Source organism: Trachypithecus francoisi, unplaced genomic scaffold (assembly GCF_009764315.1).
Source record: "Trachypithecus francoisi isolate TF-2019V2 unplaced genomic scaffold, Tfra_2.0 Contig00358, whole genome shotgun sequence".
Lineage (NCBI taxonomy): Eukaryota > Metazoa > Chordata > Mammalia > Primates > Cercopithecidae > Trachypithecus > Trachypithecus francoisi.
The window spans coordinates 17,625-89,409 of NW_022680589.1; the positions used below are offsets into that span (position 1 = coordinate 17,625).

At 45.5% G+C, this 71,785-nt stretch overlaps 1 protein-coding gene and 1 non-coding gene across 3 annotated transcripts; both read right to left on the bottom strand.

The window, feature by feature from the left end:
* Nucleotides 1–17,154: 17,154 nt before the first annotated feature.
* PIRT (phosphoinositide interacting regulator of transient receptor potential channels) lies at nt 17,155–35,610 on the bottom strand. Of its 2 annotated transcripts, none has more exons than XM_033211118.1 (3): nt 34,750–35,610; nt 24,870–26,218; nt 17,155–18,655 (listed from the first exon to the last, which is right to left on the bottom strand). In XM_033211118.1, the coding sequence occupies exon 2, from the start codon at nt 26,196–26,198 to the stop codon at nt 25,785–25,787; it is 414 nt and encodes a 137-aa protein (XP_033067009.1). In that variant the 5' UTR covers nt 26,199–26,218; nt 34,750–35,610; the 3' UTR covers nt 17,155–18,655; nt 24,870–25,784. The 2 variants fall into 2 exon arrangements, with proteins under 2 accessions (XP_033067009.1, XP_033067000.1); XM_033211109.1 differs by having other exon boundaries at nt 17,156–18,655; nt 24,870–26,336.
* Nucleotides 35,611–53,711: 18,101 nt separating this feature from the next.
* On the bottom strand, nt 53,712–53,817 carry LOC117083464. Its single transcript, XR_004437094.1, has one exon. It is a non-coding gene; the product is annotated as a U6 spliceosomal RNA (small nuclear RNA).
* Between the last annotated feature and the right edge of the window lie 17,968 nt (nt 53,818–71,785).

Sequence of the window (71,785 nt, forward strand, 5' to 3'; positions counted from 1 at the left end):
TCCTGTCTCAAAAAAAAAAAAAAATCCCAAGCAAAAACCAGAAAACCACCTATGTACATCCTCCCCTATGCTTTAAATCATCCCTAGATAACTTATAATACCTAATACAAAGTAAATACTACATAAATAGTTGTTATACTATATTTTCTATTCATGTTTTTTATTGTTGTATCATTATTTATATTTGTGGTTTTTCTGAATATTTTAGGTTCATGGTTGGTTGAATCTGCAGACATGGAACCCCCAGATATAGAGGGCTGACTGTATTACTATTTTTACACGCACAAGCACACTCACATACATGTTTCCTGCTAAAATACTATGCCATATTTACGAGCAAAAGGAAGAAAATTGAAACCACTTGCTATTTCAGTATCTAGAGCTAATTAGCACAAACTCCTTGGGATGCATCCTGCAGAACCATAAACATCCTTCTTCCTTACAGAAATGGGCCGCCTCATACTGTAAGTTCCACAGTCTGCGTTCCCTCTCATAATACCTGGCCATTAAGGAAAATCACTAACCATGGCCCCACTCCAGGTGACTGGCCAGGCTGTGAGGTGCCCCTCCACCTCTGCCCCTGTGTATCTTTCTTACTCTTGTTTCCCAAAGTTACCACTCCTGTGTGTTGAGGCAGTCTCAGTATTTGCACAGCTGAGAGAGACCCACTGGGATGTTTGATGCAAAGCCAGGTGAGTCTGGAGCCCTGGAGGGGGGCAGGCTAGACAGAAAACAAGGGAGACGAAAGTGAGTAGGGAGGGTGACTCCAAGTGTGGGAACCAGAAACTGCCTGGGCGGAGGCAGGCATGGACGAGGGGCAGGTGATCAGAGAGCAGTTTGCTGCAGCCCCGTTAGCAAGAAGAACACCACCACCCTCTTCTTCCCACGGAGATCCTTCATGACTTGCTCACTTCCCAAGGCTGGATCCACAGCTGCAAATAGCTGCATGGTTTGCCAGGGCCACTGTAACAAAGCACCACAGCCAGGGTGGCTCGAACAACAGAAATTTATCATCTCCCAGTTCTGGAGCATGGAAGTCCTGAGACCAGCGTGTCTCCAGGGTTGGTTCCCTTGAGGGCTGTGAGGGAAAATAGGGTCCAGACCTCGGCCCTAGCTCTGGGTTGTTTGATGGCCATCTGTGACGTTCCTGGCCTTGTAGATGCACCACTTTGATCTCTACCTTTATCTTCACATGGCGTTCTCCCTGTGCATATGTCTGTGTCCACCTTTCCCCCATTATAAGAAGCATCATCCTGCTCCAGTATGAACTCATCCTAACTAATTAGATCTGCAAAGATCCCACTTCCAAATAAAGTCCCACTCTGAGTTACGGGGGGTTAGGATTTCAGCATATGAATTGGGAGGACAGAATTCAAGCCACAGCCCACAGCAATAGTTAAAAGTTTTGTTTGTTTATTTGGACATCCTTTGATTTCTAGCCCATATAGATAGAAAATTTAGACTGTCAAACCAAGTTTTTGGAAAAAATGTAATTGCAAAGTCAGCACCCATTGATGGTGGCCCACCATGCCACCATGCACAAGGACAGATGCTTCAACCCCTCCCCATCTCCCCTGGGGACACGGAGATGCTGTTGGCTATCTCTGCGTCCGTGGCTGAGAGGCTGAAAAGGTGGGGTCTTCTTGCCCTGCTTGGGTTCTGGCTGCAGTCCCTTCTGTTCACCAGGCCAAAGTACTCATTCTCCAAGAGTGGATAACCCTAAGTGACAACTACACATTTTGAAGTTTGAGCTGAAGTGGAATTTAAATTAAACCAATATTATTAGCACCTACTATGGGTCAGGCAGTGGGATCAAGATTGAGTATAATCTTGATCTTGGCCTAACATCACCGAGATAACATGCTAAGAGTGGAGGCTATAATTAACACATGAATGATATAATTTCATATTATATTGCAATTTAATAATTTCAGAAAAAATTGCAGAAACAGGGAAGTATAAGACAGTAGACATCTGTTGCATTCCTCTGGACGTTTGCTTTCTGAACCATATAACACAGTGTGGAAGACACAGGCGGACACCTAGGCCCTGGCCTGCAACTTCCAGCTTGGTCACTGAGGGCCCCTCTGCCTCTCTCCTTCTAAGATTTTGCTGGGCTTTTGGGGCTGCAGCCACCCCTGTGCCTCTGAGATGTTTGTCTTTCTGCTGCTGCCTCACAGCTCTGCCTCTTCTCAGCAATTGAGACTTTGTCACTATCGTGGCAAAGTCATCATGATTTGTCATCTGTGATGTCACCAGATGACAGCCTCTCCATGACCTGGATCCTAAAGGGCAGGTGACTGAGACCAGGATGGACTAGACAGGTGCTCAGCTGACCCAGCGTCACAGATCCCAGACCTGACTGTATGAATGACAAAAGCCCTGTCCCCTCCTGGGTGGCAGGCTCAGAAGGTGGGTGGGTCTAGCCATGCTAGTCTGTTCATTAGGCCTGCCTGCCTTTTCATAAGGCCTACAGAGCTTAGTAGAGTGCCTGGCTGTGCCACTCACCTGCTGTGTGACCTTGAGCCAGGCCAGTCACTTACCCTCTCTGTGCCTCAATTTCCTCACAGGGTGACTGTGAGGCTTAAGTGAGTTCATGGGTGTGAAGTGCTCAGAACCCGTCCTCTGTAAACAGGGACAAGTGTTATTGTTGTGGTTGCCACTGGGATCTTTACATTTCTGCCACGACGCTTCTGTAAGGAGAACCCCAGGTTGGAAGGCATCCATCCATGACTCTCTGCCTTCATCCTTTTCTCCCCTTTACCAACCTTGGCTTCACTTGGTTGCAGCTGCCCATCCCTTGGCCTCCCCATACTACCCTCACTAAATCTATTAGGACGTGCAGTGCCATCTCACCATTCTTAGGTACAAATCCTTTATTTTCATGAAATCCCCTTCCCAGATCCATTTTATCCTTCAGATCCCTTACCTCTACCAAAGTGGCTCTTTATCTTCCCCATCCTCAAATCCCTCAATGCTCCCTACTCTCGTAATCCAGTGTTTATCAAGCCTCCCTTGTTGTGTAAGTGTACCATCCCTGCAATCTATGTATCTTACTTATTATAGAATATTATATTCGTTTGTTAATATTATATTATTTTGTTAATTTTTAGAAATGGATTTGTTGTCTCTACTAAAAAAAAACAAAAAAATTAGCCGGGCATGGTGGCGGGTGCCTGCAGTCCCAGCTACTCGGGAGGCTGAGGCAGGAGAATGGCATGAACTTGGAGGTGGAGCTTGCAGTGAGCTGAGATTGTGCCACTGCACTCCAGCCTAGGTGACAGAGCAAGGCTCCGTCTTAAAAAAAAAAAATGGATTTGTTAAAACTGCAATCAGTTATTGTCACCATCAGTGAGAAACTGGTGTGACTTAGACAGAAAGTACTCGGAAATAAATACACTGAACACAAAACAATTGTAATTAAATCAGACCAGGGGTACTCAAACTTTTTCTGTATTGGGCCAGATGGTAAACGTTTTGGGTTTTCCAGGCAATCCTGTTGGTCTCTGTTACAACCATTCAACATTGTCATTATAGCGTGATATGGTTTGACTTTGTGTCCCCACCCAAATCTCATCTCAAATTATATTCCACATAATTCTCATTATCCCCACCTGTCAAGGGAGAGACCAGGTAGAGGTAATTGGATCACTGGGGTGGTTTCCCCCATGCTGTTCTTGTGATAGTGAGTTCTCACAAGATCTAAGGGGCTCGTCCCCCTTTGCTGGGCACTTCTCCTTCCTGCCTCCTTGTGAAGAAGGTGCCTCGCTTCCCCTTCCCCTTCCACCATGATTGTAAGTTTCCTGAGGCCTCCCCAGCCTTGCTGAGCTGTGAGTCAATTAAACATCTTTCCTTTATAAATTACTCAGGCTTGGGTATGTCTTTATAGCAGTATGAAAACAGACTACTGCATAGTGAAAGAACCAGAGATGAGATGTAAATGAATGACTGTGGCTGCATTCCAATAAAACTTTACATAATCCCACCACTTTGAGGTGGGCAGATCACCTGAGCGTTAGGAGTTTGAAAGCAGCCTGTCCAAATGGTGAAAACTTGTCTACTAAAAATACAAAAAATAACTGGATGTGTTTGTCCATACCTGTAGTCCCAGCTACTCAAGAGGCTGAGGCAGGAGAATCGCTTGTACTAGGGAGGTGGAGGTTGCAGTGAGCCAAGATCGCACCACTACACTCCAGCCTGGATGACAGAGTGAGACTCCATCTCCAACAAAACAAAACAAAACAAAACACCTTTACTTACAAAAACAGGCAGTAGGCCAGATTCGCTGATTTCCGGATTAGACATTGTTGCCTACTGAAATTGCTCTCTTTCTCAAATAAAGGCCCAAGACTCACAGAGTTTAGAGAGGTGGATAATATCACCAACCAGCGGCTTTGTCTTGGAAGTCATAGGAAAGATTGAATGAAAATTGAAATGGCTATGCCTTTTAATGTGAGCCTGTGTGCCAACTGAAATCACTTCCCATACTGCCAGGGATATAGTGCCAGAATTTGGAAAAATGTTGACCCTGATCAACGCTCTCCAATCAATCTTCATTTACTCCTCCTTTTTCTCAGGGTGGGACTTAGGGTCAGTATTTTCGGAAATGTATTCTTTCTTAACTTAGTGACTGCTGACAATTTCCAGAGCTCTTCATTCCTCCTCTGTTAGGCTACCAGAGGGTCTTATAAGAATCCCCCAATTGTGCTGCCTGGACCTCTGTAATCCATGCTCGAGGACCCTCCCTCCAGCTCAGGAAACTCTAGCCCTCTTCTCTGGTTTTCCTTTCTTATTCCCCACTGGGCTGACCTAAACTTTCATGACTCCCACCCAGATCTCAAAAGCGTCCTCCCATTACCACCTCCTTGTTGCTCATCACCTTCCTTTTCTCCAGGTTGGTAGCCTTGCCCCTTTCAGCAGATAATAATATTTCCATGCATTTGTGTTGCACTTTATGTGCAATGGACATCAATCTACATCCAGCATCTCCTTGTCCTCCCTGCAGCCCTGTTCCTCTTCCAGAGCTGAAAGCTGTTAAGAGAGTTGCCTAGGTTCGGCCAGCAAGTAGGCAACAGAGCTGCAATTAGAACCTGGTCCTGTTGTCTAATGGGCATTATATACAAATATCACTCCTCTCCCTTTCCTGTTCCCCACCCTTGTGCCAATTGTTTCCCAAATCTTCAGAGAATCAAGTTAGTTTCTTTCTTATTCCCATTTAATGAATTTTTTTTTTTTTTTTGAGATGGAGTCTCACTCTATTGCCCAGGCCAGGCTGGAGTGCAGAGGCATGATCTTGGCTCACCGCAATCTTTGCCTCTTGGGTTCAAAAGATTCTTCTGCCTCAGCCTCCTGAGTAGCTGGCATTACAGGCACATGCCACCACACCTGGCTAATGTTTGTATTTTTAGTAGAGACGGGATTTCACCATGTTGGTCGGGCTGGTCTCAAACACCCGACTTCAGTTGATCAGCCTGCCTTGGCCTCCTAAAGTGCTGAGATTACAGGCATGAGCTGCTGTGCCTGGCCTTTAATTAATCTTTTAATTAAAATTATTTATTTTAATTGTAGAAAATGTATGAGGCATAACAATTTGCTGCCTTAACCATTTTTAAGTGTACAGTTCAGTGGCATTAAGTGCATTCACATTGTGCCACTATCGCCACCATCCACCTCCAGAACATTTTTATTGTCCTGAAATGAAGCTCTGTGCCCATTACATACCAACCCCACAGACTCCCTTCCCATAAGCCCCTGCAACCACCATTCTGCTTTCTGTCTTTATGAGTTAGACTACTCTACCTACCTCATGTAAATGAAATCATACTATACTTGTCCTTTAGTAATTTGCTTCTTTCGCTGAGTATAGAGTCCTCAAGGTTCATCTATGTTGTAGCATGTGTCAGAATTTTCTTCCTTTTAAGGCTAAACAATGCTCCATTGCATGTATTTACCATATTTTATGTATCCATTCACCTGTGGATGGACACTAGCGTTGCTTCCACCTCTTGGCTATTGTGAATGACGCTGCTATAACCATGGGTCTATAAATATCCATTTGAGTCCCTACTTTTGATTCCTTTGGGTACAAGTGTATATACCCAGAAGTAGAATTGCTGGATCGTATGGTAATTCTATGTTTAAATTTTTTTTTTTTTTTTTTGAGACGGACTCTTGTTCTGTTGCCCAGGCTGTAGTGCACTGGCGCTATCTTGGCTCGCCGCAACTTCTGCCGCCTGGGTTTAAGTGATTCTCCTGCCTCAGCCTCCTGAGTAGGTGGGATCACAGGTGCGTGCCCCCACGCCCAGCTGATTTTTGTATTTGTAGTAGAGACAGGGATTCACATGTTGGCCAGGCTGGTCTTGACCTCCTGACCTCAGGTGATCTGCCTGCCTTGGCCTCCCAAAGTGCTGGGATTCCAGGCATGAGCCATCACGCCCAGCCTACGTTTAATTTTTGGAGGAACCCATTCTCATTTGAGGACCCCATTTGTTTTCTACAGTGGCTGCAGGATCTTACAATTCCATCAGTGGTCTAGGTGGGTTCTAGTCTCTTTATATCCTCACCAAAATTGGTTGTTTTCACTTTTCTTGATAATAGTTATCTCACCCTAAAGTGAAAATTGGATTCCTATTTACTTTTATAATAGTCCCCGTTACATTGATTCAAGTAGTTTGTTTAGTTCTCTGCCCCCCTCATGAGGCTGGACATCCCTTTCAGTAGAAGCATCTCTGCCTTCTCCTTGGTAGCCCAGCACCTGCTGTTCATCAAGTAGATTCATTCTTTATAATTCCTGGGATATTCCCAGTTTATTGGAAAAGCTGAGGTTGCTTCACCAAATCTCCCCAACTCTACTCAGCTCTACCCAAAATCCCTCTGTGTTGTTCTTCTCTTCCTTCTCCCCGTGTCTGGGGAAGGAGTCTCCCAGCTAACCCCTATCAAAGCAAATTGCTTCCACGATAATACCTTGAAGTCCTATCACGCAGGGAAATCCAACGCTTCAGGGATCTACTGCAATTGCGGATCCCTTCCACACCTGTGTATTGCTGCCTGTTTCTGCTGACACTCAGCTCCAAGTTTCATTGCTGGGCACATTGTACAAGGTGTTGAGATGGAAATCCTGAGGCATCGCCACCATGAGAGCAGCTGGGTTAGGTGCTAAAGTCGATCTTTCTGTCACCATTTTCTGGCATCACTGGATTGCCCCAGAAGCAATGAGGTGCAAAGCCTGCTTGCAAAGTTCCAGGGTTAAGCTGCCAGAGGTCTTGGCAATCACCCCTATCCTCCTGCAGCCAGGCCCAGCGCCAAGTTCCAGAGGCCCTGCCCAGGCAGCTCCACCCACAGCTTCAGAGCCAGAGCTTCAGGCTTAACTGCCTCTCTGGCCATGACCTCCTCCTGGAGCTGGGGTCCAGCACTCCTGAGCTGCTGACATGTCTTTAAAGATGTGCAAAGCCAGGTATAAGCGAGCAAGAGGAATATGGTGCCTGCCTTCAGGGAGCTTAAAGTGGGGAGAGGGAGGAAGAGAAAAGACAGTGGAAAAGCAGACATGAACTAATCATGTAAATTAACATGCAAATATGACAGAGATCAGAGATCAGCAGTCCAAGGTGAAGGACCATGATCTATGAGAATGTGATAAAGAGGATGCTGACCAAGGCTTCCCTGAGGCTTGCTGTTGGAACTGAGATTCAAAGGATGAGCAAGCAAGGCCAGGGAAAGGGGTGTGAAGAAGCTCCCAGATAAGGCAGGAGTGTATGTAAGCACTGATGGTGGTAGATGGCCTTGCCATGTGGCTGGGACAGAGAGAAGGAAGGGGCAAAGAGTCATGCTAACATCTTTCTCCTAGGAGTGCTGGGAAGCTGTTGGACAGTTTTAATCAGTAGGGGATGTGATCCACATCTTATTTTTTATTTTTTAAATTAAAAAAAATTTTTTTTTTTTTTTGGCCAGGTGCAGGGGCTCATGTCTGTAATCCCAGCACTTTGGGAGGCTGAGGTGGGCGGATCACGAGGTCAGGAGATCAAGACCAGCCTGACCAACATGGTGAAACCCCGTCTCTATTAAAAATACAACAACATGGTGAAACCCCCTCTCTACTAAAAATACAAAATCTAACCAGGCATATGCCTGTAATCCCAGCTACTTGGGTGGCCGAGGCAGGAGAACTGCTTGAACCCGGGAGGCAGAGGTTGTGGTGAGATGAGATCGCACCACTGCACTCCAGCCTGGGTGACAGAGCGAGACTCCATCTCAAAAAAAAAAATTTTTTTTTTTTTTAATTTTAAGTTCCGGGATACATTTGACCCAGAAATCCCATTACTGGGCATATACCTAAAGGATTATAAATCATTCTACTCTAAAGACGCATGCACACGTATATTTATTGCAGCACTATTTACAATTGCAAAGACTTGGAACCCACCCAAGCATTCCATATTTTTCTAAGGACGCTGCTGTACAGAGAACAGATTGGAAGGGGCTGAGATCAGAGAGGAGTGTGGCAAGCAGCAAGCACAGTTGCAGCTGAGCCGGTAGGAGGAAGGTGGGGACAGTGAAGACACCTCTCTTTCCATAGAGGTGGATCAATTTGAGAGCCTGCCAGGGGAGTGAAGTCAACAGAACACAGTGGTGGATGCAATGTGGGATGAGGGAAAGGGAAGGGGTCATTGTGGACTACCAGCTTTCTGTTTTGGAGAGCTGGATGCTAATGGTACCTCCCGAGATACTTAACATCAGATCTACCCTCTTAACAAAGTTTTAAGCGCACAATACACCATGCTGTACAGCATATTTCTAGAATATATTCATTTTGTAGAACTACAACTTCACTGTATTTTGATTTACAAACTTGATTTAAAAGCTACTAGACATCATAAGAAATTAGAAAAAAACAAAACAGAACACCATTCAGCCATGTGTTCTGAACCAAAGAGATTGGGAAGAACAGCCAAATGAGAGGTGTTACTCAACAGGGCTGTGAGTCAGACCAACATGGTGAACCAACAAGGCTCATCGGGCAGCGTGGAGAGGAGAGACGGGACGTAGAAAGAGGCGAGATGTGGTCTCCAACTCACACTGCTTGCCTTCTCTCTGCAGGGAGCCCCTCTGCCCTTGTTTCACCCTTCCCTCTTCTGGAATGTTCTATCCAAGATCTTCACGTGGCTGCTTCCTCTTCATTCAGGTCTGAGCACAAAAGTTCCCTCTCCAGGGAGGCCTTCTGCAGCCAGGATCCTAGGTAGCACCCGCTCGTCTCTCTCCTTCACCCAGTTTCTTGGCTGCACAGCCCTCATCTCTCTCTGACATCTTCCTCATTTGATGCTGTCCTGGTTTGTGGCCTGTCTGCTCTTGGCAGGGGGAAGTTCTAGAATGCAGAAACCTTTGTCCATTTTGTTCACACCCTTCTTCTCCCCAGGGCCCAGCTCAGCACTGAGGCCGTGTGCTCCAGTGCTCCATAGCTACTCACTGAGTGGATGAATGGAACAGTGTTGTCTTTCAGAAGCCTTATGGGAGAAGGCTTTGTAAGCCATCCCATGCCTTTCCCACATTGGCATTGGCCTCAAGCCCTGGCCATCCCCTTCTCCTCCAGACTGAGCAGGCATTCCTCATTCTCCAGAAGCCTGCGTGGCCTCCACCCACACCCACCTTGGCCTGTCTCTTCTCACACACACAAGGCTCTCCCAGGGGCCAGCCCCACTCCCTTTCATCTGTTTGTTGGGGTGAACCTGAAAGCAGCTGCTCTGGCCTTGACCATGGGTCACGCCTGGTGCCAGTTGCTATTCTGGTTTCCCTGCCTGTCCCAGAAGGCAGCCACGCCCTCTCTCCTGGGGAATGGCAATTCCTGCAGGCACATTCCACTGGCCTCTTCTTCTCTCTTGCCAGTGCACAGGCACAAGGGGAGTTTGGCAATTGCTCCCAGAATTATTTACTTGAAGTTCTTACCTGACTTTTGTGAGATTCTTACTTGGATTCTGAGCAAAATTCTAAGTAAAAATGGGCATTTGCAAATTAGCCTGGGTTTTAAGAGGATCTCTAATAATTACAGTAATGTTACCGGTAAGACTCTGCACTTTGTTGCCAAAATGTTATAGCCTTTGTTTGAAATCAGATATCTATGTCCTACCCAAAAGAGTCTATACATGGTTTTACATGTTCAAACATAAAGCTATTTTTACCAATGATTTGGGAATTCTTGCATTATGGTTGTAGCCTGAAATTCCCTCTTCTTGTGACAAAGATAATAACAATATCTGCATTTTACTGAATATCTACTGTTTTAGTCCGTTCAGGCTGCTGTTACAAAGTGCTATGGACTGAGTGGCTTATATTATAGGCAACAGTCATTTATTTCTCACATTTCTGGAGGCTGGAAGTTCAAAATCAGGCAGCCAGCTTGGCTGGGGTTTGGTGAGGGCCCTCTTCCAGGTTGTAGTAAGTTACTCAGGGTCAAAGAGCTGGGAAGCCCAGAGGGGGTGTGAGACTTGGTGGGCTGCCTCCAGAGTCGACTCTTTTTTTTTTTTTTTTTTTTTTTTGAGACAGAGTCTCGTTCTGTTGCCCAGGCTGGAGTGCAGTGGTGTGATCTCAGCTCACTGCAACCTCTGCGTCCCAGGTTCAAGTGATTTTCCTGCCTCAGCCTCCCAGGTAGCTGGGATTACAGGTGCACACCAGCACACCCAGCTAATTTTTGTATTTTTAGTAGAGACAGGGTTTCACCACGTTGGCCAGGATGGTCTCGATCTCCTGACCTCGTGATCTACCTTCACTGGTCTCCCAAAGTGCTGGGATTACAGGTGTGAGCCACTGTGCCCGGCCCAGAGTCAACTCTTAAACAAACATGTTGCTGTATATTTGTTAACGTTAGGTAATCTTAATTTTGACAGCTGCAGAGATTGAGACCTGGAAGAGACAGAGAAAGAGAGAAGCGGTGTCTCCTCCAATACAATTCCTCCCCACCACCCTATTTCACCCACCCCTGCCTCAGCTCTTAGAAGGGGTGAGCGAACCTGACAGGCCATCGAGAAAGCTGGGTGCCCTGTGTGAACCCCACTCTTCCCTGTTCACCACCTGGATGTCTAGTGTGAGACAGTTCCTGCAGCTTCAGAGATGGGAGGGCAAGAGGACTACAACCATCAAAGCCATGATGCTTTGACTTTTTTCTCTATTTCTTTTTTCCTTAGAGACTTGAAGAATGTTTTGAAATAGGTGACGGCCAAATATAAAATTTCATTGATTCAGAACTTACTTATAAGAGTCTTTGCTCTAAGTATATTGGTTCAGGACCTAATCAAATCATATTCGAAACTCAGAAGAAGAAAATAACTTCTCCCAGTCATGTTACCTAAGTAGGAATTGCAATTGGCTGCAAGTAACAGACCCAAAATAGTGGTGACTTAAATAAGATAAAGTTTTAAGTTTATCTTCTGTAAGAGAAGCCTGGGGTTGGGCAGTCCAGTTGCTCCCCAGATTTCACGAAGGTCACAGGCATCTTAGAACTTTCTGCTCTACCCTCCTTGACAATGGCTTTTATTCTCAAGGTCAGTCAGTGGTCCCAAGATGGCAGCTGCAGCTCCAGCCATTGGGTCTGCATCCAAAGAAGCAAGAGTGAAGGGACAACAGCATCTGGCAGGTGAAGAGCTTCAGGCCGACGGAGAGCTTTTTTGGCCTCTACCTAAGTATTTTCAGTTACATCTCATTGGTCAATCGTTGTCATGAGGGAGGCTGGGGATCTAGAAGGATCATACTTTAGCTGGGCATATTGCTGCCTTCAGAAAACTAGAGGTTTTATTACCAAAGAAGATGGGGGAAAAGGATATTGAATAAGCAAGTAGTCATCTCTGACATTTCTTCCAGAAAACCAGATTTCTGGCTTGGGCAATTGGCTAAACTGAGTCGTGGTGTCATTTCCTGAGGCAGGCAACACAGAAGAAAGAAGAGGAGCAATTCAGTCTGAGGCAGGCTGAGTATACGCTGCTGGAGGTATTAAGGTGAAGGTTTTTGTCGTAGGCAGAACAACGGCCCCCTAAAGATGTCCACATCCAGGTCCCTGGAATTTATGAGTAGGTTACCATACATGGCAAAAGGGACTTTGAGTTGTGATTAAGGGGTGTTATGGGCTGAACTGCATTGTCCCCACATTCGTATATTAAAATTTGAATTCCCAGCACCTCAGAATTGGACTGTATTTAGAGACAGAGCATTTAAAGAGGCCCTAATGAAATGTGTCTGGGGTCCCTGTAAGAAGATGAGATTAGGGAACAGACTCGAAAAGAGAAAGGACCACGTGGACACATAGGGAGACGATGGCCATCTGCAAGCCAAACAGAGAGCCCTCAGAAGAACCAAACCTGCTGACACCTTGCTGTTAGACTTCTGGCCCCAAGAACTGTGGGAAAACAAATCTCTGGTGTTCAAGCCATCCAGTTGTGGCATTTTGTTATGGCAGCCTAAGCAGACTCATAAAAGGATTTTAAGATTGGGGGATTATCCTGGGCTATCCAGGGAGGCCCAATGTAAGGTCTTAATATAAGTGCCCAACGTACAGCACCACCTCTTTCTTATAAATGAAAGAGGGACGCAGGAGGGTCAGAGAAGAGCTGTGATGACGCAAGAACACCACCCGTCTTCTGTGGATGTTGGCTATGAAGATGGAAGAGGCCTCAAGCTGGGGACTGCAGGCGGCCTTCAGAAGCTGGGAAAAACAAGGAACAGATTCTCCCCTGGAGAATCCAGAAGGATGTAACCCTGCCTGCTCCTGGGCTTTAGTCCTGTGAGATCCATGTTGGACTTCTGACCTCCGGAACTGTGAGATAATAAATTTGTGTTGGCTTAAGCTACTAAAGTTATGGTGTTCCTTTTTATTTTAGAACCACAATAGGAAGCTAACACTGCATATTCAGTAAGCATTTAGATGTTTGTTTTGCAAAGTCACCTACATACAGAGAGTAACTGAAGCCACTGTCATGGACAAAATCATTCAGAGAAGTATTTAGAATGAGGAAGAGATGGAATCTAGGGAAGAATCTTCCAGGAGACCAACATTCCAGGAAAGGGAAGAAATTACACTGCTGTTTCTTTGATGGCTGGCTCTCAGGACAGAAGTGTAGCCAGATGGGGACACATCAGGGGACATTGATCCCCCAAAGTGCCTTCCTTAGACATGACAGCCGTACAACACAATTGAAGGCTATGATGTACAGGCTTCCAAGGACACAGCAAAAAGCAAGACCGTGAAATAGAGGTGTGAATAGAATCAAAATGGCATTTTTTTTATAGGCTGGGGTCCTCCTACTAACCCATAGGCAGCTCCCAGTCCCCCTCCCCCTCCATCTCCCCATTCCTTTCCTCTCGCCTCCCACCCCTGACGTGAACACTTGCCATAGCTCCATTCTAGAGAGCTGGAAAGGCAGCCTGGGGCCAGACTGACATGGGCACACACCCTCTGCATTCCGTCCTCCCTGTCTCCATCCTACTGTATCATAACTGATGATCTCCTTGCTTCTCTGCCCAGTTTAGTTTGTTCTTTTTCTTCCCTGTATTGAAACCTTTGTAACACCTTTTCCAGATAAGTAAATGGGGCTTAGAAAAGTAAGTTACATGCCCCAGGTCTCAGCCTATAAGCACCAGATCAGAGGCGCAAGCCCCATGGCTGCCTCCAGAGCTCACGTGCTCTCATACCCTGAGCCTCTCCTGATTGCTTTCTGAGATGAGAGCTTGTCTTCCTCACAGCATCCCCAGTTTTGATGTCTGGTGCATGGCAGGTACTCGGGGCCTTGAAATGCCAAGCTAATAGCTACTCCTGAAGGAAGGATCAGAGACCATGTCTGAGAAAGGGATCAGAGGAAGGGAAGGGCCCCAGACCCCCCAGGGAATGAGTTGGGCAAAGGCTGCCAGAATAGAATCTGCTTCCCTTCTCTTTCAGGTCTTCCTCCCATGCGACCCCACAGGAAGTGGACTGTGATTGATGCTTACATTCCTTTATTGATTGAAAAAGAGCCCAACATGGTCTACATGATTATCAGAGGGGCCATTGGCCATCACTCCCCCTCCTCTTTGCAGTCACTTTGGTGGTTTTGCCAGAGAGCCCTGCTGCGCAGTGGTCTTATTTTGGAGGTGACCTTTACCTAAACTTCTTTCTTTTTGGAAAAGGAGACCTGGACTTGGAGAAGGCCTGAAATCTCTCTTTCCTGCACCTGTAGTCCACAGAAGTGAGCACTGCCCCTTAGCCATAGAGGACCCTCCCTATGGAGACCAGGGGAAGCTGACCACACAGACCACAGCTGGGCTGGTGGAGTGCCTGGAGCTCTGTGCAGGTCTGGATAGGAGGAAATGGCCAACAGGAACTGGCCCTCCTTGCAGGTGCTAGGAGCACAGGCTCAGGGCTCCAGGGATGGGGATGGAAGTAGGACCTGGGAGGGCAATTTTCTGCCCTGGTTTCTGCTGGGAGCTTCTTTCTAGGACCTGGTGTAGTAGAGTCAAGGCCCTTCAGTGACCAAGCCCAAGGTCCTTCAGTGACTCCTCTCTAGTCTTGAGAGATAGAGGGAGGGTCTTCTGAGAATGAAGAAACAGGGCAAGTGGCCCCTAAAGCACCTCTGCTTGTGGGAGGACCTGATGCTCAGCAGCTCTTCTCTGGAGAAGTGGTATTGGTCTTTTAATTTTTTTTTTTTTTGAGATGGAGTCTCCATCTGTTGCCCAGGCTGGAGTGCAGTGGCACGATCTTGGCTCACTGCAGACTCTGCCTCCAGGGGTCAAGCGATTCTCCTGCCTCAGCCTCCCAAGTAGCTGGGATTACAGGTGCTTGCTACCACACCCTGCTAATTTTTGTATATTTGGTAGAGACGGGGTTTCACCATGTTGGCCAGGCTGGTCTTGAACGCCTGACCTCAAGAGATCTGCCCGCCTTGGCCTCCCACAGTGCTGGGATTACAGGTGTGAGCCCCTGTGCCCAGCATGGTATTGGATGTTGATTGCCCTTTGCTTCTGGGCACTCCCTGTGGAAGGTGGTCTTAGCCTTCTGAGGGGTTATGAACTTGGCCTATAATGTGATGCAATGTGGACACATAACCTGTGTCAGCAGGTCCTGAATCCTCCTGCTGCTCAGTAAATAAGCCTGGCCCCTGGAACAAAGGCTGGATGTATCAAGGTCACCTTGCTTTGACAGTGTGGTGACTGGAGGCCCCATTCCTGCCCCTGACCATGCCTGTAGCACAGAGCCTTTTGCCTATGGCCAGGAGCTCAGGGTATGAGAGCACGTGAGCTCTGGAGGCAGCCATGGGGCTTGCGCCTCTGATCTGGTGCTTACAGGCTGAGACCTGGGGCATGTAACTTACTTTTCTAAGCCCCATTTACTTATCTGGAAAAGGTGTTACAAAGGTTTCAATACAGGGAAGAAAAAGAACAAACTAAACTGTGTGAAAGCCCCCAGCACAGGGTCTGGCACAGAGGAGTTACTCAGAATGCATGCTTCTTCCTGGCTGGTGGCTCCTTTTGTCTTCTCTTCTGGGCTCCTGGCCAGGAATTTTACCCCCGTCCTGGGCCCCTGCCTGGTGTGCCCTCCCAGCCTGTCTGGTGACCTCAGCTACCTTTCCACTTTCCCCACCTTGATGATGCTGGTGCCTTCTGCTGCTCCTCAGAGGCCTTTAGAGAGTCGTGTGGAGGTGGAGGGTGTGGGCATGGCCTCTGCAGCTAGACCAGCTGGGTTTCAATCATACTGTCCTAGCTTGATGTCCCTCTGCCTTACTTATCTCACCTGTAAAGTGAGGATGATGGTAACAGTATTTCAGGACAGGATTTTGGAAAGGATTGAATGAGTCAATGAATAAAGGGCTTAGATCAGCTTCAGGCACTGAGTGAGCACCCAATAAACAATCATCATTTCATTCTTCTGCTCTTCAGACACCACCCCAGAATGCCTCCTTGCCAACTGCCTCTGATAACCCTTCCTTCTTCTGTCCTCCCCTCCCCAACCCTACCCTCCAAACCCCCCATGGCACAGGGTTGGTGCCACCCAGCAGCATCCCCAGGTATATCCCCTGGGCAGTTTCCTTGCACGTGTTTATTATCAGACATGTTTGGAGCTCTGTGTTTTGGTTTTTCAGTGTCTTCTGATCTCTGAGGGCAGGAGACAGTGAGGAGATGGGTATGAGGGTCAAGAAGGTTTGGGGGGGCAGGTCATGACTCTGGAAATGTTGCAGGAATTGAAGGAGAAATAAAATATCCTTTGTTCTACCCAGACACACCACCAGTTGCTTTCTTTCTTCCTTTATGGATTGAGCCAGCTAGCGCAAGCAGAAAGTCAAGGCCACAGTGAGTTTGGTGGGAAGCCAAGTGGAAGAGAGTCAGGATTAAAAAGCTGAAGGGACAGAGGAGGTCGGCCCAGAAGATGGGGAGAAGGGGCTTAGAAGAAAGGAGACCTGGGGAGCTGAACTGCACCTGTTCCTTGTGCCTACACTTGTCAGTTACTGGGGACATTGATAGGCTGACCTTGGAGCAGCTGCCTGCCTTGCCCTGGAACACTGATTCATTCTGGATAGTTTTTTCTCAGTATCTCTTTTTTTGGTCTCAATACTTGACTTTTGGGGATGGAAAGAGTTGGAAGCTGCTGGTCTCTGCCCCGTCAGCATCTCAGAGTAGGGTCATCAGTTCCTACAAGATGCCCGAGGAACCATGCACAAAACCCATTCTGTCCATTTTCTCCCAGGTAGCAATCTGGGGAGAAGGATGTGTGGCAATGGAGGGTGGGGTGCGTTTTGGAGGAATTAATTGGTGGACATAGTCTTGAAATTCCTGGAGAGAGGAATGAAAACACAGCAGACACTGTTACATTGAATACAATTCAACATTACCTTGACTCCTTTAGGCTTCGGGTTACATCAAACTCTCCCAAACATAATAGCCATGGGGAGCATGATACAATCTAGTGAGCTGAAAACATGGAAGCTGGTTCTGTCCTTTGACCCACTGACATGAAAAGAGTCATTGCAGGTGAAGCTTTGTTGCAGAAATGTGGAGTCTGACCTGGGCTGCATTCCCAGATCAGGTGCATCCATACTTCAGCCTTCCATGGGGCAACAGGCATTGGCAAACACCTCAATGTCCTGCCTCAGTGTGACCCTGGAACGTTTCCAGCCCACACTCATGTGGAGGATCCCAGTGGGGATGACAATGTTTGGGGATATTTCCTCATGTTTTCTCTGCTGAGAAATTAGCTTGAGTGGGCAGGGAATGGAGGCAGGTACTGCTAGAGTCTGCAAAGTGAATCCAGAACCTGGACTTCTAGAGTTGTGGTTGTCCTCAAACTTCCTTCCACTAAGACATCCGTGATAGCAGCATCCAAATGGGCCCACCTCATATAGCTGTGCCCAGGCTACAAGCTCCTGGGCAGAGGAAATGAGGCACCTGGAGTATGAGTTTCCAGTGAGTGATTTGGGGCCCATCCCATTTGCTCCCATTTAAGAACGCATCGAGAAATGCAAGGGTGATACTATAGGGCCAATCTCAAATCTGCATTCATGTCAGAAGAAGGAAAATGATCTGCAAGGTTTGTCACTGAGGCACTAAAACTACGATTAATGACATAGCACTTGCAACACTCCCAAGATTGGTCCTGACCGCCTGTGTACAAGGCTAGAGGTGAGCTAGAGACCTGGCCACACTGGCATGGGTCTGCATGAAGGCTATGGCCATCCTGGGTGAGCCTCAACAGCCATGAGTTCCCCAAACTGACTCCGTGGGTGGGTCAGGTAAGGGGCAGTCCCCATGACAAAAGTGCTTGCCTCCATGGATTTTCCCACAATGTAGAGGGAACAAGGATGGATTCCGGCTCTGCATATGGAACTGCCATGGAGGACGGGGATATCTGGAGGGCCATGGTGACTGGGGAGGCCACAAGGCGGAGGAGTGAAGAGAATTACCTCAAGACAAGGGTGATTCTGGTGCAGGATGCTCTCCTCTCACACCTCATTACCAAATGCTCTCCAGGAGTCTTTGGCTTGGCCTACGGCAGTGTGACTGGCTCCCTCACAGGTACCACTTCTGTTCCTTCACCTATGGGCCTCTTGATTGCCACAGGGAGTTACAGAAACATTTACCTATCAGGGACTCTCTGCTTGGCAGGCCTTCTGGAAATCCACTTCCCGTCTCTACCATAGACCCCAGGAGTCCCTCAATGTGCCTCCAGGAGGAGCTACACTAGGCACTTGGGGAAGAGGTGGGAAGTCGGCCAAGAGAGGGATGAAGTAAAAACATCTGGGAGTCAGACAAGTGGCCATGCAGTTTCCTAATTCCATCGTGCTTCTCCTTCCCCAAGCTGCTCCTGTACACACATGGCAGCGCTGCTATTTCCAATGCTGTTCTTTCCTCTCTTTGGCAACTCTTATCCTTCCTTTTGTTTCTGGGTTGGAGGACATGGCCTCCAGGAATTTCTCTGTCCTCTCTCAAGTTTAGGGTAGATACCTCCTGTGTGTTCCCACAACCATCTATATTTTGCTGGTTGGCTTGGGTGCCTCTCTCACCTTGGGAAGCAAGAAGACAGCAGGGATCAGTCTTGCTCCCAGCCAGGGCTTATCCCACAGCGGGACACTGAATAAGTGTTGACTTTTATGGTGGGCGGGGGCAGGGATAACAGAAGTTGGAATTTTCTAACGTGAATTCCATCTCTAGAAACCTACAGATCGGAGGGGGGAGCAAGATGGCCAAATAGGAACAGCTCCAGTCTCCAACTCCCAGCACGAGTGACACAGAAGACCAGTGATTTCTGCATTTTCAACTGAGGTACTGGGGTCATCTCACGAGGGGGTGCCGGAAAATCGGCGCTGGTCAGCTGCTGCAGCCCGACCAGTGAGAGCTGAAGCAGGGCGAGGCATCGCCTCACCTGGGAAGCGCAAGGGGGAAGGAAATCCCTTTTCCTAGCCAGGGGAACTGAGACACATAACACCTGGAAAATCAGGTGACTCCCACCCCAATACTGTGCTTTAAGCAAACGGGCACACCAGGAGAATATATCCCACACCTGGCTGGGACGGTCCCATGCCTACAGAGCCTCCCTCATTGCTAACACAGCAGTCTGTGATTTAACTGCAAGGCAGCAGTGAGGCTGGGGGAGGGGCGCCCACCATTGCTGAGGCTTAAGTAGGTAAACAAAGCTGCTGGGAAGCTCGAACTGGGTGGAGCTAACAGCAGCTCAAGGAAACCTGCCTGTCTCTGTAGACTCCACCTCGGGAAACAGGGCACAGTTAACAACAACAACAAAAAAAGCAGCAGGAACCTCTGCAGACGCAAACGACTCTGTCTAACAGCTTTGAAGAGAGCAGTGCATCTCCCCACATGGAGGATGACATCTGAGAAGGGACAGACTGCCTGCTCAAGTGAGTCCCTGACCCCTGAGTAGCCTAACTAGGAGACATCCCCCACTAGGGGCAGTCTGACACCCCACACCTCACAGGGTGGAGTACACCCCTGAGAGGAAGCTTCCAAAGTAAGAATCAGACAGGTACACTCGCTGTTCAGCAATATTCTATCTTCTGCAACCTCTGCTGCTGATACCCAGGCAAACAGGGTCTGGAGTGGACCTCAAGCAATCTCCAACAGACCTACAGCTGAGGGTCCTGACTGTTAGAAGGAAAACTATCAAAGAGGAAGGACACCTATACCAAAACCCCATCAGTACGTCACCATCATCAAAGACCAGAGGCAGATAAAACCACAAAGATGGGGAAAAAGCAGGACAGAAAAGCTGGAAATTCAAAAAATAAGAACGCATCTCCCCCCACAAAGGAGTGCAGCCCATCACCAGCAACGGATCAAAGCTGGTCAGAGAATGACTTTGATGAGATGAGAGAAGAAGGCTTCAGTCCATCAAAATTCTCAGAGCTAAAGGAGGAATTACGTACCCAGGACAAAGAAACTAAAAATCTTGAAAAAAGAGTGGAAGAATTGACAGCTAGACTAACTAATGCAGAGAAGATCATAAACGAAATGACAGAGATGAAAACCATGACACGAGAAATACGTGACAAATTAACAAGCTTCAGTAACCGACTCAATCAACAGGAAGAAAGAGTATCAACGATTGAGGATCAAATGAATGAAAGGAAACGAGAAGAGAAACCAAAAGAAAAAAGAAGAAAAGAAATGAACAAAGCCTGCAAGAAGTATGGGATTATGTAAAAAGACCAAATCTACGTCTGATTGGGGTGCCTGAAAGTGAGGGGGAAAATGGAACCAAGTTGGAAAACACTCTTCAAGATATCATCCAGGAGAACTTCCCCAACCTAGTAGGGCAGGCCAACATTCAAATTCAGGAAATACAGAGAACGCCACAAAGATACTCCTCCAGAAGAGCAACTCCAAGACACATAATTGTCAGATTCACCAAAGTTGAAATGAGGAAAAAATCTTAAGGGCAGCCAGAGAGAAAGGTCGGGTTACCCACAAAGGGAAGCCCATCAGAATAACAGCAGACCTCTCGGCAGAAACTCTACAAGCCAGAAGAGAGTGAGGGCCAATATTCAACTTTCTTAAAGAAAAGAATTTTCAACCCAGAATTTCATATCCAGCCAAACTAAGTTTCATAAGTGAAGGAGAAATTCCATCCTTTACAGATAAGCAAATGCTTAGAGATTTTGTTACTACCAGGCCTGCCTTACAAGAGACCCTGAAGGAAGCCCTAAACATGGAAAGGAACAACCAGTACCAGCCATTGCAAAAACATGCCAAAATGTAAAGACCATCGAGGCTAGGAAGAAACTGCATCAACTAACGAGCAAAATAACCAGTTAATATCATAATGGCAGGATCAAGTTCACACATAACAATATTAACCTTAAATGTAAATTGACTAAATGGTCCAATTAAAAGACACAGACTGGTAAACTGGATAAAGAGTCAAGACCCATCAGTCTGCTGTCTTCAGGAGACTCATCTCACATACAGAGACATACATAGGCTCAAAATAAAGGGATGGAGGAAGATCTACCAAGCAAATGGAGAACAAAAAAAAGCAAGGGTTGCAAGTCTAGTCTCTGATAAAACAGACTTTAAACCATCAAAGATCAAAAGAGACAAAGAAGGCCATTACATAATGGTAAAGGGATCAATTCAACAGGAAGAGCTAACTCTCCTAAATATATATGCACCCAATACAGGAGCACCCAGATTCATAAAGCAAGTCCTTAGAGACTTGCAAAGAGACTTAGACTCCCATACAATAAAAATGGGAGACTTCAACACTCCACTGTCAACACTAGACAGATCAACGAGACAGAAAGTTAACAAGGATATCCAGGAATTGAACTCAACTCTGCACCAAGCGGACCTAATAGACATCTATAGAACTCTCCACCCCAAATCAACAGAATATACATTCTTCTCAGCACCACATCGCACTTATTCCAAAATTGACCACATATTTGGAAGTAAAGTACTCCTCTCCAAATACACAAGAACAGAAATTATAACAAACTGTCTCTCAGACCACAGTGCAATCAAAATGGAAATCAGGACTAAGAAACCCAATCAAAACCGCTCAACTACATGGAAACTGAACAACCTGCTCCTGAACGACTACTGGGTACACAACGAAATGAAAGTAGAAATAAAGATGTTCTTTGAAACCAATGAGAACAAACATACAACATACCAGAATCTCTGGGACACATTTAAAGCATGTGTAGAGGGAAATTTATAGCACTAAATGCCCACAAGAGAAAGCTGGAAAGATCTAAAATTGACACTCTAACATCACAATTAAAAGAACTAGAGAGGCAAGAGCAAACACATTCAAAAGCTAGCAGAAGGCAAGAAATAACTAAGATCAGAGAAGAACTGGAGGAGTTAGAGACACAAAAAACCCTCCAAAAAATCAATGAATCCAGGAGTTGGTGTTTTGAAAAAATCAACAAAATTGACAGACCGCTAGCAAGACTAATAAAGAAGAAAAGAGAGAAGAATCAAATAGACGCAATAAAAAATGATAAAGGGGATATCACCACCGACCCCACAGAAATACAAACTACCATCAGAGAATACTATAAACACCTCTACACAAATCAACTAGAAAATTTAGAAGAAATGGATAATTTCCTGGACACTTACACTCTTCTAAGACTAAACCAGGAAGAAGTTGAATCCCTGAATAGACTAATAGCAGGCTCTGAAATTGAGGCAATAATTAATAGCCTACCAACCAAAAAAAGTCCAGGACCAGATGGATTCACAGCTGACTTCTACCAGAGGTACAAGGAGGAGCTGGTACCATTCCTTCTGAAACTATTCCAATCTATAGAAAAAGAGGGAATCCTCCCTAACTCATTTTATGAGGTCAACATCATCCTGATACCAAAGCCTGGCAGAGACACAACAAAAAAAGAGAATTTTAGACCAATATCCCTGATGAACATTGATGCAAAAATCCTCAATAAAATACTGGCAAACCGGATTCAGCAGCACATCAAAAAGCTTATCCACCATGATCAAGTGGGCTTCATCCCTGGGATGCAAGGCTGGTTCAACATTCGCAAATCATTAAACGTAATCCAGCATATAAACAGAACCAAAGACAAGAACCACATGATTATCTCAATAGATGCAGAAAAGGCTTTTGACAAAATTCAACAGCCCTTCATGCTGAAAACCCTCCATAAATTCGGTATTGATGGAACATACCTCAAAATAATAAGATCTATTTAGGACAAACCCACAGCCAATATCATACGGAATGGGCAAAACCTGGAAAAATTCCCTTTGAAAACTGGCACAAGACAGGGATGCCCTCTCTCACCACTCCTATTCAACATATTGTTGGAAGTTCTGGCTAGGGCAATCAGGCAAGAGAAAGAAATCAAGGGTATTCAGTTAGGAAAAGAAGAAGGCAAATTATCCCTCTTTGCAGATGACATGATTGTATATTTAGAAAACCCCATTGTCTCAGCCCAAAATATCCTTAAGCTGATAAGCAACTTCAGCAAAGTCTCAGGATACAAAATTAATGTGCAAAAATCACAAGCATTCCTATACACCAGTAACAGACAGAGAGCCAAATCATGAATGAACTTCCATTCACAATTGCTTCAAAGAGAATAAAATACCTAGGAATCCAACTTACAAGGGATGTAAAGGACCTCTTCAAGGAGAACTACAAACCACTGCTCAGTGAAATCAAAGAGGACACTAACAAATGGAAGAACATACCATGCTCATGGATAGGAAGAATCAATATCATGAAAATGGCCATACTGCCCAAGGTTATTTATAGATTCAATGCCATCCCCATCAAGCTACCAATGAATTTCTTCACAGAAATGGAAAAAACTGCTTTAAAGTTCATATGGAACCAAAAAAGAGCCCGCATTGCCAAGACAATCCTAAGTCAAAAGAACAAAGCTGGAGGCATCACGCTACCTGACTTCAAACTATACTACAAGGCTACAGTAACCAAAACAGCATGGTACTGGTACCAAAACAGAGATATAGACCAATAGAACAGAACAGAGTCCTCAGAAATAATACCACACATCTACAGCCATCTGATCTTTGGCAAACCTGATAGAAACAAGAAATGGGGAAAGGATTCCCTATTTAATAAATGGTGCTGGGAAAATTGGCTAGCCATAAGTAGAAAGCTGAAACTGGATCCTTTCCTTACTCCTTATACGAAGATTAATTCAAGATGGATTAGAGACTTAAATGTTAGACCGAATACCATAAAAACCCTAGAAGAAAATCTAGGTAGTACCATTCAGCACATAGGCATGGGCAAGGACTTCATGTCTAAAACACCAAAAGCAACGGCAACCAAAGCCAAAATGGACAAATGGGATCTAATTAAACTAAAGAGCTTCTGCACAGCAAAAGAAACTACCATCAGAGTGAACAGGCAACCTACAGAATGGGAGAAAATTTTTGCAATCTACTCATCTGACAAAGGGCTGATATCCAGAACCTACAAAGAACTCAAACAAATTTACAAGAAAAAAACGAACAACCTCATCAAAAAGTGGACAAAGGATATGAACAGGCATTTCTCAAAAGAAGACATTCATACAGCCAACAGACACATGAAAAAATGCTCATCATCACTGGCCATCAGAGAAATGCAAATCAAAACCACAATGAGATACCATCTCACACCAGTTAGAATGGCAATCATTAAAAAGTCAGGAAACAACAGGTGTTGGAGAGGATGTGGTGAAATAGGAACACTTTTACATTGTTGATGGGATTGCAAACTAGTTCAACCATTATGGAAAACAGTATGGCGATTCCTCAAGGATCTAGAACTAAATGTACCATATGACCCAGCCATCCCACTACTGGGTATATACCCAAAGGATTATAAATCATGCTGCTATAAAGACACATGCACACGTATGTTTATTGCGGCACTATTCACAATAGCAAAGACTTGGAATCAACCCAAATGTCCATCTGTGACAGACTGGATTAAGAAAATGTGGCACATATACACCATGGAATACTATGCAGCCATCAAAAAGGATGAGTTTGGGTCCTTTGTAGGGACATGGATGCAGCTGGAAACCATCATTCTTAGCAAACTATCACAAGAACAGAAAACCAAACACTGCATGTTCTCACTCATAGGTGGGAACTGAACAATGAGATCACTTGGACTCGGGAAGGGGAACATCACACACCGGGGCCTATCATGGGGAGGGGGGAGAGGGGAGGGATTGCATTGGGAGTTATACCTGATATAAATGACGAGTTCATGGGTGCTGACGAGTCGATGGGTGCAGCACACCAACATGGCACAAGTATACATATGTAACAAACCTGCACGTTATGCACATGTACCCTAGAACTTAAAGTATAATAAAAATAAATAAATAAATAAGTAAATAAATAAATAAATAAAAAGAAACCTACAGATCATTCAGGTATGGAACTTGATCCTCTCAATTTTGATCTTGATAGACGTGAAGGGGAAAACAATCTTACAGGATCCCTCTGTATCTTTCCATTTTGCTGTTCTAGATGCAGAGGTAGAGGCAGGGGTAGGAAAGAAATTAGGGCAACATGCATTCGTCCTTGGCTAAAGACCAAGTTCAAAGAAAGTGGTCAATGAGAAGGAGTTAGAAGGTCAAGCAGAAACCATGACATCCCCTAGCCTACCCCACTGCCTCTGATGTAAATATTATATAATTAGGAGTTAAATTTTTCAGCTGACAAACCCCTAGAGTCATGTTGCCATGTCCCGGGGCACATGTCATCTTGGAGAGTGTTTTTCCCAGGCCTCCCTTCATTGTTCAGTCTTTGGAATGTTTGACACTTGTGATCTTGAAAGTCTGCTGAGGGAGCTGGGGCTGTCAAACCCAATGGGTCAGAACTCAGCCGTCCATCCCTCCTGTGTAAAGGAACTCCATGGGTCAGTTTTGGTTCCAGAAGGATGCAAATGAAGAATCCAGCTCTGGCACTCAGATGCGTAAACAAGAGGTTCTCCCTGGGTCATAGCCCACCCCCGAAGAATTTCCCAGCATGCATTGCACTTGGCAGAGAGCGTTAGATGAATGATGTCTGGATGCAGAGGCAAGGGGTTAGAGTGACAAAAGGGAAGGCCACAGCCAAGATCCAAGGAAGCATCAGTCAGAATACAGATAAAGTGGATATATCTGGCAACATTCCCAGCCGCATGGGGGATGGAGCCCTGAGCTCTGTCTTCCCCACTGGGTCAGGAAGAGCATTTTCCTGGATCAGTTTCATGGCATTCATGGGGATGTCAGATGTTGGTTGTCAGATCTTCTCCCACTCAGGGTGGCAGAGAGATGCAGAAACCACCATCAGCGAGTCAGGAAGAAGGACTTGAGGCTGCGTAAGAAATTCGACTTCTGTCTGTGCTTCTGTTTCTTTTTGATGATGGGCACCCACACCAGCCCGCACACCAACATCATGAGTCCCAGGGACAGGAAGCCGGGCCCTACCATTTTGAGGATGGAGACATTCTTCTTACTCAGCTTCAAGGTGTAGGCCAAGCAGGTGATGACCACGCCAAAAAGCAGGATGGCACCGCCCACCGACATGATGATGATGGGCTTGCGGTAGATTTCCCAGTTACTCCTGGGGGTGGTGGTCCAGACAGACTCGCTCCTGGAGCTGATGCACAGGGAGCTGGCGGTCTGGCTGGGCAGCAGGTCCTTGGCTTCTGGAGACTTCTCATCGACTTCCAGAACCTTGGGTAGAGTTTCCATCGTCATGATTGCTCAGGACTGGGCACCTAGGACCGGCAAAAGTTGGAAACAAGAGTGGAGCCAAAGGAATCCTCACACACTCTTCCTGTACTCAGCATCTATCTCTAGCCCCGCTCTCAGTGGAGGGTGAACAAGGTCTTTGTGCTGAAGCCAAAAAAGAAAGTGAAATGAAATTCACGTAAATAAGAAACCACCCAAGCTGGTATAATTTTTTTTCTTGTGAGAGATAAATATTACAACATTTTATTCAATAGCTTTTACTATTTAAAACAAGGATCACTATTTAAATATTTATTCAGTAGCTTTTAATATTTAAAACAAGTGATGCCATTTTAGAAACAAACAAAAGCTATAGTTTTTTTTTTTTTTCTTTTTTTTTTGAGACAGAGTCTCCCTCTGTCACCCAGGCTGGAGTGCAGTGGCATGACCTCAACTCACTGCAACCTCCACCTCCCAGGTTCAAGTGATTCTTCTGCCTCAGCCTCCTGAGTAGCTGAGATTACAGGCACCTGCCACGAAGCCTGGCTAATTTTTGTATTTTCAGTAGAGACAGGTTTTCACCATGTTGGCCAGGCTGGTCTTGAACTCCGGACCTCAAGTTATCTGCCCGCCTCGGTCTCCCAAAGTGCTGGGATTACAGGCATGAGCCACCACGCCCGGCCAGCTATAGTTTATTGAACGGCATTTTATTTTCAGACCCAACCACTTTCTAGCTGTCTGATCTTGATGGAACTACTCAACCTATCTTTGTCTCAGTTTTCTTACCTATAAGATGAGGATAACATTACTTCTTTCAGAGAATTTTCAAAAAGGTCATGTGAGTTAAGTGGTGTAATGCATTGAAATAATACCTATCATATGGCAAGTACTCCATAAATGATATCATTTGTTTGTTAGAAGAGTGATGCTTTATAGATAAATTCTGCATGCGTGTCCTGTGCCAGACACTGCATCACTTTCTTTATTAAACTGAAACTCACAATAAATCTGTGAATTAGGCATTAGTTCTGTTTTACAGGTGAGATAGTGAAGCTTCAAAGAGGTGAAGCAACTTCTTGAAGATCACACGATAAGGAACTGCTCAAGCTCAGATTTGAACCCGTCACTCCTACCGGGCTATGCACAGGTTGAAGAACACCATTTCGTGCAGCCTGGGCTTTCATGTGCTCTGTCAGCAGAAGACAGCGAGGTCTCAGGTTCACAGTGTAACCTTTTTCCCTTTTTTTGAGATGGAGTTTCACTCTTGTTGCCCAGGCTGGAGTGCAATGCAGTGATCTCAGCTCACCGCAACCTCTGCCTCCCAGGTTCAAGCAATCCTCCTGTCTCAGCATCCTGAGTAGTGGGGATTACAGGCATATGCTAGTATGCCCAGCTAACTTTGTATTTTTAGTAGAGGCAAGGTTTCTCCATGTTGGTCAGGCTGGTCTCGAATTCCCGATCTCAGGTGATCCACCCACTTCGGCCTCCCAAAGTGCTGGCATTACAGGCATGAGTCATCGTGCCCAGCCCCCACAGTGCAACCTTCTAAGATCTAAATGCCACCCTTCCCCACCCTCCATGTTAATTATATCGAGGCCAACTTCCAGCTTCCCATTCTTAGGCCTGGAAAGGTATGGAGTCTCCCTCAATGGCCCACTCCAGTGTCTCATTGAGAGCCCATCTACATGGCTCTCAGCCACTGGGGCTACCTCATTGCTGACCCCAACTCAGGAAAGGTAGATGGTCATCCATGTAGAGCAATTTCAGGGCTGGGCTGTAGAGAAGCACTGCTTGCCCACCAAATACTTCACCATACCAATGCTTTCTCAAATTCTTTTAATGTCCGATTAAAGGATTTATTTTCTTTTCTATTTTTTATGTGTAGTTTTGCTCTTGTCGCCCAGGCTGGAGTGCAAGGGTGCGATCTCGGCTCACTGCAACCTCCACCTCTCAGGTTCCAGCGATTCGCCTGCCTCAGCCTCCTGAGTAGCTGGGACTACAGACACTCGCCATCACACCCAGCTAATTTTTGTATTTTCAGTAGAGACAAGGTTTCACCATGTTGGTCAGGCTGGTCTCGAACTCCTGACTTCAGGTGATCCACACTCCTTAGCCTCCCAAAGTACTGGGATTACAGGTGTGAGCCACTGTGCCCAGCCTAGATTAAAGCCTTACATTTCATAATCAGAAATGTGGCTTCAAGGCAAAGGCCTATGTATTTACAACAAGGTCATAAGATGCAAATGATTGATGTTATATACTTCCTGAGGATAGGTTCTATTGGAGAGAGCCCAGGTTCCCTGCCTGGAGGTTTCACAAAGTTACTGCCCTGTTTCATCTTTCAGATGTCTCCAAGGTGTCTGTACAGTGCTCTGTACCCCAGAGATTTAGTGTATCTTTAATTGAATGAGTAAGTAAATGAACAACTCTCTCTTCCTTGTTTCCCCTCCTCTCCCTTCCACTGGTTGCTAAGGACAAACGCAGGACCTTCTCCACTTACATAGAAACCACTTACACACTTATTTGTCTTCTAGCAGGAGCCTGGATCCTTCCCTGCAGTAAGCTCAGGCGTTTGCTGCTCTCTGGGGTAGAGCCCACAGGCTCTCTCCTCCTGTACCCCAAGTCCTCAAGCTCTCTGGCTGTTCTCCGAGGGGCCCCTGCCTGCTTGGGATGACTTTCCTTAAGCAGCTCTCTTAGGCTTCTGCTCTTTTTCCCTCTTCAGATCAAAGCCTCTGGACCTTGGCTTCTACCCTCTTTCCTGGCCAAGAATCCTGCACTTCCTCCTCTGGCTTCTTCTTTTGTTTCCTGTTTGGCTACTCACGCCCCACTCACATCAGCATTTACAAATATCCCTGTTTGTGAGTGGGATGCGAGAGATTTCTTTCCATAGCAAAAAATTGTATTGGGGAAGGTGGACTATTCATCCCGGTCACAATGAAACCACCTTCCCCAGCTCAAATAGGATGCCTGCGAGGGAGGCTGGAATTAGACTCAGATCTGTGGTGGGGTGCACTTTGGGAAACCATGTTACTGGCCAGGAGTTAAAGACAGCTTGGGATAAAGGAGTTGGTGTCTGGAGCTGGTGGCTCCCAAGTCCTGATACATGCTACATTTATCTGCAACCTGCCCCTTCCACTTGACCAAGGCACTTCTACACAGAGAGGGGTCCTTTACTGAATGCATTTTCCTTCAATCCTTCCGACGGCATCAGTTTCAGCTGAATCTCTCCAACCTGCTCATTCCATCCTTCACTGCTCAGGCCTGAACTTTTCTGAACTAGCATCGCCCCTGAACCCAAGAATAATGATTCCATTCTCTAGAATAAGCAGTTACAGATCCCTCCTCATTAACAGGGGGACAGAGGAGTTGTAACCAAGGCCTTCAGAATTTGGCCTTGGTGATGTTACAGTTTGGATCTCTGCTTCCTAAGACTCTGAAAATATTACAAGGTGCTTTTTTTTTTTTATACTTTCAGCTTTTCTGCCCTGCTTTTTCCCCATCTTTGTGTTTTTATCTGCCTCTGGTCTTTGATGATGGTGACGCACTGATGGGGTTTTGGTATAGGTGTCCTTCCTGTTTGATAGTTTTCCTTCTAACAGTCAGGACCCTCAGCTGCAGGTCTGTTGGAGATTGCTTGAGGTCCACTCCAGACCCTGTTTGCCTGGGTATCAGCAGCAGAGGTTGCAGAAGATAGAATATTGCTGAACAGCGAGTGTACCTGTCTGATTCTTACTTTGGAAGCTTCCTCTCAGGGATGTACTCCACCCTGTGAGGTGTGGGGTGTCAGACTGCCCCTAGTGGGGGATGTCTTCCAGTGAGGCTACTCAGGGGTCAGGGACCCACTTGAGCAGGCAGTCTGTCCCTTCTCAGATGTCAACCTCCGTGTGGGGAGATGCACTGCTCTCTTCAAAGCTGTTAGACAGAGTCGTTTGTGTCTGCAGAGGTTTCTGCTGCTTTTTGTTGTTGTTGTTTAGCTGTGCCCTGTCCCCAGAGGTAGAGTCTACAGAGACAGGCAGGTTTCCTTGAGCTGCTGTGAGCTCCACCCAGTTCGAGCTTCCCAGCAGCTTTGTTTACCTACTTAAGCCTCAGCAATGGCAGGCGACCCTCCCCAACCCTCGCTGCTGCCTTGCAGTTAGATTGCAGACTGCTGTGTTAGCAATGAGGGAGGCTCCATGGCCATGGGACCTTCCTGGCCAGGTGTGGGATATAATCTCCTAGTGTGCCTGTTTGCTTAAAGCACAGTATTGGGGTGGGAGTTACCCGATTTTCCAGGTGTTATGTGTCTCAGTTCCCCTGGCTAGGAAAAGGGATTCCCTTCCCCCTTGCGCTTCCCAGGTGAGGCGATGCCTCGCCCTGCTTCAGCTCTCGCTGGTCGGGCTGGAGCAGCTAACCAGCATCGATTGTCCGGCACTCCCTAGTGAGATGACCCCAGTACCTCAGTTGAAAATGCAGAAATCACTGGTCTTCTGTGTCACTCGTGCTGGGAGTTGGAGACTGGAGCTGTTCCTATTTGGCCATCTTGCTCAGCCCCCCCTACAAGGTGCTTTCATAACCACAGGCACCCAGTGTGTGCTTCCCTTTGGAGCCTGTGGTATATTTGCATAAGCAAAGCAGCCATTTAAAAAGTGATTTATTTTTTTCTCTGTGGGCTGTGGGGCAGGGATGGGTTCATAAAGCTGTTAGGAGACCTTGTGCTGGTTATTGCAATCTGGTCTCATGTGAGGGTGTTTGATCATCTTAAGCAGAATTTCTTTTTCTCAGTATTCATTTCCAGTCCTTTTCAGTGAAGACATGGGGAGATATGATTGCTGTTTCCTGAGGTTGGAAAGGTTGTGATGAAGGAATTAAAATGCAGTGATTCTCAGCGGTGCCAGAGAAGATAGCTGGGGCTGGGCAGGGGAGGGCTTGCTCCTGGGAGCTGCCATCTGAGAGTGAGGGAGCTCAAGAACAGGAAGTGTTCAACTGGGTGGGGACTTAATTATAGTACACAACCAGGCTGAGAAGGCTGCAGGCTGGCACCAAGAAACAGTGCTGGTCTGGGACTATATGGCAACGAGAAGCCAGACAGAGAAACAATGCATGCGATGTGATCACATTTCCGTAAAATTCAAATACATGTAAAACAGTCTATGCTATGAGAGGTTAGGATAGTGGCTGCATTTGGTGGTGGTAGTGACTGGAATGGGGACTTTTGAGGTGCTGGTGATGTCCTGATTCTGTGTTTTTTAATTTTTATTTATTTATTTATTTTTTGAGATGGAGTTTCATTCTTGTCGTCCAGGCTGGAATGCAGTGGCATGATCTCAGCTCACTGCAACCTCCACCTCCCAGGTTCACGCCATTCTCCTGCCTCAGCCTCCCGAGTAGCTGGGACTATAGGTGCCCACCACCATGCCTGGCTAATTTTTTGTATTTTTAGTAGAGATGGGTTTTCACCGTGTTAGCCGTGATGGTCTCCATCTCCTAACCTCATGATCTGCCTGCCTTGGCCTCCCAAAGTGTTGAGATTACAGGAGTGAGCCACCGTGCCTGGCCTTTTTTTTTCTTTAACTACAGAAGGTTAGAACCTGACTCGTACTGCTTTACCAGGTCACTGGTCCTGTTCCTTCCCACCCAGTGGTTGTAAAAAACTCCCTTTCATCTTACAGCCAGGTGTTAGGAAGGGAGCAGCTCACAAGGCAGCATGGAGGCAGCTGTGAAGGGGCAAAGGCAGGACACACTGACCAACTCCTCCCTGCCTCCCTTCTTTGGCCTGAGTGACCACTCACCTCACCAAGGCAGGCTTCCTTCTGCTGGCCGAAGTTCCTAAAAAAATCTCCAATGTACCTCAGCTGCTTCTCCAAGGCCAAAGAAGCCACGTGGCTGGGGAAGGCAGGTGCTTTTTATACAATAATAATAAAGACCATTTATCAAGTGCTTAGAGCGTGGCAGGAACCACGCTAAATGCTTTGTCTGCATTGCCTCATTTCATCCTCCCACTCAGTCACTCCTCTGGGGAAGCTATATTCTTGCCCCACTTTGTAGGTAAGGAAACTGAGGATCAGAGAAGTATAAGTGACTTGCTCAAGATGACTCACAGGAGAGGAGAGCATCTGGATTGGAATGTGAGTTTTGCAGCCTCCCTGGCTCCAGACTCTGTGTTCAAGTCTATCCCGCCCCTCTTTGGGGCAGTTTTAATGTTTCTTTTCAAAATTATGGGAAAAACAAGTGGGGAGGACACCCGAGGTGGGACATAGTGAATGGAACAGCAGCCTTGGCTGAGGAGATAGGCCCAGGACGGTTGGGTGGAGCTGCCAAGGATGCCAGGGTCCCCAAGCTGGGGCCAGCAAGCAGCAAGAGGCCAGCAAGGGGCCTGTGGCACAGCAGCCTCAAAGTCACCACTGTCACTATGCCACAAATCCAGCATAAGATGCCTGGCGTGTGCCACTTTCTTTGCCTGCGGAGTCTCTTTTAATCCTCCACTTTAAGAGGATAATACTATTATCATTCCCATTTTGCAACTAGGAACACAGGCTCAGAGCTGCCGGCCTCCAAATCCTGCTTTTATTTTATTTTATTTTATTTTATGATAGAGTTTTGCTCTTTTGCCCACGCTAGAGTGAACTGGTATGATCTTAGCTCACTGCAACCTCCACCTCCCAGGTTCAAGCAATTCTCCTGCCTCAGCCTCTCAAGTAGCTGGGATTACAGGTGCTGCCACCATGCCTGGCTAATTTTTGTATTTTTAGTAGAGACGGGGTTTTGCCATGTTGGCCAGGCTGGCCTTGAACTCCTGACCTCAGGTGATCCACCTCCCTCAGCCTCCCAAAGTGTTAGGATTACCAGCGTGAGCTACTGTACCCGACCAGCCCTGCTCTTTTATTTATGCTTTCTCAAGGAAAGGGCCCTGCCTTTTTTTTCTTCTTGTTTTCTTCACTTGCATTCCACCACCCCGTACCTGTACAACTCCACCTCCGAACTCACTCCCCAGCCTTTCCCTGGTGCTGTCCTCCTTCAAACGTGCTGAAATACGGTTGGTATTAATAGGGTTGTCAGATTTAGAGAATAAAACTACAAGGTGTCCAGTTACATTTCAGCCTCAGATCAACAATGAATACTTTTTTCGTATAAGAATGTTTCAATATTGCATGGGAGCAATGCATGCAAAAAATTTACTCATCTTCAAATTCAAATTGAATTGGGCATCTGGCAATACATCTGGCAACCCTAATATTGTAAGAGGTTCCACGGCTGCTGTGCTTGGACCTGGAGTTATCTGACCCTTCCCGAGTTTCTGCCCCTCAGGTCCCTCCACCTAGAGAGCTCCGATAGCATCTGGGCTATTCTGGGAGTTGCAAGAGCTGAAAGCAGAGGAAAGTGGCACACATTGCCGCACTGCTGGGAGGCTGGGCCCAGCGAGGGGAGTCTGGGGGAGAAGCGGGGAAGGCAGGATGGAAGTGGTGGGAGTAACACCATGTATTATTCCTGTGGAAGACTCAGAGTGGTGAGAAGTGGAGGGTCCTCCTGTTTCCCTCATGGAGTCCCCATTAATGCCCCACCCATCTCCAGCTTGCCAGTGGTCATCCTCAGGGTCCCTTGTCTTCTCTGGTGGTGCTGTCTTCCCCTCACCAGGACATTCTGTTGGTGACTGTCCACCCCTCTGAGAAGGTGAGTGGGAGCCAAGTGTCTGGGCTGATAAAGTAGAAGCTAGAGAGTTTCTGAGTAAGCTACTGCCATCACCATGGCCATGCCCATCTGTCAGCTGCTCATAGCGCTTCAAGGAAGGGAAGTTTCCCAAACATCACAGTCAGCCTGGAAGGTGCCACTCACCTCCCTCGTTGGGCCACCCAGCTGGTGCCCAGACCCTGGCCAGTGACAGGGTAGAAAAACAGCTTGGGCGATCATGTGTGTGATCACGTCTGGCTTTACCTGGATGTAGGGTTCCCATGGCACACAGTTGCCTGACTGAGCCACATCTTTGTCTGTGTTTGCACGTGCCTGCCTTGTTCCCCCTTTCTGAGATAAAACTCTCGAGGCCGCCAGCGCACCCTACCTTGTTTTTCTTGCACCTGCCCCAGGTACCTGCCACAGCTGCAGGAGGAAGACATTGGCAGCTGCTGAGGTCTGATACGGGGTGCCCAGGAGGACAGCCTGGGTCGGAGATTCTGCCCATGTACTCTGGGGCCTGGGGGTGGCCTTGCACTTTATGGTCTGGCTTTTTTTGCTTCTTCTCCAACCTAGATTTGGTAGGATAGTCCCTGCCCAGCCCTTCCCACAATGGCTGCTAACGGTGAAGGCTGGATGCTATACACGAAGGACTGAAGCAGCCCTCTGCCCACAAATTCCCTTCTTCCCGGTACACAGAAAAGGGCGGCCCCCTTCCTCCAGCCACCCCTGTCTGCCAAGATGCTCAGCAGGCAGTGCCTCCAAGCTGGCTTCAACCCCTCCCAGGGCATAGCCCCCTCTCCTCTGCTTGTTGTTCCTACTTGCCTTCCAACACTAGTTCAAAGACAACACGCTCCAAAACAAAGTTAAAACCAGCTCTTTCCTCCAGCGAGGTGGAAGGAAGGGCAGAGGGAAACGTTCCCTCCTTACTTACTGTCCTCGATGTCCCAGGGGAGGATGGGGGACCTGGGAATCACTCGGTGCTCGTGCAAGGAGGAAGCCGGCAATGAGTTTCTGCTCAAGTCCATGCCAGCCAGAGAAAGCCACCCTGACCACATCCAGAAGTCGGTGTGCTGTGAATCCCAGCAACTAAGCAGGCTCCAGCAGGGATGGATGAGCTCACCAGGCGACGGCCTAATGGGTTAACTCTTTGTGAGCTGTTGGCATGGGTCCTCAGAATGTGGCTTTCTCAGCTCCGCTCAGCCACGATGAGAAAAATTCATGATGCTTCTCTGCAGTCTGTCTTCAAGTTTCACGGAGGCATGCGTTCCATCGATGCCTGGGCAGGGCAGCTTCTCCTGACCCAGGCTCAGAAATCAGAGGACCTGGAGTTTCTGGGTTGGTGGAGGTGTGTGGTGGTGCCATGGTGGTGGGGATGGGTTGCCAAAGACTGGATCAGACCCTCTGGCTGACTCAGGCTACACTGGCTCTGTTCAGTACAGACCTTAGTAATTCCATCTGGGAACTCTCTGTGTTCTGGATATTGGAGGGGGCACATGCAGACTTAGAAAACACCCTTGGTTGCAAGATGGCAAGGACACTCCTTGGAACTTTCCAATGCCTATGGGTGGGCACCCTATGTTACAAAATGCCAGGAGTCCACAACAGGACTTACCCCCATCTCGGGCCCGACATCTCAAACAGAGGCAAAAGAGCTTGTTCCCCATCACTCCTCCAATCATTCCTCATGATGCCCTGTTGCTTTTCATGCGATGCCTGCTGCCACCATGATGAGAAGAGAATGATGATATCAGTGCAAGGAGGGTGAAAAGGTTTTCACCTCTATAAACCTTTACCGGACTGTGCTTGGGGAAGCTGGGTGTGAGATGTTGAGTAGCCAGTTCTCAAGATGCTGATGCATACACTGAGGTCAGCAAAATTGCCTGATTCTGGAAGGCATGCTGGCTCCTGCCCTGGTCCACACTAACCTGAGAATGTGAGCAGCTGTTGCTCCTCAGGATGACTGGTGGGTGGGCATCCTTGCTACTGGGAACAGTACACTGAGGGGCGTCCTCTGGTCTGCAGGGAGGGCTTTCCTAGGAGCCGTCCAAGGAAGCTGCTGTCAAGGCAGGTATGAGACTCTCCCATATTTGACATCTTGAGTTCCTCACCTGTGCAATGAGCAGGAGATTCTGATCCTGGAAGGCTCTGCAGAGGTTGCTATGTGATTCGTGCCTAGAGAAGCAGACAGCTAGGAGGATGAGACTGTCCCCTGAGCTGCTGTGAGAGATCAGGCTGAGTACGCCCTCTGTCCTCTGTGAAGATGAGCACCACTGCTCAGGGCAATGAGCAGTGAGAGGCCTGCCTTGAGTGTCCAGGGGAACTTGATGTTGAAGGTTTTTGAGGATGTGAGTTGCTTTGCCTTAGGTGCCTCTGACTTTATACTGAAATCAGTTTGTAAAACCAAGTGACCTGGCTTGCAGAGGAACCCTAGAGTGAATTATTTTGCAATACAAATAATCAAATGATTTATTTATTTATTTTTACAAAGTTCAGGCTATTCCCCCACCCTCTGCAGGGCATGGCAGTGTGGCAGAGTAATATCATCTGTAAGTCAAACCCTTATTTATTACTCCCTCCATGTCAGGCACTCTTCTAAGCACTTTATATATACAGCAATTCACTTATTCCCCACAGAACTCTATAAGGTAGCTATGTGACGTATATTGCTATCTCTGTATTTGGCCTTGGATGAATTACTTCTCTGGGCCTTAATTTCCTCATGTATTCATTGAGTGGGATCATTACTACATCACAGAGTTTTTATGAAGATTAAATGAGAAAATACTCATAGCAAGTGCTTAAAGAATGTATACATAATATATGTGCATATAATACACATGTGTATAAGTACATATTTAAGTATAAACATAAATTGGAGGGGCAGCAAGCATCAGAGGAGAACATGTCCAGGGTTGAAGCTGTTCTGTCTGCAGACCCCCTTCCTAGCAGGACAGATGAGGAGGCATGAGGAGCCATTATGGTCCCTGGGCAGCTGACTCCGGTGTCCCGGGTTGAAGAGGCTGCTGCTGCAGCTGTGGTGTTGAAGGGGACGGGAGCAGGGATGGTCCCTGCTTGGGGATGGCTCTTAGCCTCTTATCCAGAGTGCCCTAACTCCCCACCCTGTAGCTGCTCCTACTCAGCGCTGTGCCCCCTCACCTGGCCAGTCCAGCATTGCACGAGACAGTGGTAGGTAGGGTGACCAGCCATCCAGGCTTACTGGGTACTGATGGATTTCCTGAAATATGGGACTTTCAGTGCTAAAACCATGAACATTCCAAGCAAACCAGATGAATTGGTTTCCTTAGTAAACACCTTTGGGCAGTGGCGTGTCATTTGGAACACCCGTCCCTGTGCATGTGGGCTGTCTCCTTCTGGAATGTTCTCTGTATTTGGCTTCACCCCCTCCCAGGGCACAGAGTCTTGTGGGCAAAGGGGGCCTTCTCTCCTCCACCCCCACCCTGGGGCTGGAGCCCCTCCCTCCCAGCCTGCTTCCCCCCTTGCTTCCCCGGCTTTGCATCTTGCTCTGTTCTTGGGCACAGTTAGAGAGGGGGCTGGGACTCACTCTGAGCATAGTTTCCAATAGTTTCCAAAAGTGGTGGTGTTTTCTTTCGGCTTGCTGTGTGCTTGGTTGGGATAATGAGCTACCTAATGGTTATTAGACTATGATAAAAAGATACCAAAACAAACAGTGCAAGACAAAGACATCAACATAGGCACCTCTTTGTTAGGTTTGTCACCGACTGCCAGTGCTGACAGCCCACCCCGGACTCCTTCCCTTGGTTAGAACCTCACTCCCCCTCTGCACTGGCATTGGCAATGTATGTACATATTTATTTATTTTTGAAACAAGGTCTCACTCCTGTTTCCCAGGCTGGAGTGCACTGGCGTGATCTTGGCTCACAGCAGCCTTGACTCCCAGGTGCGACTGACTCTCCCTCCTCAGCCTCCCAGTAGCTGAGATTATAGATGCACACCACCATGCCTGGCTAATTTTTTTGTTTACATTTTTATTTTTATATTTTTTGTAGAGATGGGGTTTCACCATGTTGTCCAGGCTGGTCTTGAACTCCTGAGCTCAAGCGATCTGCCCACCTCAGCCTCCCAAAGTGCTGGAATTACAGGCATGAGCCACTGCACCTGGCCCATCTTCATTTAGCTGATCCAGTCAGTCTGGCCTCGGCCCTGCACAGCCGCTGGGCCTTCACTCTTCTGCTCTATTATACTTCTTAATGATTGTCTGTCTGTCCCTGACTCGCATCCCCTAAACTCCTTGGAATAGGTTTTTTTTTTTTTTTTATAAAAAATGTTTATTATGAAAAATTTTAAACACACACACGTGTGTGCATTACCTAATGAGCTTCTACAATCACAGCTTCAACAATTATCAACGTTGATTCTTTTTCATTTGTCTCCCTTGTATATGTACAAGGTTGACCCTTGAGAGCAACACAAGTTTGAACTTCAAGGGTCCACTTACATGTTGGCAATTTTTCTTCTTTGGGATAGCGTCTGGCTGTCCTCCAGGCTGGAGTGTAGTGGTGCGATCCCAGTTCACTGCAGCCTCGAGCTCCTGGGCTCAAGCAATCCTCCTGCCTTAGCCTCCTGAGTAACTAAGACTACAGGCACGTGCCACCATGCCTGGCTAACTTTCATTTTTTCTATAGAGATGGTGTCTTGCTATGTTGCCCAGACTGGTCTTGAACTTCCATCTTCAGGCAATCCTCCTGCCTGGGCCTCCCACAGTGCTGAGATTACAAGGAATGAGCCACCATGCCTGGCCTGGATATTTCTTCTATAAATATATTGACTTTTTTGAGACTTGTGACAATTTGAAGAAACCTACATACGAACTGCATAGCCTAGAAATATTGAAAAACTTAAGAAAAAATTAGATATGTCATAAATGCATAAAATATGAGTAGATGCTGGCCGGGCATGGTGGCTCACGCCTGTAATCCCAGCACTTTGGGAGGCCGAGGTGGGTGGATCACAAGGTCAGGAGATTGAGACCATCCTGGCTAACACGGTGAAACCCTGTCTCTACTAAAATGAAAAATAAAAAAATTAGTCGGGCGTGGTGGTGGGTGCCTGCAGTCCCAGCTACTTGGAAGGCTGAGGCAGGAGAATGGTGTGAACTCAGGAGATGGAGGTTGCAGTGAGCCAAGATCGCACCACTGCACTCCAGCCTGGGCAACAGAGCAAGACTCTGTCTAATATATATATATATTATATATATTATAATATGTTATTATATATTATATTTTTATATTTATATTATATTTAATATATATTAATATTAAACAATATAATAATATATTTATATATTAAATATATTTATATTTATTATATATTATAATATATAATATGTTATATAATATGTTATAATATATTATATATATTTAACATAGTATAAATATATACATGAGTAGATACTGTTTCATTTATATGTTAATTGACTCTGCATCTTATCAGTAAGGCCTCTGGTCAACAATAGGATATTAGTAATTAAGTTTGTGGGAGTCAAAAGCTACACTTGAAGTTTTGGCTGCACAGAGGGTGGCACCCCTAACCCCCACATTGGTCAAGATACTTTGTTTCATTTAGTATTTTAAAGTAAATACTAGACTTCTCTTCTTCAGTAAAGCCTTGCACATAGAGAGTTGTGTTTCCCTAACAGATGACCTCCTTCCTTCTTCCTTCCTTCTTTTTTCAAATAATAACCACAGTGCCATCATAACCATACATGAAGTTGAAGCATTCTTAAAGTGAATGCCCATTCCACATTCACATTCCCTTGATTGTCTCAAAACCACCTTTTTTTTTTTTTTTGCTTTTGAAACAGGGTCTCACTTTGTTGCCCAAGCTGGAATGCAGTGATGTGATCATGGCTCACTGCAGCTTGGACCTCCTGGGCTCAAGAGAGCCTTCCATCTCAGCCTACCGAGTAGCTGGGATCACAGGCACCCGCCACCATGCCTGGCTAATTTTTAAATTTTTTTTGTAGAGAGAGTCTCACTTTGTTGCCCAGGCTGGTCTCAAACTTCTGGCTTCAAGTGATCCTCCGGCCTTGGCCTCCTGAAGTGCTGGGATTACAGATGTGAACCACCATGCCCAGCCTCAAAACTACACTTTTAGAGTCAGGTTTCTTCCAGGCAGGATCCCAGCAAGTTCCAGGGATTAGTTTAGTAGCTCTGCCTCCAGCACTTCTTTTGGCCTCTAACAGCCTTTTCCTCCTCTGCTCATAACATTTATTTATTGAAGACACAGGACTTCTGTCTTAGAGAACTTCCCTCATTCCAGATTTGGCTGCCTACTTCCTCACGGTACCATTTATCACTTGCCTACATCTTACAAGGTCCATGTCTCAATTTCCACCATAGCCCTGGATCCTAGTACAATGCCTTAACCCAGGAGAGGTGCCTAGTCAAAGGTGAATAAACAGTCACATGCATATTCATAAGGTACCTGGCAATGTATTGAGGGCTTTGACCCACATGCCATTGGGCCAGGGGCTACATTTTCTGTCTGCTTCTGCCTTGTGATGCTGGGACTGGTTACTGAGCCAGAAGACTGAGAATACCATGGTCATTACCATCATCCCCTTCTAACTGAGTACTCCCATTTTCTTTTTCTTTTTCTTTCTTTTTTTTATTTTTTTTGAGACGGAGTCTCGCTCTGTCTCCCAGGCTGGAGTACAGCGGTGTGATCTCGGCTCACTGCAACCTCCCCCTCCCGGGTCAAGCGATTCTCCCACCTCAGCCTCCCGAGTAGCTGGGACTGCAGGTGCCTGCCACCAAGCCCGGCTCATTTTTTGTAGTTTTAGTAGAGATGGGGTTTCACCATGTTGGCCAGGATGGTCTCGATCTCCTGACCTCGTGATCCACCTGCCTCAGGCCTCCCAAAGTGCTGGGTTTACAGGAGTGAGCCACCGTGCCTGGCCAGTACTCTCATTTTCTAAGAGATAATAAGTTAATTTTTTAAATTATTTTTTCTCTTTCCTCCTCTTCTCCTGTGCCCCACTTTCTACTTAGCTCTTTAGAAATGCAGTTATAACCTTTTACCTTCCCTTCACCAGATACTGGCTAGAGAGCAAGCTTATCCAACTGTGTGCTTACTTAAAAGATCAAGAGTGGAAACCTTTCCCACCAGGCGTTTGCCTTGAGAGACAAAAGTCAATTTACAACCAAAAGTATGCCTGCTACAAAACTCTCTCATCTGGAGAGCACCAGAGACAAGGCCACTTTACAGCCTAATTCTGCCTGCGATGGCACCAACTTGACCACTTCCAGTAAGGCAGCCTGGTAGATAAGGCACATATAGAAAAGGCACCGGAAGTTACGCAGACCCCCCACCTGCTTGTTTCCTCCCCCGCCTGCCACTCATGCAAAATCCCTTTCTAAACACCTGTTTTCTCTCCCAAAAGAGAAGCGGTACCCTTAAGGCAGGAAGCCTGTGTTTCTTCCCCTAAGCTAGCTTCGGAATGAAGTCACTTTCTTTATAGCAGATCCCAGGAGTAACTGAACTTGCAACCCAGCTACACTCTCCCTCCCGCTCACACCAAGGCAGGTGAATGAACAAATAGGAACCTTCGGGGTAACTTCGGAGGAGGTGACTGCCCTGGGCAGGAGTTTCCACAGGACCCTGGGCATCTCTTGTCAATGCCAGTGCAGAGGAGGAGTGAGGTTCTAACCAAGGGAAGGAGTCCGGGGTGGGCTGTCAGCACTGGCAGTCGGTGACAAGCCTAACAAAGAGGTGCCTATGTTGACATCCTTGTCTTGCACTGTTTGTTTTGGTATCTTTTTATTATAGTCTAATAACTATTAGGTAGCTCATTATCCTAACCAAGCACACAGCAAGCCGAAAGAAAACACCACCACTTTTGGAAACTATTGGAAACTATGCTCAGAGTGAGTCCCAGCCCCCTCTCTAACTGTGCCCAAGAACAGAGCAAGATGCAAAGCCAGGGGAATTAAGGGGGAAGCAGGCTGGGAGGGAGGGGCTCCAGCCCCAGGGTGGGGGTGGAGGAGAGGAGGCCCCCCTTTGCCCACAAGACTCTAGGATCCTTCCAAGGAGGGCAAGAAGCCTCTTTCCCCCCACCCTTTTTTTTAACCCAGGGCCCAGGAAAGTTATGCAAAGCAATTACTCAACCTAGGCAGCCCCGGGAGGAGCCACCATCTTCCACCTGCTCCACATCCCACTATGTTTGTCTTTGCCTCCTTTCCCTTCCCATCAGGGCTCATGACCAAGGAGATGGAATTCTGGGACCCTAAGTCTCTGCTAGTCTGGTCCTCTTGGCTCTTTTGAGAGACCGAAGGTGACTCTGGCTGGGCTCCGGCAGCTGTCTTGAGGCTACACAGCGTCTAAGGCGTTATCCTTAACCTCCAGCTCCCTCCGGCTCCCTCCGGCTTTGCTTTTCTCTCTCCTCTTGCCTCTTCTAAAGGTTTTCCTTGTTCCTGCCTGTCTTCCTTCTGTCTGCTGCTAGCCTCACACAACAGACAATTCTCAAGATGTCCTTAGGGGGAGCCTCCAGGGGCGTCTGTCCCTTCTGTTTCTCGGTGCATATAATTCAGCAGTGATGTGAGAGACAGCAGCCCGCTGGGCTCTGCGCGGGGAGCCGGGAGCGCTAAAGCGAGGGGAATTGTGTATGGGGAGGTGGGGACGGGGAGCTGGGGACTGGGAGCTGGGGACGTGAAGAATGAATGGACTGGTGGAGTTTACAAGAAGTAGGAGTGGGAGTGGCGGAGGAAGGAGCATCTTTCTTGGGGGCAGTTCCCAGGGCAATCGTTATCTGCTGGCACCTCCCCCTCCTGAGGGGGTGTCAGTTCCAGGAAGGAGCTGGGGCTGGGTGGGACGCGGCGCCCAGGCTTGGGGCTGTGGCCGAGGGCGGAGGGGGCCTCCTCTTGGGGTGCGCCTGCCACCTAGTGGTGAAGATGAAGCAGTGCTGCTATCTGAAGTCGACTTCAATTATTCCTTCGCGATTTGTCTCTGGCCTAGTAATTCACAGTGGACTGGAAATTAGAAAATCGAATCTCACGCATTGCTAATAAATACTATCTCACAGCAATATTCACTGCAATTTCAAAATGCCAAATAATTAAGACCTACTAGCTTTTAAATAATTTAAAAGACTCATGTAGTCATGTATGCATCTTACCATCAAATATTGATTATATAGATTATATGTCAGACACTGTTTTAGGTTGGGCATTGGAAATAAAAAGAGCTATACAATTTATGTGCAAAGACAGGCAAAGACAGGCAACTGAATAAACAATTCCAATCCAGAAGGAAAAACTCTTCAATACAGCCATGTCTGCGCTGTACAATTGAGAATACAAAGGAGAGGCTTGGCAACACGGAGAAACCTTCTCTCTACAGAAAACAAACAAACAAACAAAACCCCCCTCAAAATTAGCCAGGCATGGCGGTGCGCATGTGTAGTCCCAGCTACTTGAAGGGCTAAGGTGGGAGAACACTCTAAGCCCAGGAGGTCGAGGCTGCAGTGAGACGAAATGGCACCACTGCACCCCAGCCTGAGTGACAGAACAAGACCTTGTATAAAAAAGAGAAAACACAAAGGAGGATTGGCATAGGGTGGTGATGGGAGATGCTTCCTCAAAAAGGTAGTGGTTAGTCTCAGCACTTTGGGAGGTTGAGGTGGGTGGATCAATTGAGCTCAGGTTCGAGACCAGCCGGGCCAACATGGAGAAATCCCATCTCTACAAAAAAACTCCAAAAATTAGCCGGGTGCGGTGGCACACACCTGTAGTCCTAGTTACTTGGGAAGCTGAGGCAGGAGAATCACTTGAACCCAGGAGGCAAAGGTTGCAGTGAGCAGACATCCCACCACTGCACTCCAGCCTGAGCAATGAGAGTGAAACCCTGTCTCAATCAATCAATCAATCAACCAAGTGAAGGTTAATGGTTAGGATGAGCCTTGAAGGACATATAGGAGCCAAAGAAAAGTGATAGAGGTGACAGAGGTGGTGATGATGGTGGTAGAAGTAGAGGTGATGATGGAGATGAAAGTGGTGGTGGAAACGGAGGTGATGGTGGAGATGGCGGTGCTGGTGGTGGTGGAGATGGAAGTGGTAGTGGTGGTAGAAGAGGAGGTATTGGTGGAGATGGTGGTGGTGGAAATGGAGGTGATGGTGGAAATGGAGGTAGTGATGGCAGTGGAAGAGTGGATTTGATGGTGAAGAGGGTGGTGGTGGTGGTGGAAATGGAAGTGATGGTGGAGATGGAGGTGGTGGTGTTGGTGGTGGAAGTGGAGGTGATGGTGGTGGAAATGAAGATGATGGTGGAGATGGAGGTGATGGTGGTGGTGGTGGAAGTGGAGGTGATAGTGGTGGTGGAAATGGAAGTGATGGTGGAGATGGAGGTGATGGTGGTGGTGGAAGTGGAGGTGATGGTGGTGGAAATGAAGATGATGGTGGAGATGGAGGTGATGGTGGTGGTGGAAATAGAGGTGATGGTGGAGATAGTGGTGGAGGTCGTGGAGGCAGTAAAGTTAAAGGCTGGAGGCCATGCAGGCTGTGGTGGTGAAGGTAGAGCTGATAGAGGTAGAAGTGGTTGCAGTGATGATGAAGGTGGTGATGATGAGGAGAGTCGTGATTGTGGCGGTGGTTGTAGTGTTGGTGAGTGTGCTGATGATAGCACTGTTGTTGTTGGATGTATTAGCTTTGGTTTTGGTGATAGTGATGAATGTGGATGGTATTGGTAGAGGTGGGTGTGTTGTTGGTGGTGATGGTGGTCATGGTGGTACTGGTAGTGGTCTGATCTTCAAGTCAACCATAGCTGCTGCTGCTACACAGGTCACTGCTTAGCCTCCGCTGGTTCCCATCTTTATGGCCTTTCCAGTGTTGGAGACTCTCATCTCTGTTTCTACCCATTTTTGGTCCTCAGAAGTCCTTCTACTCCTTCCATACTGCCTTGGGGCACAAAGAATTGCTGAGCAGCCATTGGAGGTGATATTTCTCTAGAGATATAAACAGTTCCCTTTCATTAGGAGCTGGTCATTTCCATGCTTCTTTTCTGGAACTCCACTTGGAGGAAGAAATTTGTTCTTCTTTGCTGTACTTTTTCCAAGATGCAACTGAGTTATTCATCCATATGGGCCTCAGGCCAGGCCTGAGTGGGTTGCAGGGCCCCTGTCTGGGGAAAACACCAATGTCTCTGTTTTCTTCTTACCCTTTGTTATGTGTTAAGTATGCCCCCACCCCCAAATTCATATGTTGAAGCTGTTGTAACCCCCAACATGATTGTATTTGTTAAAGAGGTAATTAAGGTTAAGTAAGATTATAAGGGCCTTAATCCAGTAGGATTGGTGTCCTTAGGCAAAGAAGAGGCACTAGGAGCATGCCTACACAGAGGAAAGCCACGTGAGAACACATGAATAAGATTGCTGACTGCAAGCTAAGTAGGAGAACTTAGGAGAAACCAGTCCTACCGGCACCTTGATTTTGGACTTCCAGCCCCCAGAACTGTGAGAAAATAAATTTCTGTTGTTTAAATCACCCAGCCTGTGGTATTTTGTTATGATGACCCAAGCAGAATAATGCATACCATGATTTTCTTCCATTCTCTCAACTCAGGACATCCTTTCCCAGTGTTGGGGTGGTGGAGGAGAATGACGTGGATGATGGTGGATGGAGAGAAGGCCTTTCTGTTGTTAAGAGTTTTTTTCTTTCTATCATCCATGTGACATGCTCTTTCATTCTTTTTAGTGTCTGGGCCAGTCTACCACTGCTTTTCGGGAGACAGGGCCCAAGTACATCTTTGGATTCAACCAGGATGGGTTCTAACGAAGAATACCAGTGAACCCACCCTGTGGAAGAGTCCTCATCGGTAGAGGTTGTATTCCAATTACTTGTGATCATTTTTGGTCTGAGGTGAACACAGCATTCCCTCTTTGGAGCATTGTGGGTGTTATAATTGCAAAAGGGAATAATATTAGGCTCCTTCAAAAAAACAAAGTGGTGGACCAGCATCTTAGCTGTGGAAAGAGCTCAGACCTTGGTAACGTTTCAAAGTAACATGGGTGTGAGGGACAGTCGGTGATCACAGAAGGAGCTTGGCCAAGGAAAAAGAGACACATAGTGTCAGACAAAGCTCAGAAAATTGCAGAGAATTAGACTGGGAGGCAGATAATCTCAGCCTGGAGCTAGCTTACTTTTGTACTTCTTGCATGAGACAATCCACACTGTTACTGTTTAAGCTGCTCAAAAGGGTGTTTCTGTAACTTGCAGTGGAAAGAAATGTGTCCAGAATCTCTCAAAACCCTGAATACCACAGTGCATTGGCAGGGCAGGCTTTATATGGCCACAAACAACAATACTGGAATATTCTATTCATTCATTCCGTCATGTTATGGTTTCCTACTTGTAAGCACCATGGATAAGTCCTGTTCTGCTGTTTCTCCCCAAAACAAGGATATGCATCATGATTTCTTGAAGATTCCACCATTAGTCTTGGCATTTGGTATCCCGTTAGCAGTCTGAGCCTGGTTAAGACTGACTTAGAGGGGTACTTGGCAGGAGGTCAGAAAGCCAGGCAGGAGTGGCTCAGATAAAACTGGAGTCATAAGCAGGGGCCAGAGCTTGCTGCGCCTTGTAGGCTGTGATCAGCCATAATAGAGTCTTTGTAAATGTTAGCTTCCATGTATGAATGAATGAAATATCAGAAAGGTGTCCTTCTTTAGGTGCCCTTAGGTAGCCTTATGTAGGTTTCAGGATAACAGTACAGTGGTGAAAATGTCCAAGCAAGGGTGAAGGAAGAAATATGTGTAGATAAGCCAAGGAGGAGATAGGGATGGACATGGGCAGATTACACACTTCTTGATGGAGCAGGGACACCCCAGGTGGAGATAGCCTGAGTTAGATATCAGTGTTTGGTGCCTATGGCAGTGATAATGAGGTAGGATCAGGCCTGCAATTCGCCTCCTTCTCCCCCAAGATCCAATTCCCCTCCTCACTTTCTTAAGATACCAACATGATCTCCTGAGGGCAGGGTCTAGGGACTCTGCCCTCAGGAGATCATGCTGCCCACTTTAGAGTGCCTTGAACAGTCTCAGAGACAGACCTCCCTCTGTGCACCAGCCAGGAGGTGCTGTATATACTTATCCATGGACTATTCCTGAGACTAAGACTTCTAGGTTTCACCTGCAATCTCTCTTTCTTTCTAACAGTGACAGTTTTAGCAGTGGGTAGGAGGGTGGCAGAAATATTTCTATATTTGGTAGAACAGTCTAGGCTAAGATAAGAAAAGGATTCCAGTTCAAGACCAGCCTGGCCAGCATGGGGAAACCCCATCTCTACTAAAAACACAAAAGCCAGGCGTGGTGATGCTTGCCTGTAATCCCAGCTACTTGGGAGGCTGAGGCAGGAGAATCGCTTGAACCTGGGAGGCAGAAGTTGCAGTGAGCTAAGATCACGCCATTGCACTCCAGCCTGGGTGACAGAGCAAGACTCCATCTCAGGAAAAAAAAAAAAAGAAAAAAGAAAACAAAAGGATTCCAAAATTTCAGTAGCTTAACATAATAGAAATTTATTTCATGCTCTTATAGTAACCTTTGGCATGTCTTCACCTTGTCAAGGCAACTCTTTTCTACTGGATTACTCAGGGACCCAGGCTCCTTCCATCTGTGGCTCTGCTGTCTCCTAGGGCCTTGTCATTTATTGTCTACACTGAGCTGGCAGAAACAGAAAAGTTGGTTGGAAGGGAAAATGTTTGGAGGAGCATATGCATGTCTTTTTGACCAAGCCTACAAGTGGTATATATCACTTTTTTTCACACTCCATTTGAGAGCACTTAGTCACATGACTACACTTAACTGAAAGGAAAGAGTGGAAATATAGTCTAGCTACGTGCTCAAAGAACTACAATTAATAATAGATTTTTATGGATAAGTAGATTTTTGTGGAAAACTAGTAGTCTCTGCCACATTGATGACCAAAATTAATATTTCACACTCTCCCTTTGTATTAGTGATCTAAGGCTGTGTAACAAAGTATCCCCCAAATTAGCAGATTAGCACAAGAAACATTTGTTACCTCACATTGTTTTCATGTGTCAAAAATTTGGGGACAGCTGAGCCAATGTTTTCAGCTCAGGGTCACTCATGAAGTTGTGGTCAAGACTTTGACCTGGGCTGTGACTCATCTGAAGGCTTGACTGAGGCTGTGGACTTGTTTCCAAGGTGGCTCATTCCTAGCTTCAGTGGGTCGGGGATGTTCATGCGGGTTGTTGGCAGGGGTTCTCAGTTCCTCCATGCATGAATATCTCCACAGGGCTGCTTGCATGGCCTCACAACATGGTAACTTGCTTCCCTAGAATGAGTGATCCTAGAAAGAGGTCACAGTATCACTTGTCATTTAATCTCGGAAGTCACACACCATCATTTCTGCCACATTCTATGTATTAGAAGCAAGTCACTAAGTACAGTGTGCACTCAAGGGGAGAAAAGTTAGGCTCCACTTCTCAGAAGGAGGTTTATCCAAGTGGAAACATTTAAAAATTACCACGTTCTTAAAGAAGGATGTGGTTTTGGACGTCGTTCAGGAAAATGAAATACCAGGAGAAGATGCAGTGGGGCTTCCAGGAGCACCTCCTAAATGCCTGGCTTATTTTTCCTTTAGACCTTCTGCTTCCTTAATGTCTTGACTGTGAGTGCCACTTTTATTGCTACAGTGGCCCTCTGAGGACAATGAAGAAGTCTTGTGGGTGGAACTGAGCAGTAAAAAGAGTAAAACCAGTAATAAAAGGAACTTGGAGCATTGAATATATTGTGGGAGCCACCAGGACAGCCCAGGACCTTCTACTTCTGAACTAAATGATTAAAAAAAAAATCATTATCTGATGTAAGCCATTGCATGTTTTTTGGGGGGAAGGGGAGGATTTCTGTCACTTATAACCAAATTCTACTTACAAACAAATATAACCAATTCCTAACTGATGTAACTGCTATGTGTCAGGCAGTCCTAGACACTGGGGAAAGAAATTTATATGAAAATGTCACTATCCTCAAATGCAACACAGATACATGTCGGGTAGCACAAAACAGAAAAGGGACATCTCGCACAAAACAAGCAGCACTCAAGGTTGTAGAAGAAACTTACCAAATAGAATAAAAGCCCCATGGAGCAGTGATTTTGGCCTGTGATATTTGTTCCTTTACCTCCTGTACTTAGTACAGAACCAAAGACGTTCACATGCTATGTATTCAATACATAAAATGGAAATGGAGTATGTCTTCAAATTAAAATAATATGTCTTCTGTAGGGAGAGAATGATGATGAAGGACTTCCTGGATTTCTAGTTGGGTTGGAGGACAAAGCCAGTTGGGTAGGGCGCTTAGGCACTGGGCTCACACGGGGAGCCTCAGCAGATGGAGGCAAGCTGTGGGCACATCTTTGCAATCGCTTTCAGAGCACACAGGGCTTATTGTGGCATTGATTACTGGAGGCTCTGGGTGTTCAATTTGGCTTGAAAATGCCTCTCCCGAAAGTCACAATAGCAATTAAGGAAAGCGTGGTGAGAGTACTAACCCATTTAATTAATGAGGTCATTTGTTTTGCTGAGACTCTTACTGAGGCCTAGGAGGAGGACTTGCTGCCGTGGATTACAACCCCAAAGGAAGGACGTTTTTTCTGTTTAGCCCTTAAAATCCAAACCCCATCCTGCAACGCCAGTCACTGGTTTTAATTGACATTCAGTTGTCCTTTCACACTAATTTCTCTGTGGACCTGTTTGATTTAAGCGGTCCTCCCTGGTGAGGTTCTCAAAATGGATTAGGCAATTTCAGCCAGTGTTTGCAGTGCACTGGACTCCTGTCCAAAGAATAACAACGAAATTAAATGGCTACAATGTCCTGCTTTTTTCCGTCTAAAGTAACAGAGGACACAATCCTGGAACCTGTCACCAGCGTTCGCCAAGCCAGTGACTTTCACACACTCTTATCTGTTTCATCCAGTTCAGAAAGATGACCTCGGTAACACAGACCTGTGCCAGAGCTCTGCCAGCTTCACTAGGGCCTACAAAAGTAATTGTGACTTTAAAAAAAACTCTCCAAAGCTCAGAAAGAAAATATTAACAAAATACTTCCCAAAGTAACCTTAAGTCGTTGAGTCCACTAAAATTCAGTGCATGGTTATATCGTCACATATAAATTATGTCCAATGTGGGCATATTTTGATTGTTATGTTTAAGCTGCTGTGAGGTTGAGTGTCTCCAAATATGAAGATAATTTGTGACTTTGAAAGCTCTAAAATGACCTTGAGTCTACTTGCTTCTTGAAACGTAGGTGAGGTTATTCTTTGAACTTCCTATGGAAGTTCAAAGCCTTCCCTGTGATTTCTGCAATTTGCTGTATTTCTGCTTGGGCATGGCTTGTAATCACATGGAGAGGATGCTAAGACAAAAATGGCTGGGCTGGGCCCTCATCAATTCTGATTCAGCAGGTCTGTGGGGAGGCCCAGAATATGCATTTCTCACAAACTCTTAGGTGATGCTGATGCCACTGATCTTGGATCACACTTGTGTAACAGTGGTTCTCAAGCTGTCTGGGTCTATTTGTGTTGCTACGAAGGAATATCTGAGGCTAAGTCATTTATAAAGAAAAGAGGCTTATTTGGCTGATGGTTTTGCAGACTGTATAAAAATCCTGGTGCCAGCATCTGCATCTGCGGAGGGCCTCAGGCTGCTTCCACTTATGGTGGAAGGGGAAGGGGAGCCAGCATGTGCAGAGATCATATGGTGAGAAAGGAAGCAAGAGAGAGATGAGGGAGGTGCCAGGTTTTTTTTTAACAGTCAGCTCTATAGAGTGAGAACTACTCATTTTCACCGAGAGTGCACCAAAGCCTTTATGAGGAATCCATCTCCATGACCCAAACACTTCCCATTAGTCCCCATCACCAACAGTGGGTTCAAATTTCAATGTGAGGTTTGGAGGGTCCAATATCCAAGCTATATATACCTTAAAACTTAGCATCAGAATCACCTAGAGAGCTTAACAAAACACAGACTGCTGGCTCTCATCCCAGAGTTTCTGATTCAAGAGGTCTAGGGTGCGGCCCCCAGATTTTCATTTCTAACAAGTTCCCAGGTGATGCTGCTGCTGCTGGTCCCAGAACCAAACTTTGAGTAATGTGTCTTCAGAGGACCCTCCTTTGATCCTCCTTCAGCTGTGCCCTTCTCTACAGGGGAGTCTTGGGACTAAGGGACCATCCTCTTCCCCACTAGACCCTACTCTGGGTACTTGAGATCCTTGTACAACTAGTCTTGAGCCCACTTCCAGGGCCTGCATGGGGACTATTCATAGGAGATGGGAGGGGAGTGGATGGAGTTGTATGTACAGACTGGGATGTCCACATACCATGTGAGGCCCTTGTAGTTCAGGATGGAGCCAAGGTTGAGAAAAATGGGGGATGGAACAAGGGCCCAAACATTCCTGTGCAGGTAGCATCAAATCTCCCATTTAGGACCATCCTGACCAGAGACGAGAAACCTGACAATTAGTAATATAGGTTCTCAAGTCACGCATACTTCCATTCGATCTGTGACTCTGAACTCTTTCCTGAGTGACCTCAGGCAAGTTATTAAACCTCTATGAACTTAGCCTCTGCATCTGTAAAACTGGAATAATACCAAATGCCTACCTCATTGGTCTTTTGGCAAGAGTTAATGCAGTAAGGTGTATAAGGCATTGAGCATGAGCCTTGGAATGTCGTAAATGGTTGATATTATTGCTCTTGCTGTTGTTATTATCAGTTGCTGCTTTATTAAATCCTGTGGTGGGGGAAGCACCTGTTATTTGTCACTGTCTTCTTCTTGCCTCGTGCCAGAGGAATCAAGGCACCTTCTGAGCAGGCTTTAGGGTCCTGCTGCTCTCCTCTGGCTGCTCTTCGCTCCGTCCTGCTCACAGCCCTAAGTCCTGTATGGCAGGCTATGAATAAAGGATGCTAGAGTTTAGAAGATAACATATCTTTTTTTGTAAATGGCTAATGTGAATGAGAAACTTCATAGAAAATAGTACTTTTTTTGCTTCTGTAATTAGAAGGTTCATGAAGCTATCTGTGGTCTAGATAATGACATTTGTGAAAAATAGTGTGCTCAATGATTTGACCCTTGCTCCTATTTTTCAAGCATTTAATTTATGCTTTCTTTGCTTTGTGACCTGCTTTAGATACAGTGATGAAATATGAGCGTTTTTGTGAGTGCTTAGGCAGCCCCCATGGGTGCTGGAGTGTGGGCCTGTGTGAATAGGTGCCTCTCCTCATGTATATATGAGAATTCCAACCTCCAGCAGCAGCAACAATAACCTAACTTGTACTTTCACCAGGCTTTCCACAGGGCCATCCAGTCGTACTTTCTACAGTGATGAAAGTATCCTTTCTCTGTGTTGTCCAAAATACAGCCACTAGCCACATGTGGCTATGAGCACTTGGAAGGTGACCAAAGGGACCATAGGTGAAAATTGAATTCTAAATTTTGTTTACTTTTCATTAATTTAAATTTAAACAGTCACTTAGCATTAGTAGCTACCATGTCGGGCAATGTGGAGTAAGAAGGTGCTTGCAGACTTGATCTTTGCTACTTCTCTGAGAGAGGAATGGAGAAATGTATCATCTTATTGATGATGAAACTTTGGAGTGGAAAGGTGGTGTGATTGGTTTAAGATCACAGTGCAGTGATCACACCTGGGTATGGGCAGGTGGTCATCCACCCCATCACCACAGGTAACCTGCTTCTTCAGAGCCTGAGAAAGTCTAATTAATACCCGAACGACTAAGAAAAAGACAAACACTTCAATAGAAAAAAATGGAGAGGATAAAAAAGTAACATTCAAAAATTCAAAAGCATTTTTACATACTAGGAGTAATCAATTAGAAAGCAGATTGTGTTCCTGGTGGGAAGTCCCAATAGGTCAGTTCTACACAGAGAAATTAATAAATATAAAGCAATTCCCTTAAGAACCTTAGGGATATTTCATGGAGTTTTTCAAACTGAAGAAAAAAATGCACCTGAAGTAGAAAATGTAAGAGAATAGCACAGACATTTAAAAATACGAATCAGAAGCTTGAAGGGGCAGGGAAACACATGGCAAAGTTATAATAACTGAAACAATATGGGGATGGTGTGTAAATAGCTTGAAGGACAAACGTAACAGAGCAGAGAGTCCAGAAGGAACCCATGTATGTGTGGGAACCAGGATGTGATAGCAGCAATGCCTCAGGTCAGTGGGGAAAGATGGCAGTTCTGTCCTGCACTGTGATTTATAGTGAAAAATTTGAAACAAATGTCCCACAATAGAAAATTAATAAAATATCTTTTAAGACTATGCATTCACTAGATGACAAAATAAACCATTTTAAAATGGTGATGTTACTAAGTGACAAAATGATGAATGTTATTTATAGAGATGTACGTGATATACTGCTAAGTGAGCACAAAAATACAGTTTACGAAACTGTAAAAAGGGCTGGCTGTGGTGGCTCATGCCTGTAATCCCAGCACATTGGGAGGTCAAGAGGGGGCAGATCACCTGAGGTCAGGAGTTCGAGGCCAGCCTGGCAACAAGGCGAAACTCTATCTCTACTGAAAAACAAAACAAAACAAAGCGAAAAAAATGTAATCCCAGCTACTCCAGAGGCTGAGGCAGGAGAATCACTTGAACCTGGGGCAGAGGTTGCAGTGAGCCGAGATCACGCCACTGCACTCCAGCCTGGGTGAGAGAGTGAGACTCCATCTCAAAAAATAAAACAGTGAAAAGTATATCGTGTGATCCATGTTTGCTAAGTACGTTCACATATATGGATACTTCTACTTATGAAAGTCACAAATATACACGTCTATCCTGATCCCGCCTTTAAACTTTATTTTTATATTTTTGTTTTTAAAAGTATGGAATGCTTCACAAGTTTTTTGTTATCCATGCACTGATGCCATGCTAATCTTCTCTGTATCATTCCAATTTCAGTATATGTGCTGCCAAGGTGAGTACATGACTTAACTTTTTAGACCAATCTTAACTGAGGTACTACACAATCAGTAGCTTAAGCCTCTACTTGGTTGGGTTAAGCGTTAAGCCATACCTCCCAATCTTGGCTTCAGGGGTCTATGCCGGATGGTTGGGATCCCATGTGGCTTCCTGAGTTGCCTTTGAAGTTGACCACATTCCCAACCATGTGGGTTTAGGAAACAGCCCTGGGGGTATATTATTCTCTAGATCATAACTCTTCCTCGTGATCTTTCTTTTTTCCTTGTCCATTACACCAGGTCCTTCCCTGTTTGGTCTAGCAAGCAGAGATCAGGGAAGTATCACATCTAAATAGATTCCACTAATATTCCAAGGGAAATGGAGTGGCTCTTTCTGAAAAATAAGAACATGCGAAACTCTAGAAAGGCCATGGGAACGAAAAATGTTTTCTCTAAAAGCCTTGAGTCCGCATCCTCCACTCTTAAGTGGGGAGCCCAGAACAATCTTCCCAATCTCTTATTCACGTTTTTTTTTTGGTGACGGAGTTTCGCTCTTGTTGCCCAGGCTGGAGTGCAATGGCACAATCTCAGCTTGCCTCAGTCTCCACCTCCTGGGTTCAAGCGATTCTCCTGTCTTAGTCTCCTGAGTAGCTGGGATTACGGGCATCTGATACCACGCCCAGCTAATTTTTTGTACTTTTAGTAGAGATGGGTTTCACTATGTTGGCCAGGCTGGTCTCGAACTCCTGATCTCAGGTAATGTACCGGCCTTGGCCTCCCAGAGTGCTGGGATTACAGGCATGAGCCACCATGCCTGGCCTCTTATTCACTCTTTATATCCTCCCAATAACTTTTGGACTTAATGAGGAAAGTGTGTTGTTTGAACACCACGCTTGGCATATTCAGCTTCACATTCACAGCCAGTGCTCATCTGGGCCAGGTCTCCCATTGCTAGCTCATTTTAGTGTATCCAGATCATAGCAGTTTACCAGGACACATCACTTCTTTTCCCATCCACCCTCCTATCCATTCCTGCCTGTGTTTCAGAGGGACACATGGTGGTAGAGCCCTGATACTGCTGGATATATCTAGAATGAATTCCTGAAACAAACTGCTTCTGAAGAGTCTCCCAGCCTGGTGGCTGAGTGAGCGAGAATTAAGTGTCAGTGAAGGAATTAAATTACCACCTACTGCTTCATCCATATAATTAAGTTAATAATTAAAACATGACTAGCAGGGGCTACATCCACCAGGAATCATAATATGCTTCTTTTTTAGACCCTTGTCACAAAATATGAAAACCACATTGGTAATTGTTATCAGAACTGCTTAGCAACCTCGGCTTTAATTGTCAGCCAGCTTATCAGAACATGCAGTTAATTATCATGTCTCATACCTAGAATGTTCATCATGTGAAAGAGTCCCAGAGATGGATCTTCCCTGCGGTGAAATTGAGTCAGATGGATCACCTGCAGGGGGGTTCACCCTGGGAGAGTATTTCAGAATTTGCCTGCTTCTTCCTGGAACCAGCCCTTGTTAGAATGCATGATTCCATGATGAAAACTTGCAGATTTTCCATGAAGGAGAAGACCCCTTCCTGATCATATGTTCATTGTTACAGGACTGTCTATTAATGGTACAGTTGCTGAGCCAGCCCAGGTTTCGTATTCTCATTAGTAACAGGTATTTGGATGCTCATAACAGTTCTAGGGGAAATTTATGAGTGATGATGTAAAATAAAACACTGGATCTGAGAACGAAGAGATGAGTTCTATGGCTAGCTTTTCTGCCACTAGCTGTGGGCCTTTCTTCAAATCTTATCTCACTAAACCTCAGTTTCTTAACCCATTAAATAGGTAGGAGTGCGATAGCCTGAGCTGGTATGCCTTGGGCTGCTGGCCCATCAGCAAGTGCAGAGAGAGACAGACATTGGAGGGTTTTTTTGTTTTGTTTTGTTTTGTTTTTGAGTGTCCTAAATTGTTTCTTAGGTGTGAGTTTTACAAACATTGTTTATATTAGCAGCAACAGTGGAGCCGGAAAGCATTGCGCCTTCTCCACGTTGCACGGCAAGAACCACCAACAGTGTGGTGGAACTTACGGCCCTTTCCAAGGCCACAGCCCTTTCAGCCTGCAGCGATCAGCCCATTCATCTCCCTGTGCTTGTGGACTGCTGTGGTAATTCACAGGATGTCAGGATTTCTTCTGACAGCTTTATGGAATGTATCAATGAGGATAACCTCAAAAAATTTCTATGAGGAATCTTTACCAATGCAGTGAGAATTCAGGCCTCTTAGAGTCCCACAGTGGCATCCAGCTCACTCCTCTGCAGTGAACCCAAGGTTTCAAGCAAACGTTAGCTGGTTAATACCAGGATGGACAGGCTTGCTGTAAGTTGCACCCCTAGGAACTGGGTGTTTTTGGCCACCACAGCGCACGTGAATCCTATATATAACGTAACCTGGCTTGGCCTTCTATCCCGGTCTGTGCCCCTTGTATCTGAGTTGAGGGATGGAAAAGAACCCAGAAGAGAGAGAGTCACACTAAGCGAATGTTTCAGAAAGAATGGAAATGTTGTCTTTGACAAATACTCCTTAGAGGCCAGGAGAAATGACTGAAAGGGTTTTACTGAAATGGGTCCAGTTAAACAACCCATTACGGTATTACAGTTTTTTGCTAACATGTCTATCTACTAGCCTGAAAACTCCTTTAGTCTTCTCGTGCCCTGAAACTTTGCTTGGCCTTGTATCTCACAGAAGAAAGTGCAGTCTTCTCAGTGCACATTGTGGGCTACCCAAACAATTACAAGCTGGAATTCCCAGGATCTGTCCTTAGCCCCTTTTCTTCTGGTGCTCTCATAACCTTCCTTGGCCTTGTATCCCTCAGAAGAAGCTGCATTACATCAGACTGCTTCTTCCTCCACGGCTCCTGGGTGTCCTTGTGTATACCCATCTTGGCTTCCTGGATGGCTGCTGCCAGATGGAAAGGCCGTTGGAATTATTAAAATGCAGAAATGCTCTGTACTGACTGGCAAACAGCCACCATCAAAGCCCCTCTTCCTGCATCCCTTGCCGAGTGCCTCCTGACCGCCTTGGCTGCAGGTTTCCTCACCTGGACTCCCATCAGTATCAGCTAAAGTTTCACATCTGGCCCAGATGCCTTGTGACACGGCATCCTTGTTGTCATCATCAAGGTCATCTTTGAGTCCTCAGTACCTTGGCCATGCCCATGGCTAAATGACATTGATGCCCTTGGGGAGAAGCGTCACCCACCTGACAAGTTAGTGGTTGTTTACACTCTCTACAAACAAAAAGGTGATTTTTAGATTTTTCCATCTGTCGCTTTGTTTTTGGCCAGCTGGGTGCAGTCAAGGTCAGATTTTGGTTGTGAGTGTCTATTAACACGTGCACTTTTGCTTCACAAATGGAGGAAAAACCTGTTAATGGTAGAGTCTTCAGATAATTCAGGCAAGGATTAGACTGAAGATGACCTTGACTTTGGAGATAATGAAATTTAATTATGCAAATACAATTGGAACACTGAAAGCACATAGATAAAATTGTTTTTTTTTTTTATTATACTTTAAGTTCTAGGGTACATGTGCATGACGTTTATATCATGTATAACTCCCCAATGCAATCCCTCCCTCCTCCCCCCTCCCCATGATAGGCCCCAGTGTGTGATGTTCCCCTTCCCAAGTCCAACTGATCTCATTGTTCAGTTCCCACCTATGAGTGAGAACATGCAGTGTTTGGTTTCTCTTCTTGTGATAGTTTGCTAAGAATGATGGTTTCCAGCTGCATCCATGTCCCTACAAAGGACGCAAACTCATCCTTTTGGATGGCTGCATAGTATTCCATGGTGTATATGTGCCACATTTTCTTAATCCAGTCTGTCACAGATGGACATTTGGGTGATTCCAAGTCTTTGCTATTGTGAATAGTGCCGCAATAAACATACGTGTGCATGTGTCTTTGTAGTAGAGTAATTTATAATCCTTGGGTATATACCCAGTAGTGGGATGGCTGGGTCATATGGTACATCTAGTTCTAGATCCTTGAGGAATCGCCATACTGTTTTCCATAATGGTTGAACTAGTTTACAATCCCACCAACAGTGTAAAAGTGTTCCTATTTCTCCACATCCTCTCCAACACCTGTTGTTTCCTGACTTCTTAATGATTGCCATTCTAACTGGTGTGAGATGGTATCTCATTGTGGTTTTGATTTGCATTTCTCTGATGGCCAGTGATGATGAGCATTTTTTCATGTGTCTGTTGGCTGTATGGATGTCTTCTTTTGAGAAATGTCTGTTCATATCCTTTGCCCACTTTTTGATGGGGTTGTTTGTTTTTTTCTTGTAAATTTGTTTGAGTTCTTTGTAGATTCTGGATATTAGCCCTTTGTCAGATGAGTAGGTTGCAAAAATTTTCTCCCATTCTGTAGGTTGCCTGTTCACTCTGATGGTAGTTTCTTTTGCTGTGCAAAAGCTCTTTAGTTTAATTAGATCCCATGTGTCAATTTTGGCTTTTGCTGCCGTTGCTTTTGGTGTTTTAGACATGAAGTCCTTGCCCATGCCTATGTCCTGAATGGTACTACCTAGATTTTCTTCTAGGGTTTTTATGGTATTAGGTCTAACATTTAAGTCTCTAATCCATCTTGAATTAATTTTCGTATAAGGGGTAAGGAAAGGATCCAGTTTCAGCTTTCTACTTATGGCTAGCCAATTTTCCAGCACCATTTATTAATAGGGAATCCTTTCCCCATTTCTTGTTTCTCTCAGGTTTGTCAAAGATCAGATGGCTGTAGATGTGTGGTATTATTTCTGAGGACTCTGTTCTGTTCCATTGGTCTATATCTCTGTTTTGGTACCAGTACCATGCTGTTTTGGTTACTGTAGCCTTGTAGTATAGTTTGAAGTCAGGTAGCGTGACGCCTCCAGCTTTGTCCTTTTGACAGGATTGTCTTGGCAATGCGGGATCTTTTTTGGTTCCATATGAACTTTAAAGCCGTTTTTTCCAATTCTGTGAAGAAAGTCATTGGTAGCTTGATGGGGATGGCATTGAATCTATAAATCACCTTGGGCAGTATGGCCATTTTCACGATATTGATTCTTCCTATCCATGAGCATGGTATGTTCTTCCATTTGTTTGTGTTCTCTTTGATTTCACTGAGCAGTGGTTTGTAGTTCTCCTTGAAGAGGTCCTTACATCCCTTGTAAGCTGGATTCCTAGGTATTTTATTCTCTTTGAAGCAATTGTGAATGGAAGTTCATTCCTGATTTGGCTCTCTGCTTGTCTGTTACTGGTGTATAAGAATGCTTGTGATTTTTGCACATTAATTTTGTATCCTGAGACTTTGCTGAAGTTGCTTATCAGCTTAAGGAGACTTTGGGCTGAGACAATGGGGTTTTCTAAATATACAATCATGTCATCTGCAAACAGGGACAATTTGACTTCTTCTTTTCCTAACTGGATACCCTTGATTTCTTTCTCTTGCCTGATTGCCCTAGCCAGAACTTCCAACACTATGTTGAATAGGAGTGGTGAGAGAGGGCATCCCTGTCTTGTGCCAGTTTTCAAAGGGAATTTTTCCAGTTTTTGCCCATTCAGTATGATATTAGCTGTGGGTTTGTCATAAATAGCTCTGATTATTTTGAGGTACGTTCCATCAATACCGAATTTATTGAGCGTTTTTAGCATAAAGGGCTGTTGAATTTTGTCAAAAGACTTTTCTGCATCTATTGAGATAATCATGTGGTTCTTGTCTTTGGTTCTGTTTATATGCTGGATTACATTTATTGATTTGCGAATGTTGAACCAGCCTTGCATCCCAGGGATGAAGCCCACTTGATCATGGTGGATAAGCTTTTTGATGTGCTGCTGAATCCGGTTTGCCAGTATTTTATTGAGGATTTTTGCATCATGTTCATCAGGGATATTGGTCTAAAATTCTCTTTTTTTGTTGTGTCTCTGCCAGGCTTTGGCATCAGGATGATGTTGGCCTCATAAAAAGAGTTAGGGAGGATTCCCTCTTTTTCTATTGATTGGAATAGTTTCAGAAGGAATGGTACCAGCTCCTCCTGTACCTCTGGTAGAATTCACCTGTGAATCCATCTGGTCCTGGACTTTTTTTGGTGGGTAGGCTATTAATTGTTGCCTCAATTTCAGAGCCTGCTATTGGTCTATTCAGGGATTCAGCTTCTTCCTGGTTTAGTCTTGGGAGAGTGTAAGTGTCCAGGAAATTATCCATTTCTTCTAGATTTTCTAGTTGATTTGCGTAGAGGCATTTATAGTATTCTCTGATGGTTGTTTGTATTTCTGTGGGGTCGGTGGTGATATCCCCTTTATCATTTTTTATTGCGTCTATTTGATTCCTCTCTCTTTTCTTCTTTATTAGTCTAGCTAGCGTCTGTCAATTTTGTTGATCTTTTCAAAAAACCAACTCCTGGATTCATTGATTTTTTGGAGGGTTTTTTGTGTCTCTATCTCCTTCAGTTCTGCTCTGATCTTAGTTATTTCTTGCCTTCTGCTAGCTTTTGAATGTGTTTGCTCTTGCCTCTCTAGTTCTTTTAATTGTGATGTTAGAGTGTCAATTTTAGATCTCTCCTGCTTTCTCTTGTGGGCATTTAGTGCTATAAATTTCCCTCTACACACTGCTTTAAATGTGTCCCAGAGATTCTGGTATGTTGTATGTTTGTTCTCATTGGTTTCAAAGAACATCTTTATTTCTGCTTTCATTTCGTTATGTACCCAGTAGTCATTCAGGAGCAGGTTGTTCAGTTTCCATGTAGTTGAGCGGTTTTGATTGAGTTTCTTAGTCCTGAGTTCTAGTTTGATTGCACTGTGGTCTGAGAGACAGTTTGTTATAATTTCTGTTCTTGTACATTTGCTGAGGAGTGCTTTACTTCCAATTATGTGGTCAATTTAGGAATAAGTGCGATGTGGTGCTGAGAAGAATGTATATTCTGTTGATTTGGGGTGGAGAGTTCTATAGATGTCTATTAGGTCCGCTTGGTGCAGAGATGAGTTCAATTCCTGGATATCCTTGTTAACTTTCTGTCTCGTTGATCTGTCTAATGTTGACAGTGGAGTGTTGAAGTCTCCCATTATTATTGTATGGGAGTCTAAGTCTCTTTGTAGGTCTCTAAGGACTTGCTTTATGAATCTGGGTGCTCCTGTATTGGGTGCATATATATTTAGGAGAGTTAGCTCTTCCTGTTGAATTGATCCCTTTACCATTATGTAATGGCCTTCTTTGTCTCTTTTGATCTTTGATGGTTTAAAGTGTGTTGTATCAGAGACTAGGATTGCAACCCCTGCTTTTTTTGTTCTCCATTTGCTTGGTAGATCTTCCTCCATCCCTTTATTTTGAGCCTATGTATGTCTCTGCATGTGAGATGGGTCTCCTGAATACAGCAGACTGATGGGTCTTGACTCTTTATCCAGTTTGCCAGTCTGTGTCTTTTAATTGGAGCATTTAGTCCATTTACATTTAAGGTTAATATTGTTATGTGTGAACTTGATCCTATCATTATGATATTAACTGGTTATTTTGCTCGTTAGTTGATGCAGTTTCTTCCTAGCCTCGATGGTCTTTACATTTTGGCATGTTTTTGCAATGGCTGGTACCGGTTGTTCCTTTCCATGTTTAGGGCTTCCTTCAGGGTCTCTTGTAAGGCAGGCCTGGTGGTGACAAAATCTCTAAGCATTTGCTTATCTGTAAAGGATTTTATTTCTCCTTCACTGATGAAACTTAGTTTGGCTGGATATGAAATTCTGGGTTGAAAATTCTTTTCTTTAAGAACGTTGAATATTGGCCCCCACTCTCTTCTGGCTTGTAGAGTTTCTGCCGAGAGGTCTGCTGTTATTCTGATGGGCTTCCCTTTGTGGGTAACCCGACCTTTCTCTCTGGCTGCCCTTAAGATTTTTTCCTTCATTTCAACTTTGGTGAATCTGGCAATTATGTGTCTTGGAGTTGCTCTTCTGGAGGAGTATCTTTGTGGCGTTCTCTGTATTTCCTGAATTTGAATGTTGGCCTGCCCTACTAAGTTGGGGAAGTTCTCCTGGATGATATCCTGAAGAGTGTTTTCCAACTTGGTTCCATTTTCCCCCTCACTTTCAGGCACCCCAATCAGACGTAGATTTGGTCTTTTTACATAATCCCATACTTCTTGCAGGCTTTGTTCATTTCTTTTTCTTCTTTTTTCTTTTGGTTTCTCTTCTTGCTTCATTTCATTCATTTGATCCTCAATCGCTGATACTCTTTCTTCCAGTTGATCGAGTCGGTTACTGAAGCTTGTGCATTTGTCACGTATTTCTCGTGTCATGGTTTTCATCTCTGTCATTTCGTTTATGATCTTCTCTGCATTAATTAGTCTAGCTGTCAATTCTTCCACTTTTTTTTCAAGATTTTTAGTTTCTTTGCACTGGGTATGTAATTCCTCCTTTAGCTCTGAGAGGTTTGATGGACTGAAGCCTTCTTCTCTCATCTCGTCAAAGTCATTCTCTGACCAGCTTTGATCCGTTGCTGGCGATGGGCTGCGCTCCTTTGCAGGGGTAGATGCGCTCTTAGTTTTTGAATTTCCAGCTTTTCTGCCCTGCTTCTTCCCCATCTTTGTGGTTTTATCTGTCTCTGGTGTTTGATGATGGTGACGTACTGATGGGGTTTTGGTATAGGTGTCCTTCCTGTTTGATAGTTTTCCGTGTGACAGTCAGAAGGACTGTCTGTTGGTCTGTTGGAGATTGCTTGAGGTCCACTCCAGACCCTGTTTGCCTGGGTATCAGCAGCAGAGGTTGCCGAAGATAGAATATTGCTGAACAGCGAGTGTACCTGTCTGATTCTTTCTTTGGAAGTTTCCTCTCAGGGGTGACTCCACCCTGTGAGGTGTGGGGTGTCAGACTGCCCCTAGTGGGGGATGTCTCCCAGCTAGGCTACTCAGGGGTCAGGGACCCACTTGAGCAGGCAGTCTGTCCGTTCTCAGATCTCAACCTCCGCGTTAGGAGATCCACGGCTCTCCCCAAAGCTGTCAGACAGAGTCGTTCGCGTCTGCACCGCCCCCGCTCTTTCCCCTATTGGACTGCAGCTGTGCGCTGTCCGCAGAGGTAGAGTCTACAGAGACAGGCAGGCTTCCTTGAGCTGCTGTGAACTGCACCCAGTTCGAGCTTCCCAGCAGCTTTGTTTACCTACTTAAGCCTCAGCAATGGCGGGTGCCCCTCCCCCAGCTTCGCTGCTGCCTTGCGGATAGATCGCCGCAGACTGCTGTGTTAGCAGTGAGGGAGGCTCCGTGGGCGTGGGACCCTCCCGGCCAGGTGTGGGATATATTCTCCTGGTGTGCCTGTTTCCTTAAAGCGCAGTATTGGGGTGGGAGTTACCCAATTTTCCAGGTGTTGTGAGTCTCAGTTCCCCTGGCTAGGAAAAGGGATTCCCTTCCCCCTTGCGCTTCCAGGTGAGGCAATGCCTCGCCCTGCTTCAGCTCACGCTGGTCAGGCTGCAGCAGCTGACCAGCACCGATTGTCCGGCACTCCCTAGAGAGATGACCCCAGTACCTCAGTTGAAAATGCAGAAATCACCGGTCTTCTGTGTCGCTCGCGCTGGGAGTTGGAGACTGGAGCTGTTCCTATTCGGCCATCTTGCTCCACCGATAAAATTGTTTTTGAGCACACAACTCACTCTTTAGGTGGTAACCACTGGTCGGATTGTGATTCGAGCTAGGTAGGCTCTGGGCTATTCACATAATGAATATTAGTGAGACTGCAGTTCTTTTCAAAGATCTTGTTGATTTCTCTGTTCATTTATTGCAAATGACTGAAGACTTGTTACATGTTTTCTATCTCCTCCAGAAGTGATTTTTAAGAACTTTTTATGCCTATGGCATATTCATTCATTCAATAAACAGTTTTTGAGGCTTTACTCTCTGCCAGACATTTGTGCTAATTGCTGGGAACAAAGGCACAAAACCATGTTTACTAAAGGAGTTTTCAGGCTAGTGGCTAGACATGTTAACAAAAAATATGTAATACCATAAATGAATTGTTTTACTGGACATCTTTCAGTCATTTCCCTGGCCTCTTAGGAAATGTTTGTCAAATACAACATTTCCATTATTTCTGAAACATTTGCTTGGCGTGACTCTCTCTTCTGGTTTCCCTTCCATTTCTTAGGCTGCTTCTTCTCAGTTGTGGGCTACCTATATTAGCCGTTTCTCACACTGCTGATAAAGGACATACCCGAGACTGGGTTATTAATGAGGAAAAAGAGGTTTAAAGGATTCACAGTTCCACATGCTCAGAGAGGCCTCCCAATCATGGTGGAAGGCAAAAGGCACATCTTACATGGTGGCAAACAAGAGAGAATGAGAACCAAGTGAAAGAGGTTTCCCCTTATAAAACCATCAGCTCTCGCGAGACTTATTCACTACCATGAGAACAGTATGGGGGAAACCGCCCCCGTGACTCAATTATCTCCCACCAGCTCCTTCCTACAACACGTGGGAATTATGGGAGCTGCAATTCAAGATGAGATTTGGGTAGGGACACAGCCAAACCATATCACTATCCCAACAATTAAAAGTTGGAATTCCCCAGGACCTGTCCTAAGCCTCTTTCTCTTCTCATGCTCTGTACTCTTCCTAGAACATTTCTTTCACGTCCATTGCTTTAATTACCATTGCTATGCCAGTCTCTTAAGGGCAACCCTCTCTTCAAGAGCAATACCTCCAATAGCCCATTGGATGTCTCTCCTTAGACATCTCACAGGCTGCCTGAAACTCAACATGTCCCAAAGAGAATTCTTGTTCTCTGAACTCTGCCTGCCCCCTCTTTCTATTCTAACATCCTAGATGTTTTGTTAATGACATTACTGTCCACCTAGTTGGTCAAGCCAGAAACCCAACAATTACCTGGCATTCCTCTCCCTATACCTCGTAATCAAGTTTTGTTAGTCCTACCTCCATCTGTATCTCTGGAGAGTTTCCCGAGTGCCACAGTCACCATGCCTGTCTAAGTCCTCACCGTCTCATACCTGGTGGGGTAACGTTCTGGTGTTTCTAGCTCCACTGTTGCTCCCCTGCAGCCCTTCTTCCACATGGCAGATGTGGTCATCTGCTTCAAATGTGGATCTGATTATGTCTACAGCAGTTGCCATTGGAGGTCTGCTGAACCAATAAGCCAGTATCTCTCCTTCATAGAGATGTGTGCTGATTCCTGAAGTCATGTTTGCATCATGAAAGCTGGAGTTTCCTTGCCTTGCTCATAGCTCATCGAGTAAGGCATGAATACACTGATCCAAGCTGGCTTAACTGAATTCTTTCTCCATAAAGTTTGAATGGGAGTCAGTAACCACTGTTATATGTGTCTCTCTGTATGGCCAGACCCTTTGGTTTGTTTTTTCTTTCTTTCTTCCTTTCTTTTCATTTCCTTTCCTTCCTTCCTCTTGCTTTTTTCCTTTCTCTTTTCTTCTTTTAATCCAGCTTTATTGAAGTATAATTGACAAATAAATATTGTGTATATTTAAGGTATAAAACATGAGGCTTTGATATACATGTACTATACATTGAGAAATAATTACTACTATCAAACTAATTAGCATATTCATCACCTCACACAGTCACTGTGTGTATGTGCTGAGAACATTGACTGTCTACTGATTTTGCATACTTCAAGTATACAAGAAAGTATTACTGACTATAGTCACCGTGCTGTACATTCGATCTCTGGAACTTCATCCTGTGTAACTGACAGTTTGTACCCTTTGACCAATATCTCTGGAACGATTATCTCCACACCCCAGCTTCTGACCACTGCCATTTTACTCCCTGCTTCTGTGAGTGTGATTGTTTTAGATTCCACATATAAGTGAGATCATGCACTATTGGTCTTTCTGTACCTGGCTTATTCCATTTACCATAATGCCTGATATAGTTTGGCTGTGTCCCCATCCAAATCTCAGCTTGAACTGTATCTCCCAGAATTCTCACATGTTGTGGGAGGGACTCGGGGGGGAGTGATTGAATCATGGGGGTCGGTCTTTCCTGCTCTATTCTCGTGATAGTGAATAAGTCTCCTGAGACCTGATGGGTTTACCAGGGATTTCTGCTTTTGCTTCTTCCTCATTTTTCTCTTACCACTGCCATGTAAGAAGTGCCTTTCATCTCCTGCTATGATCCTGAGTCCTCCTCAGCCATGTGGAACTATAAGTCCAATGAAACCTCTTTTTTGTTCCCAGTTTCGGGTATGTTTTTATCAGCAGTGTGAAAGTGAACTAATACAATGTCCTACAGATAGAACCATAAATTGCAATCTAAGGGTTGCAGGGTGACTGTCATCTACCCTGTTTTTGGAGAAGCAAGGAAAATAAACTGCAAACAGAGGAAGAGAAAATAGTGAAGCAGAAACACCGAGCGGCAACAGCACAGACGGAGAGAGACCAACACTGGGCTTTCCCAAGAGTTTCCAGATCATGACTCCAGGCTCTTTTCTTGCTTAAGTTTCATCAAATTTCTATGAATCCCTATAATAAATCTCCACATTTCACTTTAGCTACTTTGAGCTGATTTCTATTCCTTGCAGCCAAACAATTTTCACTCCCACACTGGCATTATCATGTTAAAAAAAAAAAAAAAAGTCAAAGTTCCCTTGACCTTAGGATGCAGCCCCAAATTTCGAAGCTGAACCTAAAGCCCTGGTCAACTTGGCTTCTCACTGCTTTGTACTCTGCACTCCAGTCACCCTGGAAGACTTCTGGTTCCTGGACATGCTGCCCTCTCTTTGGTCCCTGCCCCTGTCATCCTCCTGCCTAGAATATACTTTGATTCCCTTCCCCACCTACTTTTGCCATGCTCTTCCTTCACTTTGCAACATAAATGCCAGTTCCTAGGAAACTAGCATCTTGGCTTTCCAAGCAAGGCTGCTGCCCTCAAGGAGGACTCCCTTGGGACTCGATATTTCCTCCCTACATTCACCTCCCTATCATACCTTAGCTCCATGAAGGTAGCAGATGTGGTCCGGTTCATTCTCAGCTGTATGCTCAGCCCTTGGTGTTATGCCTGCCACAGAGACAGTCCTCAATAACAATCTGTGCATGAATTGGTTGCTGGGAGAACCCTGGAGAAGGAGCAGCCATGCTTGCAAGGAAAGCTAGGGAAGATTTTGCAGAGGAGGTGGTGTCTGAGCAGAGCCTTAAAGGACAGACAAGAAGATCCCATCTAAGACACTCTTCAGAACTCAGAGACACAGGTGAGGCACTTTGGGAGGGTGAGGAGTCTGGGATTTCAAGTCAGGTGATCCTACTAACTGTGGGACTGAGGGCAAAGTCCTGGCTAGAAGGGCTAGTGTGAAGATCAGACAGGACAATTACAGAGTACCAGCCACTACTTTTAATAAGAGAAAACAATTATTATTTTCTGTAGATCTGAGCATCACCAAACACCTTACATTGTTGTAAGGATTGCATTTTCTGAACAATAATGAAAACCCTAAATAAAATTGTTATTAATAATACTGATATTATTAATTATGGTAATCAAAACTTGAAGCCCACAGTGAAGTGCTCCTTCTCTCAACAACTGGGCAATCATCCTTTTCCTTTGAGTGTTAAAGTGAAACATGCAAAGTTACTAGAAATATATAGAACAGTTCTCAGACCAGCTCCATTGAAATGTAACTTGGTTGAATATATTTACATATTTTAAAAAAGCATATGTAGGCCGGGCGCGGTGGCTCAAGCCTGTAATCCCAGCACTTTGGGAGGCCGAGACGGGTGGATCACGAGGTCAGGAGATCGAGACCATCCTGGCTAACACGGTGAAACACCGTCTCTACTAAAAAATACAAAAAACTAGCCGGGCGAGGTGGCTGGCGCCGGTAGTCCCAGCTACTCGGGAGGCTGAGGCAGGAGAATGGCGTAAACCCGGGAGGCGGAGCTTGCAGTGAGCTGAGATCTGGCCACTGCACTCCAGCCTGGGTGATAGAGCGAGACTCCGTCTCAAAAAAAAAAAAAAAAAAATCATATGTAAATCAGAGAATTAAGGGACAGGAAAAGCAGTCACAGAGGCAAACAGGTTTGACTTTGTCTGTGCAGGAAGGAGGGAGGAGGTCAGTTCAGACAGCAGAAGTGATGGCCTTCGGTTTCTGAGGCCAGCCCTAGGATGCAGAGATGCTCTGAGGATGCCAGCAATTTCCTCTCTACTCCCTGATGTCACCTTAAAGGACCTGCCTCAGCCACAGCACTCAATGAGACAGATTTTTATAGCAAAAGCTCCAGCTCCTGGCTCCTCCATCCTGACCATAACTGACAGAGTTAAGAGCGAACACCAGACTGGAGCTGAGATGATCAGTTTCAATGTGTTCAGACCTTTGCTTCAGGGATAGGAAGACTGACACATTTGGCTGTGGGGGGAACAAGGCTGGAACATTGGAACATCATGGAACAGAAGCCATCATCTTGGGATGGCTTTGTTGAAGCCTTGTACACACAGAGATGTAAGCAAAGTCATGTCTGCAAGAAGAGAACAGTAAATAAGATACTTACAGAAAAGAAGAGATAAGAGGAGGAGAGGAGAGAGAGTGAGAGAGAAAGGAAGAAGGAGAGTGAGAATGCCATCTACTAAATTTCTGGTTCCATGAAGCCTCACTCTGCTTCTCAATAACGTTCCTTTTTCACGTGAGCCTTGATGAATAGAGCTACGTTCCACACAACCAAACCATTTCTAACTAAGATGGGATTTGAGCTGAGAGCCTCAATGATTTCAGGTTTTCCTGGAAAGATCTTCCCAGTGTGAGTGAAATGAATGGATCATGCTGCATCAGCCAGACACAGTCAGACTGGGACTCGAGCCGGGTCTGCTTCTTAGATTCGTGGCCTACCACCATGAAAGCTGGGACCTTGTTGTATGATAATGTGGCTTCCACACATGGGTGGCGTAAAGCAATGTCAATTTATTATCTTGCTATCTTTCAGTTTGGAAGTTCAACATTGGTCTCACTGGGATGAAATGAAGTCATCATCAGGGCCGATTCCTTTGGTAGCTCTCAGGAAGAATCCATTTCCTTGTGCATTTCCAGCTTCTGGAGGCTGCCCATATTCCTTATCTTGTGGTTCCTTCCTCCACCTTCAAAGTGAATGATGTGGCATCTTTCTGATTCTGCTTCCAGTGTCACAGCTTTCTCCAACTCACTCTTCTTACTCCCTCTGCCCCATGTGAATACACTGAGTCCACTTGGCTAAATCAGGATGATTTTCTCATCTCAAGGTTAGCTGATTAGCAACTGATATCATTTGGCTGGGTCCCCACCCAAATCTCATCTTGAATTCCCACATGTGGTGGGGGGAACCTGGTGGGAGGTAACTGAATCACGGGGCAGGTCTTTCCCATGCTTTTCTCATGATAGTGAATAAGTCTCATGAGGTCTGATGGTTTTAGAAGGGGCAGTTTCCCTGCACAAGCTCTCTCTTTGCCTACTGCCATCCATGTGAGATGTGACTTGCTCCTCCTTGTCTTCCAGCATGATTGTGAAGCCTCCCCAGCCACGTGGAACTGTGAGTCCATTAAATCTCTTTTACTTCCCAATCTCAGGTGTGTCTTTATCAACAGCATGAAAACAGACTAATACAGCAACCTTAATTCCCCTTTTTCATTTAACCTAACAATTCATAGGGCCCAGGGATGAGGGCATGGACATCTTGGTGGGTAGGGAGCATTATTCTACCTACTCTGTGTAGGGTGAAAAGAACAAAATACCAACGTAGAGATTCTTTTAAAATATTCATTTTGGCTTAGGAAACTTTGGTGCTCAACTAGTGATCTTCTGAACCCATGCTTTAATGAAAAATAGCATGGACTTTCCATTCCTTTAGGCCTGAGTTCGATCCTACCAAGTCTATGACTTCAGTCTGTGTGTTTAACTTCTCTGTACTTCCACTTCCTCCTCCATAAAATGCAGATAATGATAGTACTGTTTGGGGAGCTAGATGAAATCAAATATGCTTTTAAAAAAACATTATAAATGCCTATGTTTTTCGCTTTCCTTACTTTCCTTTTCCTTTCCTTCCAAATCTTGACAGCCTGGAACCATGAACTGCATATACCAAGAATGCTCCTCAGTGACAGAAGACCCATGCTGTCTTGGCCACGCTATGTCTCAGTTGCAGAAGTGACCTGGTGCTAGAAATCTGAAACTAGCATTTCTACTGGGATGATAATCCATAATCTCCTCATGCTCCTTCTGCCCCATATTTCAGGTCTTGTTATCTCTGGGAGTGAGAGTCATCCAAGGGTTTCTTTTTGTCTTTCTGTTGTCACAGCATAAAATGACAAGGACCAGGAAGCCAAGGACAGGATATTTTTGGGACTGTTAAGTAGGAGCTACCAGGACTGTGATCTCGGGAGCCTGTCTGAGTGATGGGAGGTATTGAAGAATTCCCAATGGACTGCATCCAGGTTATGGCTATAGCAAGCTTTTCCCAATCCCTTTGAGCAACTTATATTCCTTTTTTTGTCTTTTTTTTTTTTTTTTTAAATTTACTTTAAGTTCTGGGATACATGTGAAGAATGTGCAGGTTTGTTACATAAGTATACATATGCCATGATGGTTTGCTGCACCTATCAATCTGTCATCTAGACTTTAAGCCCTGCATGCATTAGGTATTTGTCCTAATGCTCCCTCTCCTCTTGCTCCCCACTCCTCAACAGGCCCTGGTGTGTGATGTTTCCCTCCCTGTGTCTGTGTGTTCTCATTGTTCAACTCCCACTTCTTAGTGAGAACATGTGGTGTTTGGTTTTCTGCTCTCTGTTAGTTTGGTGAGAATGATGGTTTCCAGCTTCATCCATGTCCCTGCAAAGGACATGAATTCATTCTTTTTCATGGCTGCATAGTATTCCATAGTGTAAATGTGCCACATTTATTTATCCAGTCATTTATTTATCCATTTGGGTTGGTTCCAAGTCTTTGTTATTGTAAATGAGCAACTTATATTTCTTTAAAGGATTCACTGCCTCCAAGTGTGGGTGAGCTCTGTACATCTGTAACCACAGCCATGGGCTTCTGATGATGACTTCTTATTTTCCTTTGTGTCTGAAGGAGCTTGGCTGCCTTTGACCTCACCACCCTAGTGATTGAAATAGCATGAAGCGAAGGAGTTCCTGTGTTGGTTTGTTGCGGAAAGATAGTCCAGTTGGATTTAAATGGTATCATTATGGAAATGCCACCAGTTCAGGTATCAAAGCCTCTGCAAAACATTCTAGAAGGTTACTCATGTTTTAGCTGAAAAAGCAGTCAGCTGATTAGAAAGTATGGCTCCTCAACTTTCCTTTCAGTTTTGGACAGTTTCCATACCTCATTGGCAGCTCACAATGCATCTTCACAGACATGAGCACTTTTTTTAGTGTTTGGGCTCCTAGTAGCTCAGAGTCAGACAGGCCGGTGTTGAAATCCCAGTTCTCCCGAAACTAGCAGTCACTTAATCTTTCTGAGTTTCAGTTCTCCTAACTGTAAAATGGTGGCACTAATAACAATTTTCTTGAATTGCTGTACTTATTAAATGCCCCTAGCATGGCACCAAGCCTTCATTAAGCACTTGGAAGTGAATATCCATTTCTTATTTTTGGGTTCTCTGCATATAATGTTTATACGCATCTTAATTAAAACTGCTTCTTTCCTTATAAAAAAATCTAAAATTCATGTATAGAAGAGTATTCGCAGAAAAGCATGCATCTACCTTTCCTTCTCTGGGCACAGCAGACACTTGCTTTCCCAGATTTGGAAATGAAGCAAGCAAGATTGCCTTTTGGGGAATTAGGCACAGTGGATCACAGTACAGATATGTGAAATCTGCTGAAGGAGAAGGCACAGCTCTCAGGTAGACAAGCCCCCACAGCCACCAGATTGAATATATTTCCATTCAGAAAGGATGTGTCCATCAGAGGAAGGACTTGTCAACTCTGGAATAAAAAAGAAACGTGAGTGCAACAGGTAAATATCAGCAGGATCCATCCTAGGA

Bases quoted from the DNA above. Each gene is read 5' to 3' on its own strand.
- PIRT (XM_033211118.1), bottom strand. From the start codon at position 26,198: ATGACGATGGAAACTCTACCCAAGGTTCTGGAAGTCGATGAGAAGTCT.